Consider the following 72,089-nt stretch of genomic DNA (forward strand, 5'->3'; position numbering starts at 1 on the left):
ATTTATTCAGTGCTTAACTTTTGTTGCCAAATCCATTTGCTGTCTTAGGATATATAGGATATACCTGTTATTAGGGTATTCCAGGGCTAAAAACTAGATCATATCATGCTTGTTCATGTATTTTTTATTTGGTAAGTTCGACCGTTTTCGGTATGTTGGTGCTCAGTAATCCTTAACCCGGATCAGTGCACTCTATTCAATATTTTACTTTTTTTGCCCAGTATATTAGCTTTCAAGGGATATATACCTGTTTTAAGAGGATTCACGGGTGCAAAACTCGATCATATCGTGCTTAGTCATGTATTTTTTCTGAGGTTAGATTCGGCCGTTTTCGGTATGTTGTCAATCAATATTCCTTAACCAGGATCTGTGCACTTAATTCAGTACTTAGCTGTTGTTTCTCAGTCCATTTGCTCTCTAAGGATATATAGGATATACCTGTTATTAGTGGATTCAAGGGCTAAAAACTCGATTATATCGTGCTTGGTCATGTATTTTCTCTTTGGTAAGTTCGACCGTTTTCGGTATGTTGGTGCTGAGTAATCCTTAACCCAGATCAGTGCACTCTGTTCAATACTTAACTTTTGTTGCCTAGTATATTAGCTTTCTTGGGATATATAGGGTTTACCTGTTTTTAGGGGATTCACGGGTGCAAAACTCGATCATGTCGTGCTTGGTCATATGTATTTTTTCTTAGGTTTGGTTTGGCCGTTTTCGGTATGTTGTCAATCAATAATCCTTAACCCGGATCTGTGCACTTTATTTAGTACTTAACTTTTGTTTATTAGTCCATTTGCTTTTTTAGGATATATAGGATATACCTGTTTTTAGTGGATTCAAGGGCTAAAAACTCGATTATATCGTGCTAGGTGATGTATTTTTTCTTTGGTAAGTTCGACCGCTTTCGGTATGTTGGTGCTCAGTAATCCATAACCCAGATCAGTGCAATCTGTTCAATACTTAACTTTGGTTGCCCAGTATATTACTTTTCTTGGGATATATAGGATATACTTGTTTTTAGAGGATTCATGGGGTTCAAAACTCTATCATATCGTGCTTGGTCATGTATTTTTTCTTAGGTTATGTTCGGCCGTTTTCGTTATGTTGTCAATCAATAATTCCTAACCCAGATCTGTGCACTTTATGCAGTACTTAGTTTTTGTTGCCCATTCCATTTGCTTTCATATGTTATTCAGGATGTACCTGTTATTAGGGGATTCTAGGACTAAAAACTCGATCATATCGTGATTGGTCATGTATTTTTTCTTTGGTAAGTTTGGTTGTTTTCGGTATGTTGGCGCTCAGTTATCCTTAACCCGGATCAGTGCACTCTGTTCAATAGTTAACTTTTGATGCCCAGTATATTAACTTTCTTGAGATATACAGGGTATACCTGTTTTTAGAGGATTCAAGGGTTCAAAACTCGATCATATCGTGCTTGGTCATGTATTTTTTCTTAGGTTATGTTCGGCCGTTTTCGGTATGTTGTCAATCAATAATTCTTAACCCGGATCTGTGCACTTTAGTCACTACGTAACTTTCGTTGCCCATTCCGTTTGCTTTCTTATTTTATTCAGGATGTACCTGTTATTAGGGGATTCTAGGGCTAAAAACTCGATCATATCGTGCTTGGTCATGTATTTTTTATTTGGTAAGTTCGACCGTTTTCGGTATGTTGGTGCTCAGTAATCCTTAACCCGGATCAGTGCACTCTATTCAATATTTTACTTTTTTTGCCCAGTATATTAGCTTTCAAGGGATATATACCTGTTTTAAGAGAATTCACGGGTGCAAAACTCGATCATATCGTGCTTAGTCATGTATTTTTTCTTAGGTTAGGTTCGGCCGTTTTCGGTATGTTGTCAATCAATATTCCTTAACCAGGATCTGTGCACTTAATTCAGTACTTAGTTGTTGTTTCTCAGTCCATTTGCTCTCTAAGGATATATAGGATATATAGGATATACCTGTTATTAGTGGATTCAAGGGCTAAAAACTCGATTATATCGTGCTTGGTCATGTATTTTCTCTTTGGTAAGTTCGACCGTTTTCGGTATGTTGGTGCTGAGTAATCCTTAACCCAGATCAGTACACTCTGTTCAATACTTAACTTTTGTTGCCCAGTATATTAGCTTTCTTGGTATATATAGGGTTTACCTGTTTTTAGGGGATTCACGGGTGCAAAACTCGATCATGTCGTGCTTGGTCATATGTATTTTTTCTTAGGTTTGGTTTGGCCGTTTTCGGTATGTTGTCAATCAATAATCCTTAACCCGGATCTGTGCACTTTATTAAGTACTTAACTTTTGTTTATTAGTCCATTTGCTTTTTTAGGATATATAGGATATACCTGTTTTTAGTGGATTCAAGGGCTAAAAACTCGATTATATCGTGCTTGGTGATGTATTTTTTCTTTGGTAAGTTCGACCGCTTTCGGTATGTTGGTGCTCAGTAATCCATAACCCAGATCAGTGCAATCTGTTCAATACTTAACTTTGGTTGCCCAGTATATTAGTTTTCTTGGGATATATAGGATATACTTGTTTTTAGAGGATTCATGGGGTTCAAAACTCTATCATATCGTGCTTGGTCATGTATCTTTTCTTAGGTTATGTTCGGCCGTTTTCGTTATGTTGTCAATCAATAATTCCTAACCCAGATCTGTGCACTTTATGCAGTACTTAATTTTTGTTGCCCATTCCATTTGCTTTCTTATGTTATTCAGGATGTACCTGTTATTAGGGGATTCTAGGACTAAAAACTCGATCATATCGTGATTGGTCATGTATTTTTTCTTTGGTAAGTTTGGTTGTTTTCGGTATGTTGGCGCTCAGTTATCCTTAACCCGGATCAGTGCACTCTGTTCAATAGTTAACTTTTGATGCCCAGTATATTAACTTTCTTGAGATATACAGGGTATACCTGTTTTTAGAGGATTCAAGGGTTCAAAACTCGATCATATCGTGCTTAGTCATGTATTTTTTCTTAGGTTATGTTCGGCTGTTTTCGGTATGTTGTCAATCAATAATTCTTAACCCGGATCTGTGCACTTTAGTCACTAGGTAACTTTCGTTGCCCATTCCGTTTGCTTTCTTATTTTATTCAGGATGTACCTGTTATTAGGGGATTCTAGGGCTAAAAACTCGATCATATCGTGCTTGGTCATGTATTTTTTATTTGGTAAGTTCGACCGTTTTCGGTATGTTGGTGCTCAGTAATCCTTAACCCGGATCAGTGCACTCTATTCAATATTTTACTTTTTTTGCCCAGTATATTAGCTTTCAAGGGATATATACCTGTTTTAAGAGGATTCACGGGTGCAAAACTCGATCATATCGTGCTTAGTCATGTATTTTTTCTTAGGTTAGGTTCGGCCGTTTTCGGTATGTTGTCAATCAATATTCCTTAACCAGGATCTGTGCACTTAATTCAGTACTTAGCTGTTGTTTCTCAGTCCATTTGCTCTCTAAGGATATATAGGATATACCTGTTATTAGGGGATTCAAGAGCTGTAAACTCGATCATATCGTGCTTGGACATGTAATTTTTCTTTTGGAATTTTGGCGGTTTTCGATATGTTGGCGCTCGGTTATCCTTAACCCAGATCAGTGCACTCTGTTAAATCCTTTACTTTTGTTGCCTTGTCCATTTGCTTTCTTCACGTATAGAGGATATGCCTGTTATAAGGGTACTAAAGGTCTAAAAACTCGATCATATCGTGCTTGGTCGTGTATTTTTTCTTTGGTAAGTTTTGCCGTTTTCGATATGTTGGTGCTCAGTAATCCTTAACCCGGATCAGTGCACTCTATTCAATATTTTACTTTTTTTGCCCAGTATATTAGCTTTCAAGGGATATATACCTGTTTTAAGAGGATTCACGGGTGCAAATCTCGATCATATCGTGCTTAGTCATGTATTTTTTCTTAGGTTAGGTTCGGCCGTTTTCGGTATGTTGTCAATCAATATTCCTTAACCAGGATCTGTGCACTTAATTCAGTACTTAGCTGTTGTTTCGCAGTCCATTTGCTCTCTAAGGATATATAGGATATACCTGTTATTAGTGGATTCAAGGGCTAAAAACTCGATTATATCGTGCTTGGTCATGTATTTTCTCTTTGGTAAGTTCGAATGTTTTCGGTATGTTGGTGCTGAGTAATCCTTAACCCAGATCAGTGCACTCTGTTCACAACTTAACTTTTGTTGCCCAGTATATTAGCTTTCTTGGTATATATAGGGTTTACCTGTTTTTAGGGGATTCACGGGTGCAAAACTCGATCATGTCGTGCTTGGTCATATGTATTTTTTCTTAGGTTTGGTTTGGCCGTTTTCGGTATGTTGTCATTCAATAATCCTTAACCCGGATCTGTGCACTTTATTTAGTACTTAACGTTTGTTTATTAGTCCATTTGCTTTTTTAGGATATATAGGATATACCTGTTTTTAGTGGATTCAAGGGCTAAAAACTCGATTATATCGTGCTTGGTGATGTATTTTTTCTTTGGTAAGTCCGACCGCTTTCGGTATGTTGGTGCTCAGTAATCCATAACCCAGATCAATGCACTCTGTTCAATACTTAACTTTGGTTGCCCTGTATATTAGTTTTCTTGGGATATATAGGATATAACTGTTTTTAGATGATTCAAGGTTTCAAAACTCGATCACATCGTGCTTGGTCATGTATTTTTTCTTTGGTAAGTTGGCCGTTTTCGGTATGTTGGCGCTCAGTAATCCTTATTCAGGAACTGTGCACTTTATTCAGTACTTAACTTCTATTGCCCAGTCGATTTGCCTTCTTAGGATATATAGGATATACCTGTCATTAGGGGATTCAAGAGCTGTAAACTCGATCATATCGTGCTTGGACATGTAATTTTTCTTTTGGAATTTTGGCGGTTTTCGATATGTTGGCGCTCGGTTATCCTTAACCCAGATCAGTGCACTCTGTTAAATCCTTTACTTTTGTTGCCTTGTCCATTTGCTTTCTTCACGTATAGAGGATATGCCTGTTATAAGGGTACTAAAGGTCTAAAAACTCGATCATATCGTGCTTGGTCGTGTATTTTTTCTTTGGTAAGTTTTGCCGTTTTCGATATGTTGGTGCTCAGTAATCCTTAACCCGGATCAGTGCAGTCTGTTCAATACTAAACTTTTTTTGTGGCCCAGTATATTAGATTTCTTGGGATATATAGGGTATACCTGTTTTTAAAGGATTCAAGGGTTGAGAATTCGATCATATCGTGCTTGCCCATGTATTTTTTCTTAGGTTAGGTTCGGCCGTTATCGATATGTTGTCAATCAATAATCCTTAATCGGGATCTGTACACTTTATTCAGTAGATAACTTCTACTGTCCATTCCATTTGCTTTCTTAGGATATATATAGAGATTATATACCTGTTATTAAGGGATTCAAGGGCTAAAAACTCGATCATATCGTGCTTGGTCATGTATTTTTTCTTTGGTGAGATTGACCGTTTTCGGTATGTTGGCGCTCAGTAATCCTTAACCCGGACCAGTGCACTCTGTTCAATACTTAACATTTATTGCCCAGTATATTATCTTTCTTGGGATATATAGGGTATTTCCGTTTTTTGATGATTCAAGGGTTCAAAACTCGATCATATTGTGCTTGGTCATGTATTTTTTCTTAGGTTAGGTTCAGCCGTTTTCGATATGTTGTCAATCAATATTCCTTAACCCGGATCTGTACACTTTATTCAGTACTTAACTATTGTTGCCCACTTCATTTGCTTTATTAGGATATATAGGATATACATGTTATTAGGGGATTCAAGGTCTAAAAACTCAATCATATCGTGCTTGGTCAGGTATTTTTTCTTAGGTTATGTTCGGCGATTTTCGGTATGTTGTCAGTCAATTTTCCTTAACCCGGATCTGTGCAATTTATTCAGTGCTTAACTTTTGTTGCCGAATCCATTTGCTGTCTTAGGATATATAGGATATACCTGTTATTAGGGTATTCCAGGGCTAAAAACTAGATCATATCATGCTTGTTCATGTATTTTTTATTTGGTAAGTTCGACCGTTTTCGGTATGTTGGTGCTCAGTAATCCTTAACCCGGATCAGTGCACTCTATTCAATATTTTACTTTTTTTGCCCAGTATATTAGCTTTCAAGGGATATATACCTGTTTTAAGAGGATTCACGAGTGCAAAACTCGATCATATCGTGCTAAGTCATGTATTTTTTCTTAGGTTAGGTTCGGCCGTTTTCGGTATGTTGTCAATCAATATTCCTTAACTAGGATCTGTGCACTTAATTCAGTACTTAGCTGTTGTTTCTCAGTCCATTTGCTCTCTAAGGATATATAGGATATACCTGTTATTAGTGGATTCAAGGGCTAAAATCTCGATCTAATCGTGCTTGGTCATGTATTTTCTCTTTGGTAAGTTCGACCGTTTTCGGTATGTTGGTGCTGAGTAATCCTTAATCCAGATCAGTGCACTCTGTTGAATACTTAACTTTTGTTGCCTAGTATATTAGCTTTCTTGGGATATATAGGGTTTACCTGTTTTAGGGGATTCACGGGTGCAAAACTCGATCATGTCGTGCTTGGTCATATGTATTTTTTCTTAGGTTTGGTTTGGTCGTTTTCGGTATGTTGTCAATCAATAATCCTTAACCCGGATCTGTGCACTTTATTTAGTACTTAACTTTTGTTTATTAGTCCATTTGCTTTTTTATGATATATAGGATATACCTGTTTTTAGTGGATTCAAGGGCTAAAAACTCGATTATATCGTGCTTGGTGATGTATTTTTTCTTTGGTAAGTTCGACCGCTTTCGGTATGTTGGTGCTCAGTAATCCATAACCCAGATCAGTGCAGTCTGTTCAATACTTATCTTTGGTTGCCCAGTATATTAGTTTTCTTGGGATATATAGGATATACTTGTTTTTAGAGGATTCATGGGGTTCAAAACTCTATCATATCGTGCTTGGTCATGTATTTTTTCTTAGGTTATGTTCGGCCGTTTTCGTTATGTTGTCAATCAATAATTCCTAACCCAGATCTGTGCACTTTATGCAGTACTTAATTTTTGTTGCCCATTCCATTTGCTTTCTTATGTTATTCAGGATGTACCTGTTATTAGGGGATTCTAGGACTAAAAACTCGATCATATCGTGATTGGTCATGTATTTTTTCTTAGGTTATGTTCGGCCGTTTTCGGTATGTTGTCAATCAATTATTCTTAACCAGGATCTGTGCACTTTAGTCATTACGTAACTTTCGTTGCCCATTCCGTTTGCTTTCTTATTTTATTCAGGATGTACCTGTTATTAGGGGATTCTAGGGCTAAAAACTCGATCATATCGTGCTTGGTCATATATTTTTTCTTTGGTAAGTTCGACCGTTTTCGGTATGTTGGCTCTCAGTAATCCTCATTCCGGATCAGTGCACTCTATTCAATACTAATATTTTGTTGCTCAGTATATTAGATGTCTTGAGATATATAGGGTATACCTGTTTTTAGAGGATTCAAGGGAGCAAAACTCGATCATATCGTGCTTGGTCAGATATTTTTTTCGGTTAGGTTCGGCCGTTTTCGGTATGTTGTCAATCAATAATCCTTAACCTGGATCTGTGCACTTTATGCAGTGCTTAACGTTTGTTGCCCAGTCCATTTGCTTTCTTATGATATATAGGATATACCTGTTTTTAGGGGATTCAAGGGCTAAAAACTCGATCATATCGTGCATGGTCATGTAGTTTTTCTTTGGTAAGTTTGGCTGTTTCCGGTATGTTGGCGCTCAGTTATCCTTAACCAGGAACTGTGCACTCTTTTCAATACTTAACTTTTGTTGCCCAGTATATCAGTTTTCTTGGGTTATAAAGAGTTTACCTGTTTTTAGAGGATTCAAGGGTTCAAAACTCGATCATGTCGTTCTTTGTCATGTATTTACTCTTATGTTAGGTTCGGCCGTTTTCGGTATGTTGTCAATCAAGTATCCTTAACCCTGATCTGTGCACTTTATTCAGTACTTAACGTTTGTTGCCCAGTCCATTTGCTTTCTTAGGATATATAGGATATACCTGTTATAAGGGGATTCAAGGGCAAAAAACTCAATCTTATCGTGCTTGGTCATGTATTTTTTCTTTGGTAAGTTTGACCGTTTTCGGTATGTTTGCGCTCAGTTATCATTAACCCGGATCAGTGCACTCTGTTCAGTATTAAACGTTTGTTGCCTAGTATATTAGCTTTCTTGGGATATATAGGGTATACCTGTTTTTAGAGAATTCAAGGGTTCAAAACACGATCATATCGTGCTTGGTCATGTATTTTTTCTTATGTTAGGTTCGGCCGTTTTCGTTATGTTGTCAATCAATAATCCTTAACCCGGATCTGTGCACTTTATTCCGTACTTAACTTCTGCTGCCCTGTCCATTTGCTTTCTTAGGATATATATAGGATATACCTGTTATTAAAGGATTCAAGGGCTGAAAACTCGATCACATCGTGCTTGGACATGTATTATTTCTTTTGGAATTTTGGCCGTTTTCGATATGTTGGCGCTCAGTTCTCCTTAACCCGGACCAGTGCACTCTGTTCAATACTTAACATTTATTGCCCAGTATATTATCTTTCTTGGGATATATAGGGTATATCCGTTTTTAGAGGAATCATGGGGTTCAAAACTCTATCATATCGTGCTTGGTCATGTATTTTTTCTTAGGTTATGTTCGGCCGTTTTCGTTATGTTGTCAATCAATAATTCCTAACCCAGATCTGTGCACTTTATGCAGTACTTAATTTTTGTTGCCCATTCCATTTGCTTTCTTATGTTATTCAGGATGTACCTGTTATTAGGGGATTCTACGACTAAAAACTCGATCATATCGTGATTGGTCATGTATTTTTTCTTTGGTAAGTTTGGTTGTTTTCGGTATGTTGGCGCTCAGTTATCCTTAACCCGGATCAGTGCACTCTGTTCAATAGTTAACTTTTGATGCCCAGTATATTAACTTTCTTGAGATATACAGGGTATACCTGTTTTTAGAGGATTCAAGGGTTCAAAACTCGATCATATCGTGCTTAGTCATGTATTTTTTCTTAGGTTATGTTCGGCCGTTTTCGGTATGTTGTCAATCAATAATTCTTAACCCGGATCTGTGCACTTTAGTCACTACGTAACTTTCGTTGCCCATTCCGTTTGCTTTCTTATTTTATTCAGGATGTACCTGTTATTAGGGGATTCTAGGGCTAAAAACTCGATCATATCGTGCTTGGTCATGTATTTTTTATTTGGTAAGTTCGACCGTTTTCGGTATGTTGGTGCTCAGTAATCCTTAACCCGGATCAGTGCACTCTATTCAATATTTTACTTTTTTTGCCCAGTATATTAGCTTTCAAGGGATATATACCTGTTTTAAGAGGATTCACGGGTGCAAAACTCGATCATATCGTGCTTAGTCATGTATTTTTTCTTAGGTTAGGTTCGGCCGTTTTCGGTATGTTGTCAATCAATATTCCTTAACCAGGATCTGTGCACTTAATTCAGTACTTAGCTGTTGTTTCTCAGTCCATTTGCTCTCTAAGGATATATAGGATATACCTGTTATTAGGGGATTCAAGAGCTGTAAACTCGATCATATCGTGCTTGGACATGTAATTTTTCTTTTGGAATTTTGGCGGTTTTCGATATGTTGGCGCTCGGTTATCCTTAACCCAGATCAGTGCACTCTGTTAAATCCTTTACTTTTGTTGCCTTGTCCATTTGCTTTCTTCACGTATAGAGGATATGCCTGTTATAAGGGTACTAAAGGTCTAAAAACTCGATCATATCGTGCTTGGTCGTGTATTTTTTCTTTGGTAAGTTTTGCCGTTTTCGATATGTTGGTGCTCAGTAATCCTTAACCCGGATCAGTGCAGTCTGTTCAATACTAAACTTTTTTTGTGGCCCAGTATATTAGATTTCTTGGGATATATAGGGTATACCTGTTTTTAGAGGATTCAAGGGTTGAGAATTCGATCATATCGTGCTTGCCCATGTATTTTTTCTTAGGTTAGGTTCGGCCGTTATCGATATGTTGTCAATCAATAATCCTTAATCGGGATCTGTACACTTTATTCAGTAGATAACTTCTACTGTCCATTCCATTTGCTTTCTTAGGATATATATAGGATATACCTGTTATTAGTGGATTCAAGGGCTAAAAACTCGATTATATCGTGCTTGGTCATGTATTTTCTCTTTGGTAAGTTCGACCGTTTTCGGTATGTTGGTGCTGAGTAATCCTTAACCCAGATCAGTGCACTCTGTTCAATACTTAACTTTTGTTGCCCAGTATATTAGCTTTCTTGGTATATATAGGGTTTACCTGTTTTTAGGGGATTCACGGGTGCAAAACTCGATCATGTCGTGCTTGGTCATATGTATTTTTTCTTAGGTTTGGTTTGGCCGTTTTCGGTATGTTGTCATTCAATAATCCTTAACCCGGATCTGTGCACTTTATTTAGTACTTAACTTTTGTTTATTAGTCCATTTGCTTTTTTAGGATATATAGGATATACCTGTTTTTAGTGGATTCAAGGGCTAAAAACTCGATTATATCGTGCTTGGTGATGTATTTTTTCTTTGGTAAGTTCCACCGCTTTCGGTATGTTGGTGCTCAGTAATCCATAACCCAGATCAGTGCACTCTGTTCAATACTTAACTTTGGTTGCCCAGTATATTAGTTTTCTTGGGATATATAGGATATACTTGTTTTTAGAGGATTCATGGGGTTCAAAACTCTATCATATCGTGCTTGGTCATGTATTTTTTCTTAGGTTATGTTCGGCCGTTTTCGTTATGTTGTCAATCAATAATTCCTAACCCAGATCTGTGCACTTTATGCAGTACTTAATTTTTGTTGCCCATTCCATTTGCTTTCTTATGTTATTCAGGATGTACCTGTTATTAGGGGATTCTACACTAGTAACCCGAATTTAGCTTGAACGGACACAAACGTATTAACGCTATTTGAATGAGATTAATCGACATTTGATAAAGATTGACAAAAATTAAAAATTATTTTTAATTCATTTCAATCCATATCAAATTATTTTAATGCCAGTCAAATAGATTCGCTTGCAGTCATTCAATTTAATTTCAGATGGTGGTAAGTTGCGTCAAAATAATAGGCCACGCCCCCGTTAAACTATTTCAAACTGGCATCAATTCGTTTTAAACATTGTTGAGACCCGAGCTTTGTACAGGTAAATCACTCAAGCAAAACAACCTCGATGTATCTATCGTTTATGTGTTTCAAATTTTATCGACTTTAGTTAAATGCGTGTATTCTTAGTAAAGTCACATGCTTCACAATTTAAACAAATGAATGAACAAAACACGTGACATATAAGGAATTTAAATAAAAACATTAAAATATTGATGCACGGTTTAAAAAAATGAAAAACTCGTGAATCTGTTGAAAATAAAATAGTTAGATGTATAACATAATTTTAATTTGCCCAAATGCAGTAGATCTTTATCTCACATATTCGTTTCAAAAATTGCTAAGTGCTATGAAAACTCGTGGCATGTAAGTAACGTGTGGTCCCTTGCAATTACTTACGAAACTTTATGTATTCCTGTATATTTACCGTTTCTCTTTTTTCTGTTTTACTATATTGTACTCGTAAATTAAATGTCACGGAAATAAAAGTAACTTCACAGAAATTATTCATTGTGTACATAATTTAAATCGATGTATCTTATATTTTCGGTAAACAACAAATATTCATTAGCTGTAAATTGATATATGGAATAGCATGTAATGAAAAAAATGTTTTGTTAAATAATAAAATTGATGAAGATAATGTTGACATTTGTTGAATTTAATAAACAGTTTAGTCTTGCTCAAAATTGTAAATGAAGTAACAGTTCAATGAACCTTTAAAACTGTGTTAAATTGTTACCGGTCACTGGAGCAAAACAGGCGTAAATTGTGGAAGAGCAGCAAAATCAAACGAAAATATTGAAGCGTGGTTACGATTCTGGAAAGGGATTTTCGTGCTGTCATGCACCGTGACGTACAAAAATTCTTGCAATAAATGAACATGTGTTCTGTATATATGAGATAAATTTTAGTCTGCGATAACGATGGGTAGGTTTAAGTTTAACGATTTGACTGGCTATTAGTCGGCATTCTCTTACGCCTTTTAATGCATTTCAAAAAACTGATATTTACGGTTGGGGCATTTTATATAATTCTACCTTATAAATTAAAATGAAAGTAAATATTGTAAAAAAAACAAGAATGGAAAAGAAACAATTCTGCAATGTTGCTCTCATATAATTTTATTAACTATATTTTAGCGGTAATTTCTAAATGAAAAACTAATATTTCATCTAGGTGCTCTCGTTGAAGTCCGCGTTACATATTGAAATGAATTTCATTGGTCGGAACGTTTGCAAACTTTCAATCCAGGTGTTCTCATCGAAGTCCGCGTTCATGTTTCAATTCGATAGATACACAATATGAAGTCCAATATGGTAAAAAATTTCAATTTTAGACTCTACGATGTCCGAGTTAACAAATAGAATTTAGAAAAATAACACTTTTACGATTCTTCCAACACAAAAAAAGTAACTATCTTTTTCGCTGGTGAAAATTATTACTATTTATATTAGAACAAGCTAGGATTTGTATACTATGCAATTTATTCCTCGAGAAAATAAATAGTATTTATTCACTTAAATCAATAATTGATCAACTTGAACTTTGAAACAGTTACATTAATATATCGTTTCGCACCCTTTAATCTAAGGCAATTAAATCCAAATAACTAAATAAAATTAATTGTATATTTAATTAAATAAACTAAAAGAATTGCTTCGATATACCATAATCTGGGACTATCCTATAGGTATACTAGTCAGGAGACTGTACAGTGGCGGATCCAGTGGTTGTTCCATAGATAAGAACTCCCGTTTGTTTGACGAGAAATGCTTTTTAATTGGGACATATGGTTTTTTTGCTGTAATCAGTGGTTGTCGTTGTTGTATATTATTTTTTTTATAAGTGTCGTACATCAATCAGGCCGTTAGTTTTCTCGTTTGAATTGTTTGAATTTATATTTGTAATTTTGGGAACTTTTATAAATGATTATGCGGTTTGGGTTTTGCTCTTTGTTGAAGGCTGTATGGTGATCTAATTATATAAATGTCTAAGAATATAACTTAAACACGCTAAATAATACATTAAAAAAGTTCTATTAGATTTAAATAGAAATGCGCAATATTTCGCTAAACAAATTAGCTTCATCAGGCGTGTGCATCTCTCAAGGTGAAATCATATATAAAGGCACTTATTTATAACTTATCTTTTTATATATCTGTTATAAAACAGACAAGATTTTACGACCTAATGTAACATATATATACGTCCGCGTTACACATGCCATAGATGTAATGGTATTACGTCTATGCACATTTTAATGTCTCTCAAACGACGAAAGATTATCGTTAATTATGTCGTATACGTATTAAGTAATTGTTTTATGAAAAAGCTTTTTAAGGGGGTGTTTGTTTATGTCAAAAAAACTATGAATATCTACCACCACTGTCGCCAGCTTTAGGTATCGGCTAACAGCAGCTGTTCTCTCGATTACTTGCTGAATAAACAAATTCAAACCAAAACATGTACATAAAATGCATATTTTTTATCACAATCTGTATATACAAACACTAAATTATTATTACATATTTTTATGAATTTGATCAAGGATTTGTATAGTTAACTATACAAATCCTTGATTTGATTAAATTTTTGTCAATCGCGCATGCGCAGCAACATGTATTCTTCCATATTGTGACCTTATTTGACCTAAAAGAAAAAGAAGAAGAAGAAGCCTGAGATCCTGGCTAACTGTACGACGATCTATTATAGTGTGTTTTCGATCTAGGTGTTCTCGTTGAAGTCCGCGTTCAAAATTCAAAGCATTTCATTGGTCGGTAGATTTGCAATCTTTCAATCCAGGTGTTCTCAAAGGGGTCCGCGTTCATGTTTCAATATGATGAACCAGATTGTAAAAGTTTTCTATCCGAGTTAACAAAATAAAATTTGAGCTGTTTTATAAGTATATAATAACTTGGACTTGTATAACAGTCCCAGATAATAGTGCCTCATAAGTCTTTATAAGGCTGGGTGCTGAAATTTTTTCAGCGATTGTAACTTTAATAAAAATAAATTTATCTATTTATCCATATACATTTTTTTGTTAAAATACACTGTTTCTCCTTTTTTTTGTCTTTTGGAAAATGTATTTTTCTGTGCTGTATTTAGACCCCTATATCAAGAATGTTGTTTTGCATGAATACGCATGAAAATTGCGGTTTTTATCCAACGTAACCCTAGGTTTGAACGTTGTTTTCAATTTAGACTTTTAAAATATGTAATATGGTTCATCAGTAGTTATATTTATGATAACTTATATTTATCGGTAGATGTGTAAATATTGACACCTGTGTGTATAGATTAGTATGTAAAGATTAATAGGTAAAATCTTCTGATCAGGAAAGAAATTACAAACTAAAATCTGTTTTAAATGAATATGTACAAATAAATGTTGAGTGGCCAGTAGTACCGATATGCATGTCTTCATAATACAATTCTCGCATTACCATTTCTTGCATTTTTTTTATATTTCGAAACTGTCTCTTTTGTGAATTTATTCCACAACAAACTTTTTTCATACACGATTTGTTTTTAGAACTGAATGTCGTACTTTGTTCTTATGTTGAAAAGAAACCAACAAATGTTTTGTTTTAAAAAACACTGACCCCCAACCCAAATGGATTGGCATTGTCTAGTGTATGATTTTAAATAAAATGCGCCTGTATTTTTATAAGAAATACTTTATAACACAATCTGGGACTTATAAAATTATATGCATCTATTAGTCCAAGCATATGCATACAGTAATATATGACGGTATATTTTTCCTGTTCCAAATACCATGTACATGTACATATATGAGGCTATGAAAGGGTGTATATAAATGGTATTTACAGAAATAAAGAGAATAATGGGATAAACACAATAAATAGAATAAAGAGATGAAATATAAAGAATAGATTAATTGATTGATGGTTGCTTAACGCCCAGTGACAAATATTTCATGCATGTCTAGGACGAATGACGAATAAAATAGGCATAATAATAAAGAATAGAGTGGGATGGTGAATTTTTTAATGTCATAGAACTATAGAAACTATTATCTGACACCCCTCCCATATAACCACCTACACTCGCACTTATACATCTCTAAATCAATATCTAATTTTCGTTTACTGGTGACCCCTAACCCCCACCCCCGGACATCAAGGTTCTAAATCCGCCCCTGCTTCTTGTCATCTGTTTTAACATCTTTTTCATGATATTTTATATGAATATTGCTTAATACAAACACAAATAAGAGTGCTAACTATTCTACAATTCTCTACTTCTCCATTTCTTGTAAAGCTGTATGTTGGTTCGGGGACAGATAAAAATCACTATTTGTTGCTTTATATTTCGGTGTATAAAAATGTTTAATAATAATATATAGTGACATGTGTAATAGGTAATATATAGTGTATATATCCTTGGACTATTATACTAACAGTATGATAGTCCTAGATATATCTCAATGTTATGAACATCACGTGCTATTATACACTTCTATGCTGTCGATTTAAAAATCAAATTACGACAAAACTACATTATGTACTGGCAAAAATGTCAGAAATATTATATTGAGGAAATACTACATCCGGCAGTATATTTTTTTTAATTCGTAACACCATCCCATCATGGGCTTAGTGCAGTTTCAAGTGCCGAGTGCACTAAGGCCGCCTAGGTGGTGTTTAGACGTCCCATTAAGCTTATATGTATACTTTATCATGTGTTGATCCCTTAAGCTTGTACACATTTGTGTCTGAGGAAATAAAATAAATTGTGACGTCTTGTCTTTGTCTTGTATATCAACAGTAATTACTTTTAGTTATAGTTTTTCTTTTAATTAGTATGTGGACATTGATATTACAAGGACAAGTTCTTACGACCTTATTTGTGTTTGTGTCCCATAAGTGATCATAAGTAGGCCTAGTTGATCTAATAAAACAAAAAAGGATTAACCGTTTATCATGTTGTTAACTATTTCGATTGGATATAAGTGTTAGTTTTACAACTAGTTTTCGTTAATGATATTCATTAGGGAAATCATTTTATGAAGAAAGAATAAAATAAAAAAAAAGGAATAATTTCCAATGATACAACTCTCCACCACAGACCTAATGACATATAAAGTTAACAACTATGGGTCACCGTACGGACTTTAACAATGAGCAAATTCAGTTATATATATGTTTTTAATGCTTAAAAATATCACAAATATGGTATTGATGTTATAGTAAAATTATGAATAGCCAAAGACAAAATTGTAACATAACATTTTTTTTCGAAATGCACTGTAACTATTGGTATCGACTATTTATCCACATCAAAATTAATATCCAAATTGTAATTCTTAAATTCAATTTGTCGTCAAATACATCATAAACAAATTGACAGTATTTTCACGGTATTTATAAGAATCGATCTTGTCAGGGCATGTATCTATTTTACTTATAAAAATAAATTATATAAAACATTTCGTTTTAATGACTTCCTCTAATTTATTTTTGGAAGATCAAGGAGATTCTATTTGAAAGAAACCTTATCGGCAATGGACAGATGCGCCGCATTGTAGTAGTATTTTTAATGAGGCAAATGTATTAAAGAACTGCCGAAATATAATAAAATAATCAGTTCTCTTTGTGATAATTCTAGTTATAGACCAATATTTAATGATGTATACTAAAATTAGATGAGATTGAATATTAACTTTTTATTAGAACACTGTAATTTATTAAATAGTAAATCTAGATCCAGAAAGCACAACTTAAACCCATGATTAAATACTATTTTCTTTTTTCATTACTTAATTTGTACACTAAAAAACGCTTTTCAAATGCAGAACTAAGAAGACATAAAAATGCATGAATTAATTAAAATATTCTAAGAATCGTTCTCTGACTAATTTAAAGTTTATTAGATTGTTTGTTCTGCATTCGATGAAAATTTTCAATTGATATTGCGTAATTATTGTGCGTACCCCTTTGTATAATCAAAACATGACATGTATGCAAGCCATAATGAAAGTTCCGGACGCGAGTAATTGCCTATTAATCAGCTATAAAAACAATGTCAAATCCGAAGCCATAGTGAGAAATTATTGAGACTTTCTCCTTGACCATAAAAACAAAAATATGTACCACTATCGACATAACACTATGAATAGCTCAAGTATGCAGCCACGTACTTTCTGTAACCTCGGTTGCGTGTGTTGTGCTCGGTTAGTTGCTCATAATCAACCCTGTCCATGTTGGAGACCTCCTGTAACGGTATCAGTTGGCATACAGACAGATGATGGCATCAATTATGGTTACGATTCAGATTCTTACTTCACTAAGGGCACAGCAGCACATACTATGTTACACGTAAGTTTAGTTTAATGCATTAATTGATTCAAGTTGTTTATGTTTTAAATAAATAGTATTAATACTATCATAGAATATATTGTATTTATCTGGGGTTTTATTTTAACATGTCATTTTAACAAATCCTACTGAAAATTCATAAACTTCGCTCAAGTTTTTTGTGATAAATAGGGATTTTTTTACATGTATAATAGATGTGTTGTTTACGTAAACGACGACAGCAACACAACAAGAAATTAACTCAATGAACAACATAGTCTTCGTCAAAGGAAAAGTATATTGTCAAGAAAGTATAGTGACTATTAAATATAAACAAAAAAATTTAAAGATACTCTATTAAATGTTTTTATTGTTTTCACTATTTTTCCTATTTTGTCATAAACAATGGTTTAATCTGGTTATATGTAAGAGAACCACATTCAATAAAAAAGTTTTATATCGATAACATTTACATACGTGGGTTGTAGACAAGTAGGATATTTGATTTTAATATAGAAATAAAACTTATATTAACAAATAAGAATAAGAAATTTTATCTTTGCTTAACACTTTTAATGAAAAGTTACCTTATAATATAAAAAGCTTTTGACTTTTCGAAAGTAAAATGAAAGTAATAATCAACTATAGAATTCAATATATTAGAATGTTGTCAATTTTCGTTACCGCACCTACATTGAACGCTTCAAAGGAATAAGTTTAATATCATTTTGTATATACAAATTTGGTTTTAATTCGATTATTATAAAAATATTTTGTTTAGTTTACTATCCATCTTGTGATATATTATTTTTTCTGTTTTGCATATTTCGAAACGACAAATTTAGCAATAGAATATACAACATTATCTCAATCATAGGTTTTTACAAGGCTGGTATATATATGGGGGTAATGAAGGGGTTTACAGAATAGAGAATATCGAGTAAAAACTATAAAAAATAGAAAAAAATAGGCAAAATAACAATATGTAAAGTATTAGTGTCCTAAAATAGAAAAGAATTGTTAAAAAAGTGTAAATTTAAAGAAAAAATAGAATTAAGAAATGAACGAATGACACCCGTCCAGACCCTCGTACATATAATTTCTTTATCACCACAGGTAAATAACTTTGCATAAATCCGAGTTTTAGAAATATATATCTTAAACATGTACATCACAACCCAATAGATGAGAAAAAAATAAAAATACCACCTGTGAATATCGGTGATAATAACTTTCGATATAAACACTTGATGTAAAATTGACACTTTTCATTAAGAGTGGTTATTACAAAATATTCAGAAAAAAAATCTAAATTTTCTGAACACGTAGAAATTATTCAAATAGAATTGCGAAATAGGAAGAAGGAAAGAAATTAATATAGAGAATAGATTGTTTGTGGTAAAGCAATTGATTCGAATTGAAGACGAACTCCATTATGTAATTGCAAGTCGTAAACTATGCACATGAAAATATAAAAAAGAATTATGTTATAAACTTTTAAAGAAAACTTTGAATTTAAAAAATATTTGAACTTATTACCTTATTAATTACGATGGAATAACGTTTTGTGGTTTAGAACTATAAATCATCGGTTAGCTGTAGAAACCGGTAGATGACTTGAAAAATGTTGGACAGGAAATTAAAGATTTTGTAGTAACGCTCGAGAGATAGGTGATGAATTTCTTTATATTCTAAACTGTACACCCCTAACAGAAAGTTGGGAGAACTTTTATTAAACCCTACTATGTAAGCCGAGCAAGTGTTTTCAATTCAGCAGTTTTTTTGTTTAAAACATGTTCGAGTATTGAAAACTTTGTGTAAATCAATTAGAATTTTGAATACAGACAATAAATTACATGTTTAAATCAGTAGTAAATTTTCATGAAAGATGATACAAAGTTATTATCAAAAATATAAGGTCCTCGTGCTTTATAAACCGTAAATATATTTCCAACACTTTCAATGTACATTAAATACTGCAATACCTATCAAAAAAATGTTGTTTTTTTATATTTTGAAAGCATTTTGTGAAGCAGCATAATATAAGATCATGTGCTGACTGTTGTTATTCTATATTCTTTTGAAATAGACATATACAAAAAAAAACTGTGATGACTACTGTTTTTGAGTTCATTTGACATATGCATAAACTAACACTATTTTCTAGTATACATCATTGTAAAGGGGGTAGGTCAAAATCGCCAATGATACTGGATTTTTTTCCTGTGTTAAAACAACCCTTCGGTGGCCTTAGTCATTTTGTACTCGGTTTTTGTTTTAATCTCTGACACATTCTCAATTCTATGTAAAAATTTCAAAAAAAATCCACCATTACGTCAGGATAGAATATTCAGCAGAAAGGACATAAGCCAATTGCCAATACAACTGTATACAATTGACCTTTGCAGAATCGAGATCTATTGAGCATGAATGAGTGAACTTTGTAAAATAACTTCAAGGGAAATGTTGTGTGGTAATACTTCTGCATGCCTAATATCAATGACAATTGTGGTTACCATTCAACTGACCTCACCACGAACTTTTCCAAAAACAATAAAAAAAAAAAAAAATGGTGAATGTGTCTATGGGACTCAAATGATGCCCCTGCTTATATATTATATAGAATTGTAAAGGGACTTAAGTGATTAACAATAAAAGATAGGCTACCTAAATTTGTAATTGATCAGAGTTTTGCAGTAATAAGTAGTGTGTAAAACATGTATAAGATTTATACTATAAGTTTCATAACATTTGGTAGAGAATGGAAACTAAATTCAGCATTTTTTCCTTCCATAAAGGGGCATAACTCTAGAACAGTAAAAGTGACACCACCAAAAATCCAACTTGATCCGTTTTTTGTGGTAATAAGCATTGTATATAAGCTTCAATACGTTTGATTGAGGCAAACTTAAGTTAGGGAACAGACACGAACAATTCAGCAATTTTTCCTTTTGTAAAGGGTTTTACACTAGAATGGTTAAAGTGACACCACCAAAATTCAAACTTGATCTCTATTGTGTGGTAATAAGCATTGTGTACAAGTTTCATAGTATTTGATTGAGGCAAACTGAAGTAAGAGAGATAATAATTTTTTTTGCACTTTTCTTCTTTGAAAGGGGCATAACTCTAGAACGGTTTTAGTGACACCACTAAAATTCAAACTTAATCTGTGTTTTGTGGTAATTACCATTATGTATAAGTTGTATAACATTTGGTTTAGGTAAACTAAAGTTTAACTTTCGGACAGACCTATGTACATGGGCAATATTTCATGCATCCAATACGGCAGGATATAATAGTCTATTTCAATAGAATGTGACTCAGAGATGAGACAAATGACAACCATAAGAACATCTATTAAAACAGACCTAATCACAATCTTAAACAAAGCGTTAATGGTGCCAATACCAAATACCAAAATACACAGGAAATAGCATATTGATGAGAAACACAAAATTTGTAGCCGATATTGTTTGGGTATTATCAAAGCTAAGACTACTGGATGCTTGATGAAGGGATATTAAAGAAGACAATATAGCTGCATAGAACAAATTTATTATATATAAATATATATTATACTATAACATTATAACACAGCTTTTATGAAATGCATATCACTTTGAATAAAAACAGTAAAACTGTTATTATCTAGAACATCTATACACATATGAACAATAAAGAGATGAAAGTTACCAAACAACTTGACTTAATTTGAATCATTTATATACAAGCTACTAAATGAAAATATTATGTGGTACTAAATGGAGCAACTGGCAGCCAGACATTTGTTATTTGTATTTTCAATATTTATTTTCTGAAATATTAAACCAGACTGAAAAGAACCCAAAAACCGAATGAGCAGGAAAGTAGTTTTTGGAATAAAAGTATTTATAATATAAATAAAAAGAAGATGTGGTATGATTTCCAATGAGACAACTCTCCACAAGAGACCAAAATGACACAGAAATTAACAACTATAGGTCACCGTACGACCTTCAACGATGAGCAAAGCCCATACCGCATAGTCAGCTATAAAAGGCCCCGGAATGACAATTCAAACGAGAAAACTAACGTCCTTATTTATATAAAAAAATGAACGAAAAACAAATATGTAGCACATTAAAAAACGACAACAACTGAATTACTGGCTCCTGACTTGCAATATAAAATAAAACACATATATATACATACATGTAAAACAAAGCATATCAGAAGAGCAAAATTTCATATACTTAAATACTAATATATACAAAAGTACCACTCTGAGAATTATGAGAGACTATTTAACAAGTTATAATATTTCAATATTTTACATAATTTTAAAACTATATACATAAATATATTTAAGATTTACATTTAATTGAGTCCTTAATTACTTTACTGATTATTTCTATAGAGCATATACAAATAAAACATAATGGCTTATCTGTATTAATTTGATAAAATGTTTTTACTATTACAAATTTTCTTTCTGTAATGAAATAAATCTTTAAATTGTTCATGTCTGTAATCAGTCTTGTATACCCATATTATTTTTTCCACAGGTACTTAATGCTTGCACACCGTCTTATTCTCTTTACTTTATATATTTTGAAAAAATTTCTGTATTATCTATTCCGTAAAGCTCACTAAGACCCTCATACATGATTTGCATTTTTATTACAATTCAATTAAATAATATTAACTGAGTATGAAATTTAATACCATAAGTTGGTGTAACCTATACAAGTTTATACATTTAGTAATATTAGACAAAATATACAAATTCAGTTGTACAAAAACACATACATGGCATACAGATAAATGAGTCAAAAAGATTTTTTTTTTATTTTACATGTTTTTAGTCCAAAATTAAAAGGTGATGAATAAAAATAAAAATAAGAAAGTTGACATTTCCAAATGTTTGTCATACTGTAAATAGTATTCAAATTCAAAAAATATTTTTTCCTTTAAACTTTTTTACAAGAGAATAAAATCATTTTTGGATTGAGTGTTAATCTATTTTAGTCAGTTATTTTCTCATAGCCCTAAGTTTAACCATAGGGTGGGTTTGTCAGCCATTATTTAGAAAAATCCTGGTCATGAATAGTTGATAAAATGACAAAGTTTTCCATAAAAAATAATGACAATTAATGGAAAATGAGAAAAGCTCTTTCCAGCATATTGGTCACGCCAGCAAACATAATTGACATAATTTAAAGACGATCTTTTCATATCTAAAACATTGACCATGTACATATAGTCAATGTACCTTGTATCATTATTTGTCTAAGTCAATGCATGATTGGAGTATACCACCATTGTGGACCTAAATGTTAAGATTTCTGTTTGCACATTGTTGTTTTACCTCCTTTGATGTTAATTTACATGACCAAGCTAAAAACAAGATAAGTGACAGATAACCAATCTCTAGATTATGGTCATGATGATGGACATATAATTATAAACAGACCAAATTGTATCTGCTGAGTCTAGAAATCAATTACTTGCAATGATTTAACAAAAATATCTAAATTTGATTCTTTTCTCATTTCTCAAGTCTACAAAACATTACAACATTAATTTCACATCAACACCAATGAAAACCAATCTATCATTGTCTCTTCCTATAACTTGTGGTTCACTGATATCATCTAGGAGGAAGGGCTTACAACAACTCACTCGTTCTGAAACGTTCCAAAACCCATCTGTATATGCAACATCACTGAACAAATCAAGAAGTACCCAAGTGTACATTTTACCACGCCAATCATGTTCGAAAATCAATTTCACACGACCAAAGACCATATCATCTTCTTCCCTCACACAGGGATGGTGGTCTTTTAAATTCCTGACAAGGTAAACATGTGATGGTGACTGTTTATTGCTGGAAACTCGACTGGTTTTTCCATTTACTTTTTTCTCTACACTCTTCAAAACTAACCCTTGTTTGTTCATTCTTGAAGTTAATGCAAAGTCATAAACCTCAGACATATCATCTAGAATCTTTTCCTCTAATAATTTTGGGGTCTTCTTCGTGGTTTCCTTTTTGGGCTCATTCAAATTGCAAATATCTTCAAATTTACCAAGTGTTAAATCATCCGTATCAATAATGTCTGACATGAGCATAAATACACACCAGTCATATATCTGAAAATTAAAAAAAAATATTCAATTAACATCTGGTAATTAAGTTTCAACAACTGATATACAATGTAATACATTAGAAAATTAGTGTTCGAATGTGATTTAAAATACAAAACAGTCTCTTTACACTTTTCAATGTTTACATGTTTTTAAAATGTAGTATACATTTAACAGTTTTAATAGGTTTACCATTTTCAGTAAAATTTTGGATTAGTTAATATAAAAAGTATTTTCAAATTCATTTTTTAATTTAACATAAAAACAGCTTATCTTTTTGATTCGTATACTTATTGAGATGATTTTAACTTTACCTTTTCTGGCATATTAAGAATACAAAATTTGAGTTGACAAGATATATATATATATTGTGTCTACAACTATGTATATAGGTGTAATACCACCAAATCATAGTACGTCACATCCGGTTGCATACGAAAATAGGTCGAAAAAAAATATTCCCTTGAATTTGACAGTTGTAGGTAATTGATCCTACATTTCATTGCAGTAAAACATTTCTGAGTCATAAACATATATCTTGGGTATTTCAAAGCACCATTATTTCTTTATTTGGGGTTTCTATAGAATATTTTGGAAACTTGAGGTTACATGGTTACTAAAGCTTGTACACAGGTTAAAAAAGGGGGAAAATTTGATTGGTTAACTTCCAGTGATGGTTATTTTCTTATATGCAATGAAATGTTATGTGAAATTTTTTCTATAGTACTGGACAGGATAAAACTTTACTCATGCCAAGTATTTCTTTATTTGAAACAAAGATAAATTCTGCACAATTTTTTGAAAAGTGCAAATTTAACAAAGACTAATAGGGGAAAATCAATGGTGGTATTACACCTAATATGGGAAGCTGTACATGCACCTTTGACCTTGTGAGTACTCTCATGTGTTAAAATTTCTTGCTATTTAAGTGAAATATTACAAATAATGAAATATTCTGAGTGGATTGAGTCTCCAAAATACATTTTATGAGAAAATTTCCTTGAAATAGGACTTTACCATGAATATTAGTTGACAGAACAAGCCATACTTAGAGTCTTGGGGAGCTTTTTCTCCTTATTTCTTATATTCTGCTATACTAGAAAATTTTTCCTAAGAAATACTTTAATAAATATATAGTTTTAAGTAAATGAAATTATTTTTAAAGCAGTAACAACAAATTATTCACCAAAAGAGAAGTTTTTTATGTCCCTCTCTGGAACGCGGCGTAAATTTAAGTTTTACGAAAGGACTTATTGAAACCTCCTTGGAGACAGTAAACTTTTATACGGATAGTTCAAGCAGCTTGAATACTTCAATTAATCATTTATAATAACATTTCTATCCTAAATGAGTGAAAGTTACCCAAAAATTTTTATTTATTGGCCTAAAAAGTAGAAATTTTGAGGAAATGAGAGGTATAAATGGACCAAAAGAGACTTTATAAGGAAGAATAAGAGGTCCATTAGTAGTATTTATCATCCTAAGTCATCTTTTGTATCATATTCAACTGTTTGTAGGCAGATGAGATAAATATTTGATCATTTATTAGTCCACACTATATTCTATCATGATGCGGCTTGGTTTGAATTTTTCGAAGAAATTTTGCTCGAATCGCTGTAGATGTCATCTTACATTATACTAGATTTTTCTCAAACTATTGAACTGATTATGACAAAACTTGACAGGAATGCTTGAAATAACCAGTATTACAAAGGAAAAAAGTCACATTCAGTTTATTCAACAAAAAAGTCTTCTTTAGGTGTAATACCACCAAATCATAGTACGTCACATCCGGTTGCATACGAAAATAGGTCGAAAAAAAATATTCCCTTGAATTTGACAGTTGTAGGTAATTGATCCTACATTTCATTGCAGTAAAACATTTCTGAGTCATAAACATATATCTTGGGTATTTCAAAGCACCATTATTTCTTTATTTGGGGTTTCTATAGAATATTTTGGAAACTTGAGGTTACATGGTTACTAAAGCTTGTACACAGGTTAAAAAAGGGGGAAAATTTGATTGGTTAACTTCCAGTGATGGTTATTTTCTTATATGCAATGAAATGTTATGTGAAATTTTTTCTATAGTACTGGACAGGATAAAACTTTACTCATGCCAAGTATTTCTTTATTTGAAACAAAGATAAATTCTGCACAATTTTTTGAAAAGTGCAAATTTAACAAAGACTAATAGGGGAAAATCAATGGTGGTATTACACCTATACACTCAAATATATATAAAAAAAATAATTGAAAAAAATATATCAATATTACATACCAGAATTAAAATTTTATAATTACTTGAGACGCGCGTTCGTCTACAAAAGACTCATCAGTGAAGCTCGAATCAAAAAATGTTTAAAAGGCCAAATAGAGTATGAAGTTGAAGAGCATTGAGGACCAAAAATTCCTAAAAGTTTTTTACCACAGTTCTTTAAATAGTTTTTTTTCCATTGTATATCTTAAAGACAGACAAAAAATTACTATTCATGAGAACAGAAATAAAATTTCAATAAAAATTATTTGTAGAATAAAAAATCCTGTATATTGTCATGATTGAGTACTTACTGCATATGTTTCCATGACGGTAGATTCAATTCTGTGTTTGTTGAGTACTTGTCTTGTAATCCAACAGTTAACCCTCTCATAAGGAAAAAGCCATCTCCCATATAATGGTCCATATCTAGGAAATCCCTCCGGAATATGATGTAGAAGATGCATGGTTATTGTCTATTATAAAAAATATAAAGGAATATTGAATAAACAATTATTATATATTTGCAGGAATAAATATATGAATCATAATCAATATCCTTTTAAATAAAGCAACATACATTGTACTATAAAGAATAATGGTACACTTGTACTTGTAGATTTAAGTTAATCTTTTCTCTTACCCAAGGTATTGTTAACACAAGTTCATGTTGCATTCTGTACGAACTGTTGAAAATGATAAAACTTATAAAATCCCTGAATCCAAATTTCAGAAATCCTTGTAATGTAGTTCTTGAGAAAAATGTGACGAAAATTTAACTTGAATGTCATGCAAGTATTCAGTAAATATAAAATATGATCAGTAATGAATCTGAATACACATCACACAGTATAGCTTAGCTGACTTGTATAAACTTTGAAACCAAATTTCAGAAATCCTTGTAATGAAATTCCTAAGAAAGATGTGACAGAAATATAAATGGGACGACAGATTGACTGATGTATGGACAGAAAGAGGTAAAACAGTATACCCCCACTTATTTTAAAGCGGGGGTATAATACATGGAGAATGTGTCCATGGGTCAGATATGATGTCCCTGCTTGCATATATATCGTATTAAGTTATAAGGGGACATAACTGAAGAAAGGTAATAGTGACCCTACCTGAATTTGTCCTTGAATCAAATTTTATGGTAATAAGTATTGTAATAAGATTCATATGTTTGGTTGAGGCAAACCATAGTTAGGGAACGATTACTAAAATTCTGCAATTTTTTAACTTGCAAAGGGGCATAACTCTGGAACAATTGAATTAACGCCACCAAAATTCAAACTTGACCCGTGTTTTGTGGAAATATGCATTGTGCATGAGTTATATAATAAAATTGAGAATGGTCAAAAGCAAATTCTTATTTCTTTTTTTTTATGTATCATGTATATAGCAGGACAAATCAAACTTACTTGTAAGGATAAAGGGAAATCTCTTTCAATCAAAGCAAGAGCTTCGTGGGTTTCTTCCTGTAACTGTTCTAAATCAGCAACTTTGTATTCTTCTTTTGTAAGCTTTTTCAATACTTCAAACAACTTCAGCAATGTACGCTCTTGTTCTGGTCCTAACAAACCATGCAAACACCAAGCAGCAGCATTGCTCGTGACAAACTGAAAGAAATACATTTAATGAATGGCTATTATTTATTTTGAATTTATTGAACCATAAAATCAATTTTTGACTCTTCACATTGAATAACCCGCGATGTAATTATAAATTTCTATCAAAAATAAGGCTCAAAGAATTTTTTATATTATTTATATTAACAATAACAACGTACAAAAATGTTGGCGTATGAATACACAATGTCAGAGTGGGCGTGTCCCCATAAAAATGGACAACATTGAAAATAAAACTAATACTTTTAACCAATCAGAAGACAGTAAATACACCAAATTTATTTATGATAATATAAATGACTATATATGAAAGATGACAAGTGGATTCTTTGTTGAAATGATGGATTAAGAGATTGACATAATTTCTGCAACTTTTGTAGAATACAATATATTTACAACTATCTCACGGAGTCAAGTTCTAGAGTACCAGTATGATCATGATGATATATATATTTGTCTCATTGACTCTCATTAAACCATCTTTAAATTTTTTTAAATGTATTCATAGTCAAGTAAATTGCAATACTAAATTTAAAAATGGTGAAACAGTTAGTGTGTGTAAACCATATAAAAACAAATTTCTCAGGCCAAATAAAAATATATGTGTAATTCCAGTTACCATGCATACAATGTACCTTTCCTATTTTTTAAGTCTTCATAATGATAATAGCCTCCCTTAAGATTATTATTTTAATTTTTCATTAACAGTCAGGGGACTTACTGAAATAAGTGTTTTATAAATCACTAACATGACTTAGAAAAGTCATGTTAGTAGCAAATTCAAAGTTAAGTGACAAATTGTGATTTTGTAGTTTTACCAAAATTTTAAACACATAGGTTTAGGTAGTATCTTTTCATAAATAAAATAGAAGCTTTTGCTTCTGTAAAGAAGCTAGTAATCATTCCAGCTGTAAATTCTATTTAGTTCATAAAAAGCTATAAAAAAGGCTTACCATAATCGTAATTTATGTAACTGGAACCACACATTCTATTCTATTTAAACATACCTGAAGCTTCCCATGCATAGTTCTGAGTGTCCATGGCTTCGAGAAATGTTTGTCTGGGTGGTAGTCATAACCTGGTGGGTATTGCAAACTTTTGGCTCTCTTATCTGCAACTGCTAGAGCTGTACGATCTAACCTCCAAGGAGCAGGTGGTAATACACATTGTACAACATCATTACTCTTTTTTTTTTTCTGCTGCACATTTATCTGAGTAACTAATTTCCTTTTCTGACCCACTACTTCATTGCTGGAATCGTCTGTTAACTCTTCTGTCACATCTGTATTTTCTTTCACCCAAGTGTCTTTAAAACGATCGAACTCTTGTTCACATAGCCTTACTTTCTTTGAATCATCTTTTCCAGTAACAGTGTCCAAAACATTACCAATAACATCAGCAATTGTGTGCATTCCATCTGGTTGCATCTGTTCTGATCTCTTATGATATGGTAGTTTCATGAAGCTGTATGTACCTTTCAAACCAGTTCTTTTTTGCATATTGTTTTTCTGATTTTTGTTTGGTAGATCATCATATTGCTTCCTTAGGTCATACTCTTCTTCGTTGGTATACATGTGCTGAGTAGTTGAAGATTCTTCCCTCTTTGATGCATAGTTTGTGGTATCTGATCGTAGATGATGGTTGGTAGGTAAAAATGATCTGTTGTTTAAGTGGACGACTTTGTGCAGGTTTTTACAGTATTCCCCAGTTTCTCTACAGTATGGGCATCCTCTTAATGCTGCCTGACTTGACACATGTAACAGCTTGCCAAATGCTGGTATATCACACTGATATTGTAATAGTGCCACTTTAACTTTGCAGGGTGCTCCTTTGTAGGTGTTAAAAAGTTTAGATTCGGATAATGTCAATAGTTCATCCACAATTAATTCTAAATAAGGATCAAGATGTTTTGGTTCTTCTGTTTTGGTTCCTGGAATAATACCAACAAGCATCATTGGGCCAAGAATTTGTCTAACATTTACAGGCAAATTTAACCATGTCAAAATAAGTGGCCACATGGACTTTTGGGTAGCCATACTTTTATTCGGGTTAAGTCCATCTGTAAATAAAGCTAATGGAACGGTTAACGATTCTTCCATGTTTTCAAAGACGCCCCCTTCTTCATACCAAGATTGATATATGGATCCATCTGTAAAATCCCCTAGTTTTCCATTTGCAACCTCCTGTTTGGAATACAGAAGTTTACAGACATTGTCTGTGCCATACCATCTTGCTAGTCTAGGACCTAAGGGTATATAGGTAAACGTCTTTCTTGGATTCTGGGAGTTGGTCAAGTACCTATCCTCATCACAAACAGCACACTTTATATCATCTGAATGTTGAAGTCTAAATATCTGACAGTCATTGACACAACAATGATAGGTTGTTGTTGGTATCAAAAGGTGTTTCACCATGTCATGTGCTTCTTTGTAACTTTTAGGTAGCTTGTTTGGTTGAGGAAGTACTTTTTTTTCATTTGACAAACACATGCTCACTGCAGACTTTGACATTCCATTGTTCGAGCAAAAAGTCACAAAATGGCGCAACACTGATTGTAGGATTGTGGTTTTACTTCCATCATACAATGGTTCATTAAGTCTAGGTTCTTTATATGGTCTGGTAGTGAAGTTTATTGTGAGCTTCTCGTTTTTCCATGCAGTGTTCATAACGTTTATCATTTTTGCCTGGTGTCTTCTATTAGCCCTATCACAATTGAGACCACCTGAAAAAAAAATATGAATAAACAAATATCCTTAACTCTGCAATGGCATATGATATGTGTTATTGAAAAAATATGAATTACAAAATGTACATTGTACCATGGAAGTATTATAAACAGGCATATTTTATAAAAACAAGTCAACAGTTAAATTAATATTGATAAACATATTTGTTTACTTTTTCAGAGAAGTATTCGAGAGGTTGCCAGCTGTTCAACAAACATTGGAGTCAACCTGATTCAAGATATGTTTCCAGAATTAAAAAAGACTCCAAGATCAACAAAGAAACTAGCAACTGCCATATCCACCAGAAGAAGAAACAAAAGGCAGTACTTGCAACTGAAGTAGGCATAAAAATAACAAATATAAATCAATTGCTTTAAAAAGCAATTGTAAACGGTCTTTCCCCCACCTGAAACATGAAACATGATTGACTGATATATGTGTATGTTTGTTTTGTTTGTTTGTTTGTTTGTTTGTTTGTTTCTTTCTTCTTTCTTTTTTTCTTTCTTTAAAGGGTCCATATTAGTGTGTTGGTTAAGTTTCTATATTTAGTTTGGAAAGTTTTTATTCTATTTCAGGGTCCGCGCGCGTCTTTGTCTCGCGCCAGGTTTTGGCGTCACGTGACGAGGCTTTATATTAGCGAAAACTTAGTATTTTTATTTCTTTTTAGGTGGGAACGTTGGACAGACAACATGTATAGCGACGGAATACACACAATGTATTTCTTTTGTCATTGTAGGTAATTGACATTTCGATCACAGTTCACGAGCAGTGCATGCTTTGGATTTAATTGATCCTGTGTAACTTTAAAACACGTTTACCGATTGTTTTCATACAATGTACATTTTTCAGCAGCAGTTTGTAACACAGATTTGTATTTCAATCTAGGAGCGGACATTTTATTGTAGGATTTCACTGAGATTTACGGAACTAGCAAGCGAATTTTACGGCATTGCAATTTCTTTTCTCTAGGAAAATTCTTGAGAGATATCTGCACCACGTTCTTTTATGAAGATGTAATACGTGTATACCCTGCTGACTGCAGTTTTTAAGGTCAATTGGACATGTAGTTTCCCAGAACATCTGATAACAAGCATGTGGATTTTTTTTTCTTCAGAAGAGATGTAAATACAATATTACACACATGAGACGGAAACATGCATACAATGAATGATTGATTGGTTGGTTGGTTGGTTGGTTGGTTGGTTTGTTTGTTTATTTATTGGTTGGTTGGTTGGTTGATTGATTGATTAGTTGAATAATTAAACACGTGGGATAGGGTCTCTTGAAACAAGCGAAAAAGAAACAAAGGAGATCTTGGACCCCGTGTTAAACACATAAGACGGAAACATGCATACAATGAATGATTGATTGGTTGGTTGGTTGGTTGATTGGTTTGTTGGTTTATTGATTGGTTGGTTGGTTGGTTAATAAATTTAACATGTGGGATATGGTGGTCTCTTGAAACAAGCGAAAAAAAAACAAAAAACAAATGAGATCTTGGACCCCATATTAAACACATGAGACGGAACCATGTATGCATGCAATGATTGATTGAATGGTTGGTTGGTTGGTTGGTTGGTTGATTGATTGATTGATTGATTGATTGATTGATTGATCAATTAATTAAACACGTGGGATATGGTCTCTTTAAACAATCGAAATAGAAACAAATAAGATCTTGGTCCCAATATTAAACACACGAGACAGAAACATGCATGCATGCAATGATTGACTGACTGACTGACTGACTGATTGATTGGTTGGTTGGTTGGTTGGTTGGTTGGTTGGTTGGTTAACACAGAGACCGGATCCACTTTGATCACGCAAAGACGGAATAGAAAGCCTAAATACTATATCTAAACACATGGGATTTATCTTTTGAGAGATCACTTAACAAGTAGTAAGGTTAAAGGTCAATGTCAACCTACAAAAGCACTAAACCACACATAAAACTCTTTAAATAGTGCCAAAAACACATAATTTGCCTTTTTTACATGACCTTGACCATTGACCTTGACCTATATTTTCAAGTTATGGTCCAATGATCTCAAATCAAAATACCATAGGTCTTTACAACTTGCGGTTCATGAGATTCATATGCATATTGAAAAGTAAAATATTCCAGGGGTAATAACTCCTATAAGAAGTCACTGGATCGCTTCGGTTGAAATTATTTAAAGTTGCGACATGTGACAAGGAACATTTTAAAAAAAACCATTTGCCGCTAACTCTTATAGTTTATGAAGAGTAGCGATAACAATGGTTTTTGTAATTGGGGAGATAACTCCTATAAGGTAAATAGTACACTTTGGTGCCCCTAATACAAGATAGATTTTATTAACCCGATACTTAATACCAAAGATCATTTGGATCTGTCGCGTACTTTTTTTGACTTTTGACTTTGAAATCGGACGAGGAAAAAGAACAATAATAATAATAAACAAACGAAATACAGTAAAGTCTTTCCATTAAGAAAGGAAAGACCTTAAAAATTACCTTCCAAACTTGTTTTTTGACCTCAATCAACTCACTGCTTTAAGCAACTTTGTTAAAACTATTTAATATTTAAGTATTTAGTACATTATTGTTTATAGTAAAAAAAAAATCAAAAGTGACAAGATTCCAACTCAGCCAATTTCACAGATTTTATCAGTAAGGGGATTCACTCAAACAAGTATCTTTTAAAATACCTATACATGTACCAGTAATGTTGCAAACAAGGCTTTTTTTAAATATTACTTATATAATTTTATATCAGTAACTTTTCTAAATATTATTTTTATAGGTGTCCAACTGTACAGGTTTTACTAGCTTTAACAAATTGTCAAGTTATCTGGTTATTTTTCCCATTGGCATCTGCAGCTATTCATTTTTTCTATTGGTCAATATTAATTTTATGAACTTCTATATTTTCAGAGACAAAGCAGGCAGTCAAGGCAAAACTGTTAAAAGACTACTGAAAGACCGCAAGGATCAAAAGTAAGTACTATCCACTGTTTCTGTGTACATGGGTCTTGCAACCGAGAACTTTAGATAAAGTTAAAACTTGTAATTGTAGGGACTTGGATGAAGTAAACTCCTTGAAGCCCTTGATTCAAAATTTAAAAAAAAATTAAGAATATTTTAATTTTTTTGAAAATAGTTAACTTACTTTATAAAAATTTTAAATTTTAAGTTAGATTGAGAATTTAATTTAGTGTCCAGCTGAAACTAACATGATTTTACCACTTAAGTGCAATACTGATTTCCCTTTAAATCAAATAAACTATTTTCTGTAAAATACCTTGTGTATTAATTAAGCAATACGGGTAATAATGACGAATAGGCTTTGTTTTTATGATCAGAGTACTGTATATCACAGGTAGTACTGTTACTAATTTGGACAATTTTGTAAACATGGTCAACATGGTCAAGTTTTACATTTTTTAAGCAAATCTATATTAGCATACTATTACTAAAACTGTGTAATACTGACTCAATAAACATGACAGTTAGTCCAGTAACTTAACCAGAGAAAACCAAAAAGTTGGTTAAATTGAATAGACCTAAATAACAACATTAAGTTTTGCAATAGTTTATTCTTAATTCTACATTCATAAGACAAAAGAAGAAACACAATGCAGCAGTTTTCTCTGTATTCATAATTCTCTTTTTTCCAGATTACAACTTAATGTACCTATTGGTTCACCACCAAGTATTGAAACTACAGAAGACTTGGTGTCTTTGTCCCCAAGGCCAGAATCTCCATATCCAAATGAGCAAGATTCTTTTGAAGAGACCACCACAGTAGAAGAGACCCTAAACATCACAACTATAGAGGAGAGCTTCAACGCATCACCAATTAGCTCACCAACTAGTGTCATTCCTTTAGCACATTTAGCATCTACTAATCAAGACCTTACTACTGAAGACTGGGACACATCAGATGAAGAAATGGACAAAAGGCTGATAGACTTTGTTAGGCATTAAATAAGTCCACTAAAATCTGTATCATATAATGTATACATGTATATACTTTGTACATATATAACATATAAATATTTATAAGCCTAGGTACTTAATATATTATGAATTGTTGGAATTAAAATTGAATTATTTATTAAACATTTACATGTTTTATTCGACCGGGGTACATACATGTACATGTATTTTTTTTATTTGCTGGTATAATATCACGTTCACCTGTTAGACATTCAGATTGTTATAACTTATATAAGTTCAAATGTTTTATTTCTTCTTTTCATGAAATTTTATACACCATAATATGTGAAAATTGTATGCACTTTTGTGAGGTTAATGTTTTATCTAAAAGTTAGTAAATTTGCAATAGGTCTTACTTAGTTAATAGTCGGAGCTGATAAATGGTTGTTTTTCATTAACAATAGTGAAATATGTGCATGCATGGACACTTATTTTTATTATAAACATGATAAATAAATATTTAAATGATAATGAGTTGTTATTATTGCATCTTTCTTATAACCTTTTACTTACAAACAAGTTGTACTAGGAGAACAAGGACATGTGTTTTTTCAGTTTATGCAGATAACGTTATAAAATCTGATGCATGTCTATTTAATCCATTAAGAGAAGTATACATGTATATTATGCTTACAATGTCAGTCAGGGGTACTACTTGTACAAGTATTTTTTATTTACTTGAAGAAGTAAAAAAAAATAGTCACATATAAGTTAATTGTAATGTTTGAATAATCTCCCCTTAATATGCTCAAAAATTCACTTGTATAAGTAAATTTTTCTTACAATGAATCCCACAAAAATTCTCAAGTTTTGATATGTAAAATCATGCCTTTAATGATTTTTCCCAGGTTAGCTCATAATTTTTGATTAGAGTTCAATGTTTCATCTCATTAATTCAACAAAGAAACTAATGTGCAAAGATCTTAAGTATTTGCTATCTTTGCCGCAAGGCCTTCAAAAATTGCTCCTTAGGGGCTTGTAAATGAGCAGTGTTCTGAAGATAACAGACAAATGGGATTTTCATTGTCCATGAAATTCCACTTAAATGATTAGTAAAGACATCTGCAAAGGGCAGACAATTTAAAATTCTATTTGGCCACAGACCACAATTAAATTCCCGTATTAGTTCTTTATAACGTTTTGGTTCATTAAAAAAATTGCACCATGCATTTTTGTCAAATCTTTTGTGTGTGTAATGTATAGTACTAGTCCAAAAATATATACAAAATTCAGAAAGATTGAACCAATGACTCTTACAAATTTAGCCAATACACATCCATGACCCTATGGACAAGTCAAGAGATGTTCCGAAAACTGTAAATATCACCTTTTTGCACCTGGCCTAATCACTCTTTCCATATCAAAATCAGTTAAAATACAACATCCAAAAGTTTATTTCACCTCTCTTCTTTTATTTCCACCCAAAAAAAAATAAGAAATGAGTGAGGAAAGGAAAGAAAAAAAATTAAGAAAAAATACACTCTAATTAAAAGGAACTATAGCTATTCGTGGACAACAAAAAGCGGGATCATTAATTGTGGTCTTATGCCTATTAGGGGTCTAAAACTTGACCAATTCTAATGAAACTTGGCATGATTTAAGCTTAGTGTATTATAAAACAGTTTACAAAGTTTCAAAGCCATATGATACCAATTATAAATAAAATGCTCCGCTGGGGCGCAGCTTGATACGACCGCAGAAGTCGAACCCTGAACAGTTGGGGCAAGTATGGACACAACATTCAAGCTTGATACAGCACTGAATTTGAATTGTAATTAAATATTTGACACAGCATAGGTTTCTGACACAGAATGAATGTGGTCCAAGAACTTAAAAAATTTTAATTTACCTATTCAAACCATATCATTATTATTTGCTTTTATATATAAATCAGAAATACATGTAACCAATTTAAAATGGAAAAAAAAATCCCCCCCCAAATTTTTTGAACCCCCTTATGATTTATCATCCCCAAACTCAATCCCAGCCTTCCCTTTGTTGTATGGTACCTTGCAGTACAATTTCAGAGAGATCCATACACTTGACCACAAGTTATTGTCTGTAAACTAGAAAAATGCTTATTTTTGGCCCCTTTTTGGCCCCAAATTCCTAAACATTTAGGGCAATTACCCCAAAAACTCAAACCCACCTTTCCCTTTGTGATATGGAACCTTGCAGTACAATTTCATAAAGATCCATACACTTACACAAAAGTAATGTCCTGAAACTAGAAAAATGCTTGTTTTTTTGCCCTTTTATGGCCCCTAATTACTAAAAATTTGAGGAAATTACCCCCAAAATCAATCCCAGCCTTCCCTTTGTTGTATGGTACCTTGCAGTACAATTTCAGAGAGATCCATACACTTGAACACAAGTTATTGTCTGGAAACTAGAAAAATGCTTATTTTTGGCCCCTTACTCCTAAACCTTTTGGGCAATTACCCCCAAACTCAATTCCAGCTTTCCCTTTGTGATATGGAACCTTGTTGTACAATTTCATAAAGATCCATACACTTACACACAAGTTATTGTCATGAAACTAGAAAAATGCTTGTTTTTTGCCCCTTTTTGGCCCCTAATTCCTAAAATTTGGAGGCCATTACCCCGGATTCAGTAAAGATTGATATATTACCAAGGTAGCTGTATAGTTAGATATAAATCTAAGTTGATTTGAAAAAGTTATAAAAAGAATTAAAGTGTACTATCTGAATATAGTCCGAACTGTAAATTCAAGCTATTTTGACCTAGATTAATTTAATCCTTAAATCTGACAGCAATACACAAAACTACATAATGACCTATGATTCAGTAAGATCAATATATCACTAAGATAGCTGTATAGTTTGATGAAAATCCTAGTTGATTTGAAAAAGTTATAAAAAAAATTAAAGTGTACTATCTCTATTTTGTCTGAACTGCAAATCCTAGCTTTTTTTACCTAGATTAATTTAATTCTTAAATTTGACAGCAATACACCAAACTTCTTAACAACCTGGGATTCAGTAAGATTAATATATTACCAAGGTAGCTGTATAGTTTGATGAAAATCCAAGTTGATTTGAAAAAGTTATAAAAAAAATTAAAGATGCCTATCTGAATTTAATCTTTTTTTTTTTTACCTATTAATTAAATTCTTTCATTTCACAGCAATGAATCAAAACTAACAAATAAACTGGAATTTTGTATGATCTTTATTTAATTTAGTTAGATGGACTGATTTATACCAGTGAAGACTTAATTTGAAGGTCCAGACTACTCGAGACAGGTCGAGACTGGTTAAGACTGAGTTGAGACTAGTCAAGACAGGTCGAGACTGGTTGAGACAGGTCGAGCCTTCGTCGAGACCATTTCAGACTACACTAAGATCATCAAGTACTGAATCAGACTAATTAAGTAAAGTCGAGACCTAGTCGAGTACAATTAAGTACAGTTAAGTACTGTCGAGACAATGTCGAGACTAGTCGAGTAAAATGTGTGCTCGACTTAACTGGTCGAGCACAAAAACTGGTCTTTTCAGACTCTGAGCAGTTTGTAGTGAACTCTATAGGGTTATTACAGAAAATAACTTGCATGTGTTATTACAGATACTTTTATGAGTTGTCTATTCTTTAATCCTTAAATTTACCAAATCTGTAATAACATATGTTTGTTATTTGTAAAATAAATCATAAATATTTTTATTTTTAGTGGGCTCTAGTATAGGGAACTCTTGAAACTTTGCCAGAATCTAAATGCATAGCCTTGATAACTAACTATTAATTTAGATTAATACATTTTTCATTAACCATGGTAAATCAATGAGACAAGGCTTTTAAGTGATTAACTTAGCTGTAATAACAAGGCTTAGTTATTAAAGGCATGTAACTTATTAAATGAGATACTTGGGAATTACTGGGAAGCTTGCGCAGAACCTCATTACATGCTCTGATCATTACTTCTTACAATAAATTAAAATACATTGTAATTGAGCATGATCTATGTCTGAGCAAATGCTTTGAAGTGATGTAGAGAAGCTATAATAACACCCTTTAGTTATTACAGGCATATTTGTTCTGTAATAACATAGGTGTGATATGCATGATTGGCAAACTATGAACTGTTATAGAGAATCACTGAAGCATGACCGGAGCGGGCCCCTCTGAGGCAGTCAGTGGGTCCCCACTTATGAAAATTTCTGGATCCGCCACTGCCACTGGTTATATCTTTCTATAGTTAAGTTTACATAAAGACAGTAGCATTGTGGCGTCAGATATTTTGTATTGTGACATCAAAATTTTATGGGAACCTGTGTGATGGCCAGTAATGGCGGACAAATAGCGATAAGGTGTATTATCACTGAACTAGTATATATATTTGTTTAGGGGCCAGCTGAAGGACGCCTCCAGGTGCAGGAATTTCTCGCTGCATTGAAGACCTACATGTATTGGTGACCTTCTGCTGTTGTCTGTTCTATGGTCGGGTTTTTGTCTCTTTGACACATTCCCCATTTCCATTCTCAATTTTATTGCATATATTTTTCACGATTTACAATTCGTACAAGCCTTCAACTTTAAAATGTTTCAAAGTCTTTTATTAATTTGAAGAATATATACCATATAAAGATCTGAATAAGTTTATTCTACTTCAATGCCCTGAATATTAATAATTAATATATATTTTTTTTCAATGTAGGGCGAACGGACTGGATCGCTGCTGTAGGCAGTACAAAAACATGACGATTCATGCAATTTAATGCTTTCATAAACTTCATTAATCTTACCTTTAGAAAGTCATAAGCTTCTCTGTGCCTTTTAAGATTACTGATATATCCAATTAATATCGATGGTCAAATAAATCTGTGAATTTAATTTTTGTACAAACGGATGCTGAAGATGAAAATATCAAATATGGCGCTTGATTCTATACCACGTCATCACTGTATCCCCAACACGAGGGGACCACACACGGGATTTCTTTTTATACAAAGACTGTTAATCGTATTTTTTAAAATAATTTATCAAACTATTATTAAAAAATAATCAATCGTTTGATTTCACATGACAATTGAATTACCGCGATAACACACAATAACGGTTTTTATTTTATTATATAGATATCCCTAGTTTCGCCCCAATGGCTAATCATTTGGAAAAGATTAAAATAATGATTAATTTTAATAGAAACTCAAAGTGTCTTTTCTAAAACTTGTTTTTGCCATTTTGGGGAATGACATCATGCAGATATGAGTTTTTAAAAGTTGCACACATAAACGAAATTATTTTCGATCGTCAAACTTGGTGTTGAACTAAAATGTAGATCTCGTTCTCAAACTACGCACGTAAAATTTACAAGGAATAGATGTTCGCACTTCCCAGATCTTGAACTCAAGTACCATTTAAACGCCGAGATTTAATATTTTAAAAAAAGCCTGGCTTATGATAAAACTTTCAATTAAAATTCTTTTTCAGCAGCCTGAAGAAGTCATGAGTCGGCAAATATTTCTTACAATCAATTTGATCTAATATATTTGATTATTTCACAACACATATGAACCGTTTCGTTCGTATACTTTAAAGATCGATGCGATTGAACTAGATTGACAGTAGCTGAATATGGCTTGTTGTTTATTTTACCTATAAATCGACACAGACAGTTAAACGACTCAACGATGTTTAAAACGAATTGATGCCAGTTTGAAATAGTTTAACGGGGGCGTGGCCTATTAGTTTGACGCAACTTACCACCATCTGAAATTAAATTGAATGACTGCAAGCGAATCTATTTGACTGGCATTAAAATAATTTGATATGGATTGAAATGAATTAAAAATAATTTTTAATTTTTGTCAATCTTTATCAAATGTCGATTAATCTCATTCAAATAGCGTTAATACGTTTTTGTCCGTTCAAGCTAAATTCGGGTTACTAGTGTTAGGTTCAGCCGTTTTCGATATGTTGTCAATCAATATTCCTTAACCCGGATCTGTACACTTTATTCAGTACTTAACTATTGTTGCCCATTTCATTTGCTTTATTAGGATATATAGGATATACATGTTATTAGGGGATTCAAGGTCTAAAAACTCAATCATATCGTGCTTGGTCAGGTATTTTTTCTTAGGTTATGTTCGGCCATTTTCGGTATGTTGTCAGTCAATTTTCCTTAACCCGGATCTGTGCAATTTATTCAGTGCTTAACTTTTGTTGCTGAATCCATTTGCTGTCTTAGGATATATAGGATATACCTGTTATTAGGGTATTCTAGGGCTAAAAACTAGATCATATCATGCTTGTTCATGTATTTTTTATTTGGTAAGTTCGACCGTTTTCGGTATGTTGGTGCTCAGTAATCCTTAACCCGGATCAGTGCACTCTATTCAATATTTTACTTTTTTTGCCCAGTATATTAGCTTTCAAGGGATATATACCTGTTTTAAGAGGATTCACGGGTGCAAAACTCGATCATATCGTGCTTAGTCATGTATTTTTTCTTAGGTTAGGTTCGGCCTTTTTCGGTATGTTGTCAATCAATATTCCTTAACCAGGATCTGTGCACTTAATTCAGTACTTAGCTGTTGTTTCTCAGTCCATTTGCTCTCTAAGGATATATAGGATATACCTGTTATTAGTGGATTCAAGGGCTAAAAACTCGATTATATCGTGCTTGGTCATGTATTTTCTCTTTGGTAAGTTCGACCGTTTTCGGTATGTTGGTGCTGAGTAATCCTTAACCCAGATCAGTGCACTCTGTTCAATACTTAACTTTTGTTGCCTAGTATATTAGCTTTCTTGGGATGTATAGGGTTTACCTGTTTTTAGGGGATTCACGGGTGCAAAACTCATGTCGTGCTTGGTCATATGTATTTTTTCTTAGGTTTGGTTTGGCCGTTTTCGGTATGTTGTCAATCAATAATCCTTAACCCGGATCTGTGCACTTTATTTAGTACTTAACTTTTGTTTATTAGTCCATTTGCTTTTTTAGGATATATAGGATATACCTGTTTTTAGTGGATTCAAGGGCTAAAAACTCGATTATATCGTGCTTGGTGATGTATTTTTTCTTTGGTAAGTTCGACCGCTTTCGGTATGTTGGTGCTCAGTAATCCATAACCCAGATCAGTGCAATCTGTTCAATACTTAACTTTGGTTGCCCAGTATATTAGTTTTCTTGGGATATATAGGATATACTTGTTTTTAGAGGATTCATGGGGTTCAAAACTCTATCATATCGTGCTTGGTCATGTATTTTTTCTTAGGTTATGTTCGGCCGTTTTCGTTATGTTGTCATTCAATAATTCCTAACCCAGATCTGTGCACTTTATGCAGTACTTAATTTTTGTTGCCCATTCCATTTGCTTTCTTATGTTATTCAGGATGTACCTGTTATTAGGGGATTCTAGGACTAAAAACTCGATCATATCGTGATTGGTCATGTATTTTTTCTTTGGTAAGTTTGGTTGTTTTCGGTATGTTGGCGCTCAGTTATCCTTAACCCGGATCAGTGCACTCTGTTCAATAGGTAACTTTTGACGCCCAGTATATTAACTTTCTTGAGATATACAGGGTATACCTGTTTTTAGAGGATTCAAGGGTTCAAAACTCGATCATATCGTGCTTGGTCATGTATTGTTTCTTAGGTTATGTTCGGCCGTTTTCGGTATGTTGTCAATCAATAATTCTTAACCCGGATCTGTGCACTTTAGTCACTACGTAACTTTCGTTGCCCATTCCGTTTGCTTTCTTATTTTATTCAGGATGTACCTGTTATTAGGGGATTCTAGGGCTAAAAACTCGATCATATCGTGCTTGGTCATGTATTTTTTATTTGGTGAGTTCGACCGTTTTCGGTATGTTGGTGCTCAGTAATCCTTAACCCGAATCAGTGCACTCTAATCAATATTTTACTTTTTTTGCCCAGTATATTAGCTTTCAAGGGATATATACCTGTTTTAAGAGGATTCACGGGTGCAAAACTCGATCATATCGTGCTTAGTCATGTATTTTTTCTTAGGTTAGGTTCGGCCGTTTTCGGTATGTTGTCAATCAATATTCCTTAACCAGGATCTGTGCACTTAATTCAGTACTTAGCTGTTGTTTCTCAGTCCATTTGCTCTCTAAGGATATATAGGATATACCTGTTATTAGTGGATTCAAGGGCTAAAAACTCGAATATATCGTGCTTGGTCATGTATTTTCTCTTTGGTAAGTTCGACCGTTTTCGGTATGTTGGTGCTGAGTAATCCTTAACCCAGATCAGTGCACTCTGTTCAATACTTAACTTTTGTTGCCCAGTATATTAGCTTTCTTGGTATATATAGGGTTTACCTGTTTTTAGGGGATTCACGGGTGCAAAACTCGATCATGTCGTGCTTGGTCATATGTATTTTTTCTTAGGTTTGGTTTGGCCGTTTTCGGTATGTTGTCAATCAATAATCCTTAACCCGGATCTGTGCACTTTATTTAGTACTTAACTTTTGTTTATTAGTCCATTTGCTTTTTTATGATATATAGGATATACCTGTTTTTAGTGGATTCAAGGGCTAAAAACTCGATTATATCGTGCTTGGTGATGTATTTTTTCTTTGGTAAGTTCGACCGCTTTCGGTATGTTGGTGCTCAGTAATCCATAACCCAGATCAGTGCAATCTGTTCAATACTTAACTTTGGTTGCCCAGTATATTAGATTTCTTGGGATATATAGGATATACTTGTTTTTAGAGGATTCATGGGGTTCAAAACTCTATCATATCGTGCTTGGTCATGTATTTTTTCTTAGGTTATGTTCGGCCGTTTTCGTTATGTTGTCAATGAATAATTCCTAACCCAGATCTGTGCACTTTATGCAGTACTTAATTTTTGTTGCCCATTCCATTTGCTTTTTTATGTTATTCAGGATGTACCTGTTATTAGGGGATTCTAGGACTAAAAACTCGATCATATCGTGATTGGTCATGTATTTTTTCTTTGGTAAGTTTGGTTGTTTTCGGTATGTTGGCGCTCAGTTATCCTTAACCCGGATCAGTGCACTCTGTTCAATAGTTAACTTTTGATGCCCAGTATATTAACTTTCTTGAGATATATAGGGTATACCTGTTTTTAGAGGATTCAAGGGTTAAAAACTCGATCATATCGTGCTTGGTCATGTATTTTTTCTTAGGTTATGTTCGGCCGTTTTCGGTATGTTGTCAATCAATAATTCTTAACCAGGATCTGTGCACTTTAGTCACTACGTAACTTTCGTTGCCCATTCCGTTTGCTTTCTTATTTTATTCAGAATGTACCTGTTATTAGGGGATACTAGGGCTAAAAACTCGATCATATCGTGCTTGGTCATGTATTTTTTCTTTGGTAAGTTCGACCGTTTTCGGTATGTTGGCTCTCAGTAATCCTCATTCCGGATCAGTGCACTCTATTCAATACTAAAATTTTGTTGCTCAGTATATTAGATGTCTTGAGATATATAGGGTATACCTGTTTTTAGAGGATTCAAGGGAGCAAAACTCGATCATATCGTGCTTGGTCAGATATTTTTTTCGGTTAGGTTCGGCCGTTTTCGGTATGTTGTCAATCAATAATCCTTAACCTGGATATGTGCACTTTATGCAGTGCTTAACGTTTGTTGCACAGTCCATTTGCTTTCTTATGATATATAGGATATACCTGTTTTTAGGAGATTCAAGGGCTAAAAACTCGATCATATCGTGCATGGTCATGTATTTTTTCTTTGGTAAGTTTGGCTGTTTCCGGTATGTTGGCGCTCAGTTATCCTTAACCAGGAACTGTGCACTCTGTTCAATACTTAACTTTTGTTGCCCAGTATATCAGTTTTCTTGGGTTATAAAGAGTTTACCTGTTTTTAGAGGATTCAAGGGTTCAAAACTCGATCATGTCGTTCTTTGTCATGTATTTACTCTTATGTTAGGTTCGGCCGTTTTCGGTATGTTGTCAATCAAGTATCCTTAACCCTGATCTGTGCACTTTATTCAGTACTTAACGTTTGTTGCCCAGTCCATTTGCTTTCTTAGGATATATAGGATATACCTGTTATAAGGGGATTCAAGGGCAAAAAACTCAATCTTATCGTGCTTGGTCATGTATTTTTCCTTTGGTAAGTTTGACCGTTTTCGGTATGTTTGCGCTCAGTTGTCATTAACCCGGATCAGTGCACTCTGTTCAGTATTAAACGTTTGTTGCCTAGTATATTGGCTTTCTTGGGATATATAGGGTATAACTGTTTTTAGAGAATTCAAGGGTTCAAAACACGATCATATCGTGCTTGGTCATGTACTTTTTCTTATGTTAGGTTCGGCCGTTTTCGTTATGTTGTCAATCAATAATCCTTAACCCGGATCTGTGCACTTTATTCCGTATTTAACTTCTGCTGCCCTGTCCATTTGCTTTCTTAGGATATATATAGGATATACCTGTTATTAAAGGATTCAAGGGCTGAAAACTCGATCACATCGTGCTTGGACATGAATTATTTCTTTTGGAATTTTGGCCGTTTTCGATATGTTGGCGCTCAGTTCTCCTTAACCCGGACCAGTGCACTCTGTTCAATACTTAACATTTATTGCCCAGTATATTATCTTTCTTGGGATATATAGGGTATATCCGTTTTTAGAGGATTCAAGGGTTCAAAACTCGATCATATTGTACTTGGTCATGTATTTTTCTTAGGTTAGGTTCGGCCCTTTTCGGTATACTAGTATTGTCAATCAATAATCCCTAAACCGGATCTGTGCCCTTTATTCAGCACTTACCTTTTGTTGCCTAGTTCATTTGCTTTCTTAAGATATGTAGGACATACCTGTTATTAGAGGGTTCAAGGGCTAAAAACTCGATCATATCGTGATTGGTCATGTAATTTTTCTTTGGTAAGTTTTGCCGTTTTCGGTATGTTGGCGCTCAGTTATCCTTAACCCGGATCATTGCACTCTGTTCAATACTTAACTTTTGTGGCCCAGTATATTAGAATTCTTGGGATATATAGGATATAACTGTTTTTAGATGATTCAAGGTTTCAAAACACGATCACATCGTGCTTGGTCATGTATTTTTTCTTAGGTTATGTTCGGCCGTTTTCGTTATGTTGTCAATGAATAATTCCTAACCCAGATCTGTGCACTTTATGCAGTACTTAATTTTTGTTGCCCATTCCATTTGCTTTTTTATGTTATTCAGGATGTACCTGTTATTAGGGGATTCTAGGACTAAAAACTCGATCATATCGTGATTGGTCATGTATTTTTTCTTTGGTAAGTTTGGTTGTTTTCGGTATGTTGGCGCTCAGTTATCCTTAACCCGGATCAGTGCACTCTGTTCAATAGTTAACTTTTGATGCCCAGTATATTAACTTTCTTGAGATATATAGGGTATACCTGTTTTTAGAGAATTCAAGGGTTAAAAACTCGATCATATCGTGCTTGGTCATGTATTTTTTCTTAGGTTATGTTCGGCCGTTTTCGGTATGTTGTCAATCAATAATTCTTAACCAGGATCTGTGCACTTTAGTCACTACGTAACTTTCGTTGCCCATTCCGTTTGCTTTCTTATTTTATTCAGAATGTACCTGTTATTAGGGGATACTAGGGCTAAAAACTCGATCATATCGTGCTTGGTCATGTATTTTTTCTTTGGTAAGTTCGACCGTTTTCGGTATGTTGGCTCTCAGTAATCCTCATTCCGGATCAGTGCACTCTATTCAATACTAAAATTTTGTTGCTCAGTATATTAGATGTCTTGAGATATATAGGGTATACCTGTTTTTAGAGGATTCAAGGGAGCAAAACTCGATCATATCGTGCTTGGTCAGATATTTTTTTCGGTTAGGTTCGGCCGTTTTCGGTATGTTGTCAATCAATAATCCTTAACCTGGATATGTGCACTTTATGCAGTGCTTAACGTTTGTTGCACAGTCCATTTGCTTTCTTATGATATATAGGATATACCTGTTTTTAGGGGATTCAAGGGCTAAAAACTCGATCATATCGTGCATGGTCATGTATTTTTTCTTTGGTAAGTTTGGCTGTTTCCGGTATGTTGGCGCTCAGTTATCCTTAACCAGGAACTGTGCACTCTGTTCAATACTTAACTTTTGTTGCCCAGTATATCAGTTTTCTTGGGTTATAAAGAGTTTACCTGTTTTTAGAGGATTCAAGGGTTCAAAACTCGATCATGTCGTTCTTTGTCATGTATTTACTCTTATGTTAGGTTCGGCCGTTTTCGGTATGTTGTCAATCAAGTATCCTTAACCCTGATCTGTGCACTTTATTCAGTACTTAACGTTTGTTGCCCAGTCCATTTGCTTTCTTAGGATATATAGGATATACCTGTTATAAGGGGATTCAAGGGCAAAAAACTCAATCTTATCGTGCTTGGTCATGTATTTTTCCTTTGGTAAGTTTGACCGTTTTCGGTATGTTTGCGCTCAGTTGTCATTAACCCGGATCAGTGCACTCTGTTCAGTATTAAACGTTTGTTGCCTAGTATATTGGCTTTCTTGGGATATATAGGGTATACCTGTTTTTAGAGAATTCAAGGGTTCAAAACACGATCATATCGTGCTTGGTCATGTATTTTTTCTTATGTTAGGTTCGGCCGTTTTCGTTATGTTGTCAATCAATAATCCTTAACCCGGATCTGTGCACTTTATTCCGTATTTAACTTCTGCTGCCCTGTCCATTTGCTTTCTTAGGATATATATAGGATATACCTGTTATTAAAGGATTCAAGGGCTGAAAACTCGATCACATCGTGCTTGGACATGAATTATTTCTTTTGGAATTTTGGCCGTTTTCGATATGTTGGCGCTCAGTTCTCCTTAACCCGGACCAGTGCACTCTGTTCAATACTTAACATTTATTGCCCAGTATATTATCTTTCTTGGGATATATAGGGTATATCCGTTTTTAGAGGATTCAAGGGTTCAAAACTCGATCATATTGTACTTGGTCATGTATTTTTCTTAGGTTAGGTTCGGCCGTTTTCGGTATACTAGTATTGTCAATCAATAATCCCTAAACCGGATCTGTGCCCTTTATTCAGCACTTACCTTTTGTTGCCTAGTTCATTTGCTTTCTTAAGATATGTAGGACATACCTGTTATTAGAGGGTTCAAGGGCTAAAAACTCGATCATATCGTGATTGGTCATGTAATTTTTCTTTGGTAAGTTTTGCCGTTTTCGGTATGTTGGCGCTCAGTTATCCTTAACCCGGATCATTGCACTCTGTTCAATACTTAACTTTTGTGGCCCAGTATATTAGAATTCTTGGGATATATAGGATATAACTGTTTTTAGATGATTCAAGGTTTCAAAACACGATCACATCGTGCTTGGTCATGTATTTTTTCTTTGGTAAGTTGGCCGTTTTCGGTATGTTGGCGCTCAGTAATCCTTATTCAGGAACTGTGCACTTTATTCAGTACTTAACTTCTATTGCCCAGTCGATTTGCCTTCTTAGGATATATAGGATATACCTGTCATTAGGGGATTCAAGAGCTGTAAACTCGATCATATCGTGCTTGGACATGTAATTTTTCTTTTGGAATTTTGGCGGTTTTCGATATGTTGGCGCTCGGTTATCCTTAACCCAGATCAGTGCACTCTGTTAAATCCTTTACGTTTGTTGCCTTGTCCATTTGCTTTCTTCACGTATAGAGGATATGCCTGTTATTAGGGTACTTAAGGTATAAAAACTCGATCATATCGTGCTTGGTCGTGTATTTTTTCTTTGGTAAGTTTTGCCGTTTTCGGTATGTTGGTGCTCAGTAATCCTTAACCCGGATCAGTGCAGTCTGTTCAATACTAAACTTTTGTGGCCCAGTATATTAGATTTCTTGGGATATATAGGGTATACCTGTTTTTAGAGGATTCAAGGGTTGAGAATTCGATCATATCGTGCTTGCCCATGTATTTTTTCTTAGGTTAGGTTCGGCCGTTATCGATATGTTGTCAATCAATAATCCTTAATCGGGATCTGTACACTTTATTCAGTAGATAACTTCTACTGTCCATTCCATTTGCTTTCTTATGATATATATAGAGATTATATACCTGTTATTAAAGGGTTCAAGGGCTAAAAACTCGATCATATCGTGCTTGGTCATGTATTTTTTCTTTGGTGAGTTTGACCGTTTTCGGTATGTTGGCGCTCAGTAATCCTTAGCCCGGACCAGTGCACTCTGTTCAATACTTAACATTTATTGCCCAGTATATTATCTTTCTTGGGATATATAGGGTAAATCCGTTTTTTGAGGATTCAAGGGTTCAAAACTCGATCATATTGTGCTTGGTCATGTATTTTTTCTTAGGTTAGGTTCAGCCGTTTTCGATATGTTGTCAATCAATATTCCTTAACCCGGATCTGTACACTTTATTCAGTACTTAACTATTGTTGCCCATTCCATTTGCTTTATTAGGATATATAGGATATACATGTTATTAGGGGATTCAAGGTCTAAAAACGCAATCATATCGTGCTTGGTCAGGTATTTTTTCTTAGGTTATGTTCGGCGATTTTCGGTATGTTGTCAGTCAATTTTCCTTAACCCGGATCTGTGCAATTTATTCAGTGCTTAACTTTTGTTGCCGAATCCATTTGCTGTCTTAGGATATATAGGATATACCTGTTATTAGGGTATTCCAGGGCTAAAAACTAGATCATATCATGCTTGTTCATGTATTTTTTATTTGGTAAGTTCGACCGTTTTCGGTATGTTGGTGCTCAGTAATCCTTAACCCGGATCAGTGCACTCTATTCAATATTTTACTTTTTTTGCCCAGTATATTAGCTTTCAAGGGATATATACCTGTTTTAAGAGGATTCACGGGTGCAAAACTCGATCATATCGTGCTTAGTCATGTATTATTTCTTGGGTTAGGTTCGGCCGTTTTCGGTATGTTGTCAAGCAATATTCCTTAACCAGGATCTGTGCACTTAATTCAGTACTTAGCTGTTGTTTCTCAGTCCATTTGCTCTCTAAGGATATATAGGATATACCTGTTATTAGTGGATTCAAGGGCTAAAAACTCGATTATATCGTGCTTGGTCATGTTTTTTCTCTTTGGTAAGTTCGACCGTTTTCGGTATGTTGGTGCTGAGTAATCCTTAACCCAGATCAGTGCACTCTGTTCAATACTTAAGTTTTGTTGCCTAGTATATTAGCTTTCTTGGGATATATAGGGTTTACCTGTTTTTAGGGGATTCACGGGTGCAAAACTCGATCATGTCGTGCTTGGTCATATGTATTTTTTCTTAGGTTTGGTTTGGCCGTTTTCGGTATGTTGTCAATCAATAATCCTTAACCCGGATCTGTGCACTTTATTTAGTACTTAACTTTTGTTTATTAGTCCATTTGCTTTTTTAGGATATATAGGATATACCTGTTTTTAGTGGATTCAAGGGCTAAAAACTCGATTATATCGTGCTTGGTGATGTATTTTTTCTTTGGTAAGTTCGACCGCTTTCGGTATGTTGGTGCTCAGTTATCCATAACCCAGATCTGTGCAATCTGTTCAATACTTAACTTTGGTTGCCCAGTATATTCGTTTTCTTGGGATATATAGGATATACTTGTTTTTAGAGGATTCATGGGGTTCAAAACTCTATCATATCGTGCTTGGTCATGTATTTTTTCTTAGGTTATGTTCGGCCGTTTTCGTTATGTTGTCAATCAATAATTCCTAACCCAGATCTGTGCACTTTATGCAGTACTTAATTTTTGTTGCCCATTCCATTTGCTTTCTTATGTTATTCAGGATGTACCTGTTATTAGGGGATTCTAGGACTAAAAACTCGATCATATCGTGATTGGTCATGTATTTTTTCTTTGGTAAGTTTGGTTGTTTTCGGTATGTTGGCGCTCAGTTATCCTTAACCCGGATCAGTGCACTCTGTTCAATAGTTAACTTTTGATGCCCAGTATATTAACTTTCTTGAGATATACAGGGTATACCTGTTTTTAGAGGATTCAAGGGTTCAAAACTCGATCATGTCGTGCTTGGTCATTTATTTTTTCTTAGGTTATGTTCGGCCGTTTTCGGTATGTTGTCAATCAATAATTCTTAACCCGGATCTGTGCACTTTAGTCACTACGTAACTTTCGTTGCCCATTCCGTTTGCTTTCTTATTTTATTCAGGATGTACCTGTTATTAGGGGATTCTAGGGCTAAAAACTCGATCATATCGTGATTGGTCATGTATTTTTTATTTGGTAAGTTCGACTGTTTTCGGTATGTTGGTGCTCAGTAATCCTTAACCCGGATCAGTGCACTCTATTCAATATTTTACTTTTTTTGCCCAGTATATTAGCTTTCAAGGGATATATACCTGTTTTAAGAGGATTCACGGGTGCAAAACTCGATCATATCGTGCTTAGTCATGTATTTTTTCTTAGGTTAGGTTCGGCCGTTTTCGGTATGTTGTCAATCAATATTCCTTAACCAGGATCTGTGCACTTAATTCAGTACTTAGCTGTTGTTTCTCAGTCCATTTGCTCTCTAAGGATATATAGGATATACCTGTTATTAGTGGATTCAAGGGCTAAAAACTCGATTATATCGATCTTGGTCATGTATTTTCTCTTTGGTAAGTTCAACCGTTTTCGGTATGTTGGTGCTGAGTAATCCTTAACCCAGATCAGTGCACTCTGTTCAATACTTAACTTTTGTTGCCCAGTATGTTAGCTTTCTTGGTATATATAGGGTTGACCTGTTTTTAGGGGATTCACGGGTGCAAAACTCGATCATGTCGTGCTTGGTCATATGTATTTTTTCTTAGGTTTGGTTTGGCCGTTTTCGGTATGTTGTCAATCAATAATCCTTAACCCGGATCTGTGCACTTTATGCAGTACTTAATTTTTGTAGCCCATTCCATTTGCTTTCTTATGTTATTCAGGATGTACCTGTTATTAGGGGATTCTAGGACTAAAAACTCGATCATATCGTGATTGGTCATGTATTTTTTCTTTGGTAAGTTTGGTTGTTTTCGGTATGTTGGCGCTCAGTTATCCTTAACCCGGATCAGTGCACTCTGTTCAATAGTTAACTTTTGATGCCCAGTATATTAACTTTCTTGAGATATATAGGGTATACCTGTTTTTAGAGGATTCAAGGGTTAAAAACTCGATCATATCGTGCTTGGTCATGTATTTTTTCTTAGGTTATGTTCGGCCGTTTTCGGTATGTTGTCAATCAATAATTCTTAACCAGGATCTGTGCACTTTAATCACTACGTAACTTTCGTTGCCCATTCCTTTTTCTTTCTTATTTTATTCAGAATGTACCTGTTATTAGGGGATTCTAGGGCTAAAAACTCGATCATATCGTGCTTAGTCATGTATTTTTTCTTTGGTAAGTTCGACCGTTTTCGGTATGTTGGCTCTCAGTAATCCTCATTCCGGATCAGTGCACTCTATTCAATACTAAAATTTTGTTGCTCAGTATATTAGATGTCTTGAGATATATAGGGTATACCTGTTTTTAGAGGATTCAAGGGAGCAAAACTCGATCATATCGTGCTTGGTCAGATATTTTTTTCGGTTAGGTTCGGCCGTTTTCGGTATGTTGTCAATCAATAATCCTTAACCTGGATCTGTGCACTTTATGCAGTGCTTAACGTTTGTTACCCAGTCCATTTGCTTTCTTATGATATATAGGATATACCTGTTTTTAGGGGATTCAAGGGCTAAAAACTCGATCATATCGTGCATGGTCATGTATTTTTTCTTTGGAAAGTTTGGCTGTTTCCGGTATGTTGGCGCTCAGTTATCCTTAACCAGGAACTGTGCACTCTTTTCAATACTTAACTTTTGTTGCCCAGTATATCTGTTGTCTTGGGTTATAAAGAGTTTACCTGTTTTTAGAGGATTCAAGGGTTCAAAACTCGATCATGTCGTTCTTTGTCATGTATTTACTCTTATGTTAGCTTCGGCCGTTTTCGGTATGTTGTCAATCAAGTATCCTTAACCCTGATCTGTACACTTTATTCAGTACTTAACGTTTGTTGACCAGTCCATTTGCTTTATTAGGATATATAGGATATACATGTTATTAGGGGATTCAAGGTCTAAAAACTCAATCATATCGTGCTTGGTCAGGTATTTTTTCTTAGGTTATGTTCGGCGATTTTCGGTATGTTGTCAGTCAATTTTCCTTAACCCGGATCTGTGCAATTTATTCAGTGCTTAACTTTTGTTGCCGAGTCCATTTGCTGTCTTAGGATATATAGGATATACCTGTTATTAGGGTATTCCAGGGCTAAAAACTAGATCATATCATGCTTGTTCATGTATTTTTTATTTGGTAAGTTCGACCGTTTTTGGTATGTTGGTGCTCAGTAATCCTTAACCCGGATCAGTGCACTCTATTCAATATTTTACTTTTTTTGCCCAGTATATTAGCTTTCAAGGGATATATACCTGTTTTAAGAGGATTCACGGGTGCAAAACTCGATCATATCGTGCTTAGTCATGTATTTTTTCTTAGGTTAGGTTCGGCCGTTTTCGGTATGTTGTCAATCAATATTCCTTAACCAGGATCTGTGCACTTAATTCAGTACTTAGCTGTTGTTTCTCAGTCCATTTGCTCTCTAAGGATATATAGGATATACCTGTTATTAGTGGATTCAAGGGCTAAATTATGTATTTTTTATTTGGTGAGTTCGACCGTTTTCGGTATGTTGGTGCTCAGTAATCCTTAACCCGGATCAGTGCACTCTATTCAATATTTTACTTTTTTTGCCCAGTATATTAGCTTTCAAGGGATATATACCTGTTTTAAGAGGATTCACGGGTGCAAAACTCGATCATATCGTGCTTAGTCATGTATTTTTTCTTAGGTTAGGTTCGGCCGTTTTCGGTATGTTGTCAATCAATATTCCTTAACCAGGATCTGTGCACTTAATTCAGTACTTAGCTGTTGTTTCTCAGTCCATTTGCTCTCTAAGGATATATAAGATATACCTGTTATTAGTGGATTCAAGGGCTAAAAACTCGAATATATCGTGCTTGGTCATGTATTTTCTCTTTGGTAAGTTCGACCGTTTTCGGTATGTTGGTGCTGAGTAATCCTTAACCCAGATCAGTGCACTCTGTTCAATACTTAACTTTTGTTGCCCAGTTTATTAGCTTTCTTGGTATATATAGGGTTTACCTGTTTTTAGGGGATTCACGGGTGCAAAACTCGATCATGTCGTGCTTGGTCATATGTATTTTTTCTTAGGTTTGGTTTGGCCGTTTTCGGTATGTTGTCAATCAATAATCCTTAACCCGGATCTGTGCACTTTATTTAGTACTTAACTTTTGTTTATTAGTCCATTTGCTTTTTTAGGATATATAGGATATACCTGTTTTTAGTGGATTCAAGGGCTAAAAACTCGATTATATCGTGCTTGGTGATGTATTTTTTCTTTGGTAAGTTCGACCGCTTTCGGTATGTTGGTGCTCAGTAATCCATAACCCAGATCAGTTCAATCTGTTCAATACTTAACTTTGGTTGCCCAGTATATTAGATTTCTTGGGATATATAGGATATACTTGTTTTTAGAGGATTCATGGGGTTCAAAACTCTATCATATCGTGCTTGGTCATGTATTTTTTCTTAGGTTATGTTCGGCCGTTTTCGTTATGTTGTCAATCAATAATTCCTAACCCAGATCTGTGCACTTTATGCAGTACTTAATTTGTGTTGCCCATTCCATTTGCTTTTTTATGTTATTCAGGATGTACCTGTTATTAGGGGATTCTAGGACTAAAAACTCGATCATATCGTGCTTGGTCATGTATTTTTTCTTTGGTAAGTTTGGTTGTTTTCGGTATGTTGGCGCTCAGTTATCCTTAACCCGGATCAGTGCACTCTGTTCAATAGTTAACTTTTGATGCCCAGTATATTAACTTTCTTGAGATATATAGGGTATACCTGTTTTTAGAGGATTCAAGGGTTAAAAACTCGATCATATCGTGCTTGGTCATGTATTTTTTCTTAGGTTATGTTCGGCCGTTTTCGGTATGTTGTCAATCAATAATTCTTAACCAGGATCTGTGCACTTTAGTCACTACGTAACTTTCGTTGCCCATTCCATTTGCTTTCTTATTTTATTCAGAATGTACCTGTTATTAGGGGATACTAGGGCTAAAAACTCGATCATATCGTGCTTGGTCATGTATTTTTTCTTTGGTAAGTTCGACCGTTTTCGGTATGTTGGTGCTCAGTAATCCTCATTCCGGATCAGTGCACTCTATTCAATACTAAAATTTTGTTGCTCAGTATATTAGATGTCTTGAGATATATAGGGTATACCTGTTTTTAGAGGATTCAAGGGAGCAAAACTCGATCATATCGTGCTTGGTCAGATATTTTTTTCGGTTAGGTTCGGCCGTTTTCGGTATGTTGTCAATGAATAATCCTTAACCTGGATCTGTGCACTTTATGCAGTGCTTAACGTTTGTTGCCCAGTCCATTTGCTTTCTTATGATATATAGGATATACCTGTTTTTAGGGGATTCAAGGGCTAAAAACTCGATCATATCGTGCATGGTCATGTATTTTTTCTTTGGTAAGTTTGGCTGTTTCCGGTATGTTGGCGCTCAGTTATCCTTAACCAGGAACTGTGCACTCTGTTCAATACTTAACTTTTATTGCCCAGTATATCAGTTTTCTTGGGTTATAAAGAGTTTACCTGTTTTTAGATGATTCAAGGGTTCAAAACTCGATCATGTCGTTCTTTGTCATGTATTTACTCTTATGTTAGGTTCGGCCGTTTTCGGTATGTTGTCAATCAAGTATCCTTAACCCTGATCTGTGCACTTTATTCAGTACTTAACGTTTGTTGCCCAGTCCATTTGCTTTCTTAGGATATATAGGATATACCTGTTATAAGGGGATTCAAGGGCAAAAAACTCAATCTTATCGTGCTTGGTCATGTATTTTTCCTTTGGTAAGTTTGACCGTTTTCGGTATGTTTGCGCTCAGTTATCATTAACCCGGATCTGTGCACTTTATTCCGTATTTAACTTCTGCTGCCCTGTCCATTTGGTTTCTTAGGATATATATAGGATATACCTGTTATTAAAGGATTCAAGGGCTGAAAACTCGATCACATCGTGCTTGGACATGTATTATTTCTTTTGGAATTTTGGCCGTTTTCGATATGTTGGCGCTCAGTTCTCCTTAACCCAGACCAGTGCACTCTGTTCAATACTTAACATTTATTGCCCAGTATATTATCTTTCTTGGGATATATAGGGTATATCCGTTTTTAGAGGATTCAAGGGTTCAAAACTCGATCATATTGTACTTGGTCATGTATTTTTCTTAGGTTAGGTTCGGCCCTTTTCGGTATACTAGTATTGTCAATCAATAATCCCTAAACCGGATCTGTGCCCTTTATTCAGCACTTACCTTTTGGTGCCTAGTTCATTTGCTTTCTTAAGATATGTAGGACATACCTGTTATTAGAGGGTTCAAGGGCTAAAAACTCGATCATATCGTGATTGGTCATGTAATTTTTCTTTGGTAAGTTTTGCCGTTTTCGGTATGTTGGCGCTCAGTTATCCTTAACCCGGATCATTGCACTCTGTTCAATACTTAACTTTTGTGGCCCAGTATATTAGATTTCTTGGGATATATAGGATATAACTGTTTTTAGATGATTCAAGGTTTCAAAACTCGATCACATCGTGCTTGGTCATGTATTTTTTCTTTGGTAAGTTGGCCGTTTTCGGTATGTTGGCGCTCAGTAATCCTTATTCAGGAACTGTGCACTTTATTCAGTACTTAACTTCTATTGCCCAGTCGATTTGCCTTCTTAGGTTATATAGGATATACCTGTCATTAGGGGATTCAAGAGCTGTAAACTCGATCATATCGTGCTTGGACATGTAATTTTTCTTTTGGAATTTTGGCGGTTTTCGATATGTTGGCGCTCGGTTATCCTTAACCCAGATCAGTGCACTCTGTTAAATCCTTTACTTTTGTTGCCTTGTCCATTTGCTTTCTTCACGTATAGAGGATATGCCTGTTATTAGGGTACTAAAGGTCTAACAACTCGATCATATCGTGCTTGGTCGTGTATTTTTTCTTTGGTAAGTTTTTCCGTTTTCGGTATGTTGGTGCTCAGTAATCCTTAACCCGGATCAGTGCAGTCTGTTCAATACTAATCTTTTGTGGCCCAGTATATTAGATTTCTTGGGATATATAGGGTATAACTGTTTTTAGAGGATTCAAGGGTTGAGAATTCGATCATATCGTGCTTGCCCATGTATTTTTTCTTAGGTTAGGTTCGGCCGTTATCGATATGTTGTCAATCAATAATCCTTAATCGGGATCTGTACACTTTATTCAGTAGATAACTTCTACTGTCCATTCCATTTGTTTTCTTAGGATATATATAGAGATTATATACCTGTTATTAAGGGATTCAAGGGCTAAAAACTCGATCATATCGTGCTTGGTCATGTATTTTTTCTTTGGTGAGTTTGACCGTTTTCGGTATGTTGGCGCTCAGTAATCCTTAACCCGGACCAGTGCACTCTGTTCAATACTTAACATTTATTGCCCAGTATATTATCTTTCTTGGGATATATAGGGTATATCCGTTTTTTGAGGATTCAAGGGTTCAAAACTCGATCATATTGTGCTTGGTCATGTATTTTTTCTTAGGTTAGGTTCAGCCGTTTTCGATATGTTGTCAATCAATATTCCTTAACCCGGATCTGTACACTTTATTCAGTACTTAACTATTGTTGCCAATTTCATTTGCTTTATTAGGATATATAGGATATACATGTTATTAGGGGATTCAAGGTCTAAAAACTCAATCATATCGTGCTTGGTCAGGTATTTTTTCTTAGGTTATGTTCGGCGATTTTCGGTATGTTGTCAGTCAATTTTCCTTAACCCGGATCTGTGCAATTTATTCAGTGCTTAACTTTTGTTGCCGAATCCATTTGCTGTCTTAGGATATATAGGATATACCTGTTATTAGGGTATTCCAGGGCTAAAAACTAGATCATATCATGCTTGTTCATGTATTTTTTATTTGGTAAGTTCGACCGTTTTCGGTATGTTGGTGCTCAGTAATCCTTAACCCGGATCAGTGCACTCTATTCAATATTTTACTTTTTTTGCCCAGTATATTAGCTTTCAAGGGATATATACCTGTTTTAAGAGGATTCACGGGTGCAAAACTCGATCATATCGTGCTTAGTCATGTATTTTTTCTTAGGTTAGGTTCGGCCCTTTTCGGTATGTTGTCAATCAATATTCCTTAACCAGGATCTGTGCACTTAATTCAGTACTTAGCTGTTGTTTCTCAGTCCATTTGCTCTCTAAGGATATATAGGATATATCTGTTATTAGTTGATTCAAGGGCTAAAAACTCGATTATATCGTGCTTGATCATGTATTTTCTCTTTGGTAAGTTCGACCGTTTTCGGTATGTTGGTGCTGAGTAATCCTTAACCCAGATCAGTGCACTCTGTTCAATACTTAACTTTTGTTGCCTAGTATATTAGCTTTCTTGGGATATATAGGGTTTACCTGTTTTTAGGGTATTCACGGGTGCAAAACTTGATCATGTCGTGCTTGGTCATATGTATTTTTTCTTAGGTTTGGTTTGGCCGTTTTCGGTATGTTGTCAATCAATAATCCTTAACCCGGATCTGTGCACTTTATTTAGTACTTAACTTTTGTTTATTAGTCCATTTGCTTTTTTAGGATATATAGGATATACCTGTTTTTAGTGGATTCAAGGGCTAAAAACTCGATTATATCGTGCTTGGTGATGTATTTTTTCTTTGGTAAGTTCGACCGCTTTCGGTATGTTGGTGCTCAGTAATCCATAACCCAGATCAGTACAATCTGTTCAATACTTAACTTTGGTTGCCCAGTATATTAGTTTTCTTGGGATATATAGGATATACTTGTTTTTAGAGGATTCATGGGGTTCAAAACTTTATCATATCGTGCTTGGTCATGTATTTTTTCTTAGGTTATGTTCGGCCGTTTTCGTTATGTTGTCAATCAATAATTCTTAACCCAGATCTGTGCACTTTATGCAGTACTTAATTTTTGTTGCCCATTCCATTTGCTTTCTTATGTTATTCAGGATGTACCTGTTATTAGGGGATTCTAGGACTAAAAACTCGATCATATCGTGATTGGTCATGTATTTTTTCTTTGGTAAGTTTGGTTGTTTTCGGTATGTTGGCGCTCAGTTATCCTTAACCCGGATCAGTGCACTCTGTTCAATAGTTAACTTTTGATGCCCAGTATATTAACTTTCTTGAGATATATAGGGTATACCTGTTTTTAGAGGATTCAAGGGTTAAAAACTCGATCATATCGTGCTTGGTCATGTATATTTTCTTAGGTTATGTTCGGCCGTTTTCGGTATGTTGTCAATCAATAATTCTTAACCAGGATCTGTGCACTTTAGTCACTACGTAACTTTCGTTGCCCATTCCGTTTGCTTTCTTATTTTATTCAGGATGTACCTGTTATTAGGGGATTCTAGGGCTAAAAACTCGATCATATCGTGCTTGGTCATATATTTTTTATTTGGTAAGTTCGACCGTTTTCGGTATGTTGGTGCTTAGTAATCCTTAACCCGGATCAGTGCACTCTATTCAATATTTTACTTTTCTTGCCCAGTATATTAGCTTTCAAGGGATATATACCTGTTTTAAGAGGATTCACGGGTGCAAAACTCGATCATATCGTGCTTAGTCATGTATTTTTTCTTAGGTTAGGTTCGGCCGTTTTCGGTATGTTGTCAATCAATAATCCTTAACCTGGATCTGTGCACTTTATGCAGTGCTTAACGTTTGTTGCCCAGTCCATTTGCTTTCTTATGATATATAGGATATACCTGTTTTTAGGGGATTCAAGGGCTAAAAACTCGATCATATCGTGCATGGTCATGTATTTTTTCTTTGGTAAGTTTGGCTGTTTCCGGTATGTTGGCGCTCAGTTATCCTTAACCAGGAACTGTGCACTCTTTTCAATACTTAACTTTTGTTGCCCAGTATATCAGTGTTCTTGGGTTATAAAGAGTTTACCTGTTTTTAGAGGATTCAAGGGTTCAAAACTCGATCATGTCGTTCTTTGTCATGTATTTACTCTTATGTTAGGTTCGGCCGTTTTCGGTATGTTGTCAATCAAGTATCCTTAACCCTGATCTGTGCACTTTATTCAGTACTTAACGTTTGTTGCCCAGTCCATTTGCTTTCTTAGGATATATAGGATATACCTGTTATAAGGGGATTCAAGGGCAAAAAACTCAATCTTATCGTGCTTGGTCATGTATTTTTTCTTTGGTAAGTTTGACCGTTTTCGGTATGTTTGCGCTCAGTTATCATTAACCCGGATCAGTGCACTCTGTTCAGTATTAAACGTTTGTTGCCTAGTATATTAGCTTTCTTGGGATATATAGGGTATACCTGTTTTTAGAGAATTCAAGGGTTCAAAACACGATCATATCGTGCTTGGTCATGTATTTTTTTCTTATGTTAGGTTCGGCCGTTTTCGTTATGTTGTCAATCAATAATCCTTAACCCGGATCTGTGCACTTTATTCCGTACTTAACTTCTGCTGCCCTGTCCATTTGCTTTCTTAGGATATATATAGGATATACCTGTTATTAAAGGATTCAAGGGCTGAAAACTCGATCACATCGTGCTTGGACATGTATTATTTCTTTTGGAATTTTGGCCGTTTTCGATATGTTGGCGCTCAGTTCTCCTTAACCCGGACCAGTGCACTCTGTTCAATACTTAACATTTATTGCCCAGTATATTATCTTTCTTGGGATATATAGGGTATATCCGTTTTTAGAGGATTCAAGGGTTCAAAACTCGATCATATTGTACTTGGTCATGTATTTTTCTTAGGTTAGGTTCGGCCCTTTTCGGTATACTAGTATTGTCAATCAATAATCCGTAAACCGGATCTGTGCCCTTTATTCAGCACTTACCTTTTGTTGCCTAGTTCATTTGCTTTCTTAAGATATGTAGGACATACCTGTTATTAGAGGGTTCAAGGGCTAAAAACTCGATCATATCGTGATTGGTCATGTAATTTTTCTTTGGTAAGTTTTGCCGTTTTCGGTATGTTGGCGCTCAGTTATCCTTAACCCGGATCATTGCACTCTGTTCAATACTTAACTTTTGTGGCCCAGTATATTAGATTTCTTGGGATATATAGGATATAACTGTTTTTAGATGATTCAAGGTTTCAAAACTCGATCACATCGTGCTTGGTCATGTATTTTTTCTTTGGTAAGTTGGCCGTTTTCGGTATGTTGGCGCTCAGTAATCCTTATTCAGGAACTGTGCACTTTATTCAGTACTTAACTTCTATTGCCCAGTCGATTTGCCTTCTTAGGATATATAGGATATACCTGTCATTAGGGGATTCAAAAGCTGTAAACTCGATCATATCGTGCTTGGACATGTAATTTTTCTTTTGGAATTTGGCGGTTTTCGATATGTTGGCGCTCGGTTATCCTTAACCCAGATCAGTGCACTCTGTTAAATCCTTTACTTTTGTTGCCTTGTCCATTTGCTTTCTTCACGTATAGAGGATATGCCTGTTATTAGGGTACTAAAGGTCTAAAAACTCGATCATATCGTGCTTGGTCGTGTATTTTTTCTTTGGTAAGTTTTGCCGTTTTCGGTATGTTGGTGCTCAGTAATCCTTAACCCGGATCAGTGCAGTCTGTTCAATACTAAACTTTTGTGGCCCAGTATATTAGATTTCTTGGGATATATAGGGTATACCTGTTTTTAGAGGATTCAAGGGTTGAGAATTCGATCATATCGTGCTTGCCCATGTATTTTTTCTTAGGTTAGGTTCGGCCGTTATCGATATGTTGTCAATCAATAATCCTTAATCGGGATCTGTACACTTTATTCAGTAGATAACTTCTACTGTTCATTCCATTTGCTTTCTTAGGATATATATAGAGATTATATACCTGTTATTAAGGGATTCAAGGGCTAAAAACTCGATCATATCGTGCTTGGTCATGTATTTTTTCTTTGGTGAGTTTGACCGTTTTCGGTATGTTGGCGCTCAGTAATCCTTAACCCGGACCAGTGCACTCTGTTTAATACTTAACATTTATTGCCCAGTATATTATCTTTCTTGGGATATATAGGGTATATCCGTTTTTTGAGGATTCAAGGGTTCAAAACTCGATCATATTGTGCTTGGTCATGTATTTTTTCTTAGGTTAGGTTCAGCCGTTTTCGATATGTTGTCAATCAATATTCCTTAACCCGGATCTGTACACTTTATTCAGTACTTAGCTATTGTTGCCCATTTCATTTGCTTTATTATGATATATAGGATATACATGTTATTAGGGGATTCAAGGTCTAAAAACTCAATCATATCATGCTTGGTCAGGTATTTTTTCTTAGGTTATGTTCGGCGATTTTCGGTATGTTGGTGCTCAGTAATCCATAACCCAGATCAGTGCAATCTGTTCAATACTTAACTTTGGTTGCCCAGTATATTAGTTTTCTTGGGATATATAGGATATACTTGTTTTTAGAGGATTCATGGGGTTCGAAACTCTATCATATCGTGCTTGGTCATGTATTTTTTCTTAGGTTATGTTCGGCCGTTTTCGTTATGTTGTCAATCAATAATTCCTAACCCAGATCTGTGCACTTTATGCAGTACTTAATTTTTGTTGCCCATTCCATTTGCTTTCTTATGTTATTCAGGATGTTCCTGTTATTAGGGGATTCTAGGGTTGGGAATTCGATCATATCGTGCTTGCCCATGTATTTTTTCTTAGGTTAGGTTCGGCCGTTATCGATATGTTGTCAATCAATAATCCTTAATCGGGATCTGTACACTTTATTCAGTAGATAACTTCTACTGTCCATTCCATTTGCTTTCTTAGGATATATATAGAGATTATATACCTGTTATTAAGGGATTCAAGGGCTAAAAACTCGATCATATCGTGCTTGGTCATGTATTTTTTCTTTGGTGAGTTTGACCGTTTTCGGTATGTTGGCGCTCAGTAATCCTTAACCCGGACCAGTGCACTCTGTTCAATACTTAACATTTATTGCCCAGTATATTATCTTTCTTGGGATATATAGGGTATATCCGTTTTTTGAGGATTCAAGGGTTCAAAACTCGATCATATTGTGCTTGGTCATGTATTTTTTCTTAGGTTAGGTTCAGCCGTTTTCGATATGTTGTCAGTCAATTTTCCTTAACCCGGATCTGTGCAATTTATTCAGTGCTTAACTTTTGTTGCCGAATCCATTTGCTGTCTTAGGATATATAGGATATACCTGTTATTAGGATATTCCAGGGCTAAAAACTAGATCATATCATGCTTGTTCATGTATTTTTTATTTGGTAAGTTCGACCGTTTTCGGTATGTTGGTGCTCAGTAATCCATAACCCAGATCAGTGCAATCTGTTCAATACTTAACTTTGGTTGCCCAGTATATTAGTTTTCTTGGGATATATAGGATATACTTGTTTTTAGAGGATTCATGGGGTTCGAAACTCTATCATATCGTGCTTGGTCATGTATTTTTTCTTAGGTTATGTTTGGCCGTTTTCGTTATGTTGTCAATCAATAATTCCTAACCCAGATCTGTGCACTTTATGCAGTACTTAATTTTTGTTGCCCATTCCATTTGCTTTCTTATGTTATTCAGGATGTACCTGTTATTAGGGGATTCTAGGACTAAAAACTCGATCATATCGTGATTGGTCATGTATTTTTTCTTTGGTAAGTTTGGTTGTTTTCGGTATGTTGGCGCTCAGTTATCCTTAACCCGGATCAGTGCACTCTGTTCAATAGTTAACTTTTGATGCCCAGTATATTAACTTTCTTGAGATATACAGGGTATACCTGTTTTTAGAGGATTCAAGGGTTCAAAACTCGATCATATCGTGCTTGGTCATGTATTTTTTCTTAGGTTATGTTCGTCCGTTTTCGGTATGTTGTCAATCAATAATTCTGAACCCGGATCTGTGCACTTTAGTCACTACGTAACTTTCGTTGCCCATTCCGTTTGCTTTCTTATTTTATTCAGGATGTACCTGTTATTAGGGGATTCTAGGGCTAAAAACTCGATCATATCGTGCTTGGTCATGTATTTTTTATTTGGTAAGTTCGACCGTTTTCGGTATGTTGGTGCTCAGTAATCCTTAACCCGGATCAGTGCACTCTATTCAATATTTTACTTTTTTTGCCCAGTATATTAGCTTTCAAGGGATATATACCTGTTTTAAGAGGATTCACGGGTGCAAAACTCGATCATATCGTGCTTAGTCATGTATTTTTTCTTAGGTTAGGTTCGGCCGTTTTCGGTATGTTGTCAATCAATATTCCTTAACCAGGATCTGTGCACTTAATTCAGTACTTAGCTGTTGTTTCTCAGTCCAGTTGCTCTCTAAGGATATATAGGATATACCTGTTATTAGTGGATTCAAGGGCTAAAAACTCGATTATATCGTGCTTGGTCATGTATTTTCTCTTTGGTAAGTTCGACCGTTTTCGGTATGTTGGTGCTGAGTAATCCTTAACCCAGATCAGTGCACTCTGTTCAATATTTAACTTTTGTTGCCCAGTATATTAGCTTTCTTGGTATATATAGGGTTTACCTGTTTTTAGGGGATTCACGGGTGCAAAACTCGATCATGTCGTGCTTGGTCATATGTATTTTTTCTTAGGTTTGGTTTGGCCGTTTTCGGTATGTTGTCAATCAATAATCCTTAACCCGGATCTGTGCACTTTATTTAGTACTTAACTTTTGTTTATTAGTCCATTTGCTTTTTTAGGATATATAGGATATACCTGTTTTTAGTGGATTCAAGGGCTAAAAACTCGATTATATCGTGCTTGGTGATGTATTTTTTCTTTGGTAAGTTCGACCGCTTTCGGTATGTTGGTGCTCAGTAATCCATAACCCAGATCAGTGCAATCTGTTCAATACTTAACTTTGGTTGCCCAGTATATTAGTTTTCTTGGGATATATAGGATATACTTGTTTTTAGAGGATTCATGGGGTTCAAAACTTTATCATATCGTGCTTGGTCAAGTATTTTTTCTTAGGTTATGTTCGGCCGTTTTCGTTATGTTGTCAATCAATAATTCCTAACCCAGATCTGTGCACTTTATGCAGTACTTAATTTTTGTTGCCCATTCCATTTGCTTTCTTATGTTATTCAGGATGTACCTGTTATTAGGGGATTCTAGGACTAAAAACTCGATCATATCGTGATTGGTCATGTATTTTTTCTTTGGTAAGTTTGGTTGTTTTCGGTATGTTGGCGCTCAGTTATCCTTAACCCGGATCAGTGCACTCTGTTCAATAGTTAACTTTTGACGCCCAGTATATTAACTTTCTTGAGATATATAGGGTATACCTGTTTTTAGAGGATTCAAGGGTTAAAAACTCGATCATATCGTGCTTGGTCATGTATTTTTTCTTAGGTTATGTTCGGCCGTTTTCGGTATGTTGTCAATCAATAATTCTTAACCCGGATCTGTGCACTTTAGTCACTACGTAACTTTCGTTGCCCATTCCGTTTGCTTTCTTATTTTATTCAGGATGTACCTGTTATTAGGGGATTCTAGGGCTAAAAACTCGATCATATCGTGCTTGGTCATGTATTTTTTCTTTGGTAAGTTTGGTTGTTTTCGGTATGTTGGCGCTCAGTTATCCTTAACCCGGATCAGTGCACTCTGTTCAATAGTTAACTTTTGATGCCCAGTATATTAACTTTCTTGAGATATATAGGGTATACCTGTTTTTAGAGGATTCAAGAGTTCAAAACTCGATCATGTCGTTCTTTGTCATGTATTTACTCTTATGTTAGGTTCGGCCGTTTTCGGTATGTTGTCAATCAAGTATCCTTAACCCTGATCTGTGCACTTTATTCAGTACTTAACGTTTGTTGCCCAGTCCATTTGCTTTCTTAGGATATATAGGATATACCTGTTATAAGGGGATTCAAGGGCAAAAAACTCAATCTTATCGTGCTTGGTCGTGTATTTTTTCTTTGGTAAGTTTTGCCGTTTTTGGTATGTTGGTGCTCAGTAATCCTTAACCCGGATCAGTGCAGTCTGTTCAATACTAAACTTTTGTGGCCCAGTATATTAGATTTCTTGGGATATATAGGGTATACCTGTTTTTAGAGGATTCAAGGGTTGAGAATTCGATCATATCGTGCTTGCCCATGTATTTTTTCTTAGGTTAGGTTTGGCCGTTATCGATATGTTGTCAATCAATAATCCTTAATCGGGATCTGTACACTTTATTCAGTAGATAACTTCTACTGTCCATTCCATTTGCTTTCTTAGGATATATATAGAGATTATATACCTGTTATTAAGGGATTCAAGGGCTAAAAACTCGATCATATCGTGCTTGGTCATGTATTTTTTCTTTGGTGAGTTTGACCGTTTTCGGTATGTTGTCAATCAATAATTCTTAACCAGGATCTGTGCACTTTAGTCACTACGTAACTTTCGTTGCCCATTCCGTTTGCTTTCTTATTTTATTCAGGATGTACCTGTTATTAGGGGATTCTAGGGCTAAAAACTCGATCATATCGTGCTTGGTCATGTATTTTTTCTTTGGTAAGTTCGACCGTTTTCGGTATGTTGGCTCTCAGTAATCCTCATTCCGGATCAGTGCACTCTATTCAATACTAAAATTTTGTTGCTCAGTATATTAGATGTCTTGAGATATATAGGGTATACCTGTTTTTAGAGGATTCAAGGGAGCAAAACTCGATCATATCGTGCTTGGTCAGATATCTTTTTCGGTTAGGTTCGGCCGTTTTCGGTATGTTGTCAATCAATAATCCTTTACCTGGATCTGTGCACTTTATGCAGTGCTTAACGTTTGTTGCCCAGTCCATTTGCTTTCTTATGATATATAGGATATACCTGTTTTTAGGGGATTCAAGGGCTAAAAACTCGATCATATCGTGGATGGTCATGTAGTTTTTCTTTGGTAAGTTTGGCTGTTTCCGGTATGTTGGCGCTCAGTTATCCTTAACCAGGAACTGTGCACTCTTTTCAATACTTAACTTTTGTTGCCCAGTATATCAGTTTTCTTGGGTTATAAAGAGTTTACCTGTTTTTAGAGGATTCAAGGGTTCAAAACTCGATCATGTCGTTCTTTGTCATGTATTTACTCTTATGTTAGGTTCGGCCGTTTTCGGTATGTTGTCAATCAAGTATCCTTAACCCTGATCTGTGCACTTTATTCAGTACTTATCGTTTGTTGCCCAGTCCATTTGCTTTCTTAGGATATATAGGATATACCTGTTATAAGGGGATTCAAGGGCAAAAAACTCAATCTTATCGTGCTTGGTCATGTATTTTTTCTTTGGTAAGTTTGACCGTTTTCGGTATGGTTGCGCTCAGTTATCATTAACCCGGATCAGTGCACTCTGTTCAGTATTAAACGTTTGTTGCCTAGTATATAAGCTTTCTTGAGATATATAGGGTATACCTGTTTTTAGAGAATTCAAGGGTTCAAAACACGATCATATCGTGCTTGGTCATGTATTTTTTCTTATGTTAGGTTCGGCCGTTTTCGTTATGTTGTCAATCAATAATCCTTAACCCGGATCTGTGCACTTTATTCCGTAATTAAATTCTGCTGCCCTGTCCATTTGCTTTCTTAGGATATTTATAGGATATACCTGTTATTAAAGGATTCAAGGGCTGAAAACTCGATCACATCGTGCTTGGACATGTATTATTTCTTTTGGAATTTTGGCCGTTTTCGATATGTTAGCGCTCAGTTCTCCTTAACCCGGACCAGTGCACTCTGTTCAATACTTAACATTTATTGCCCAGTATATTATCTTTCTTGGGATATATAGGGTATATCCGTTTTTAGAGGATTCAAGGGTTCAAAACTCGATCATATTGTACTTGGTCATGTATTTTTCTTAGGTTAGGTTCGGCCCTTTTCGGTATACTAGTATTGTCAATCAATAATCCCTCAACCGGATCTGTGCCCTTTAATCAGCACTTACCTTTTGTTGCCTAGTTCATTTGCTTTCTTAAGATATGTAGGACATACCTGTTATTAGAGGGTTCAAGGGCTAAAAACTCGATCATATCGTGATTGGTCATGTAATTTTTCTTTGGTAAGTTTGGTTGTTTTCGGTATGTTGGCGCTCAGTTATCCTTAACCCGGATCAGTGCACTCTGTTCAATAGTTAACTTTTGATGCCCAGTATATTAACTTTCTTGAGATATACAGGGTATACCTGTTTTTATAGGATTCAAGGGTTCAAAACTCGATCACATCGTGCTTGGTCATGTATTTTTTCTTTGGTAAGTTTGGTTGTTTTCGGTATGTTGGCGCTCAGTTATCCTTAACCCGGATCAGTGCACTCTGTTCAATAGTTAACTTTTGATGCCCAGTATATTAACTTTCTTGAGATATACAGGGTATACCTGTTTTTAGAGGATTCAAGGGTTCAAAACTCGATCATATCGTGCTTGGTCATGTATTTTTTCTTAGGTTATGTTCGGCCGTTTTCGGTATGTTGTCAATCAATTATTCTTAACCCGGATCTGTGCACTTTAGTCACTACGTAACTTTCGTTGCCCATTCCGTTTGCTTTCTTATTCTATTCAGGATGTACCTGTTATTAGGGGATTCTAGGGCTAAAAACTCGATCATATCGTGCTTGGTCATGTATTTTTTATTTAGTAAGTTCGACCGTTTTCGGTATGTTGGTGCTCAGTAATCCTTAACCCGGATCAGTGCACTCTATTCAATATTTTACTTTTTTTGCCCAGTATATGAGCATTTAAGGGATATATACCTGTTTTAAGAGGATTCACGGGTGCAAAACTCGATCATATCGTGCTTAGTCATGTATTTTTTCTTAGGTTAGGTTCGGCCGTTTTCGGTATGTTGTCAATCAATATTCCTTAACCAGGATCTGTGCACTTAATTCAGTACTTAGCTGTTGTTTCTCAGTCCATTTGCTCTCTAAGGATATATAGGATATACCTGTTATTAGTGGATTCAAGGGCTAAAAACTCGATTATATCGTGCTTGGTCATGTATTTTTTATTTAGTAAGTTCGACCGTTTTCGGTATGTTGGTGCTCAGTAATCCTTAACCCGGATCAGTGCACTCTATTCAATATTTTACTTTTTTTGCCCAGTATATGAGTATTTAAGGGATATATACCTGTTTTAAGAGGATTCACGGGTGCAAAACTCGATCATATCGTGCTTAGTCATGTATTTTTTCTTAGGTTAGGTTCGGCCGTTTTCGGTATGTTGTCAATCAATATTCCTTAACGAGGATCTGTGCACTTAATTCAGTACTTAGCTGTTGTTTCTCAGTCCATTTGCTCTCTAAGGATATATAGGATATACCTGTTATTAGTGGATTCAAGGGCTAAAAACTCGACTATATCGTGCTTGGTCATGTATTTTTTCTTTGGTAAGTTTGACCGTTTTCGGTATGTTTGCGCTCAGTTATCATTAACCCGGATCAGTGCACTCTGTTCAATACTTAACTTTTGTTGCCTAGTATATTAGCTTTCTTGGTATATATAGGGTTTACCTGTTTTTAGAGAATTCAATGGTTCAAAACACGATCATATCGTGCTTGGTCATGTAATTTTTCTTATGTTAGGTTCGGCCGTTTTCGTTATGTTGTCAATCAATAATCCTTAACCCGGATCTGTGCACTTTATTCCGTAATTAACTTCTGCTGCCCTGTCCATTTGCTTTCTTAGGATATTTATAGGATATACCTGTTATTAAAGGATTCAAGGGCTGAAAACTCGATCACATCGTGCTTGGACATGTATTATTTCTTTTGGAATTTTGGCCGTTTTCGATATGTTGGCGCTCAGTTCTCCTTAACCCGGACCAGTGCACTCTGTTCAATACTTAACATTTATTGCCCAGTATATTATCTTTCTTGGGATATATAGGGTATATCCGTTTTTAGAGGATTCAAGGGTTCAAAACTCGATCATATTGTACTTGGTCATGTATTTTTCTTAGGTTAGGTTCGGCCCTTTTCGGTATACTAGTATTGTCAATCAATAATCCGTAAACCGGATCTGTGCCCTTTATTCAGCACTTACCTTTTGTTGCCTAGTTCATTTGCTTTCTTAAGATATGTAGGACATACCTGTTATTAGAGGGTTCAAGGGCTAAAAACTCGATCATATCGTGATTGGTCATGTAATTTTTCTTTGGTAAGTTTGGTTGTTTTCGGTATGTTGGCGCTCAGTTATCCTTAATCCGGATCAGTGCACTCTGTTCAATAGTTAACTTTTGATGCCCAGTATATTAACTTTCTTGAGATATACAGGGTATACCTGTTTTTAGAGGATTCAAGGGTTCAAAACTCGATCACATCGTGCTTGGTCATGTATTTTTTCTTTGGTAAGTTTGGTTGTTTTCGGTATGTTGGCGCTCAGTTATCCTTAACCCGGATCAGTGCACTCTGTTCAATAGTTAACTTTTTATGCCCAGTATATTAACTTTCTTGAGATATACAGGGTATACCTGTTTTTAGAGGATTCAAGGGTTCAAAACTCGATCATATCGTGCTTGGTCATGTATTTTTTCTTAGGTTATGTTCGTCCGTTTTCGGTATGTTGTCAATCAATAATTCTTAACCCGGATCTGTGCACTTTAGTCACTACGTAACTTTCGTTGCCCATTCCGTTTGCTTTCTTATTTTATTCAGGATGTACCTGTTATTAGGGGATTCTAGGGCTAAAAACTCGATCATATCGTGCTTGGTCGTGTATTTTTTATTTAGTAAGTTCGACCGTTTTCGGTATGTTGGTGCTCAGTAATCCTTAACCCGGATCAGTGCACTCTATTCAATATTTTACTTTTTTTGCCCAGTATATGAGCATTTAAGGGATATATACCTGTTTTAAGAGGATTCACGGGTGCAAAACTCGATCATATCGTGCTTAGTCATGTATTTTTTCTTAGGTTAGGTTCGGCCGTTTTCGGTATGTTGTCAATCAATATTCCTTAACCAGGATCTGTGCACTTAATTCAGTACTTAGCTGTTGTTTCTCAGTCCATTTGCTCTCTAAGGATATATAGGATATACCTGTTATTAGTGGATTCAAGGGCTAAAAACTCGATTATATCGTGCTTGGTCATGTATTTTCTCTTTGGTAAGTTCGACCGTTTTCGGTATGTTGGTGCTGAGTAATCCTTAACCCAGATCAGTGCACTCTGTTCAATACTTAACTTTTGTTGCCCAGTATATTAGTTTTCTTGGTATATATAGGGTTTACCTGTTTTTAGGGGATTCACGGGTGCAAAACTCGATCATGTCGTGCTTGGTCATATGTATTTTTTCTTAGGTTTGGTTTGGCCGTTTTCGGTATGTTGTCAATCAATAATCCTTAACCCGGATCTGTGCACTTTATTTAGTACTTAACTTTTGTTTATTAGTCCATTTGCTTTTTTAGGATATATAGGATATACCTGTTATTAGTGGATTCAAGGGCTAAAAACTCGATTATATCGTGCTTGGTGATGTATTTTTTCTTTGGTAAGTTCGACCGCTTTCGGTATGTTGGTGCTCAGTAATCCATAACCCAGATCAGTGCAATCTGTTCAATACTTAACTTTGGTTGCCCAGTATATTAGTTTTCTTGGGATATATAGGATATACTTGTTTTTAGAGGATTCATGGGGTTCAAAACTCTATCATATCGTGCTTGGTCATGTATTTTTTCTTAGGTTATGTTCGGCCGTTTTCGTTATGTTGTCAATCAATAATTCCTAACCCAGATCTGTGCACTTTATGCAGTACTTATTTTTTGTTGCCCATTTCATTTGCTTTCTTATGTTATTCAGGATGTACCTGTTATTAGGGGATTCTAGGACTAAAAACTCGATCATATCGTGATTGGTCATGTATTTTTTCTTTGGTAAGTTTGGTTGTTTTCGGTATGTTGGCGCTCAGTTATCCTTAACCCGGATCAGTGCACTCTGTTCAATAGTTAACTTTTGATGCCCAGTATATTAACTTTCTTGAGATATATAGGGTATACCTGTTTTTAGAGGATTCAAGGGTTAAAAACTCGATCATATCGTGCTTGGTCATGTATTTTTTCTTAGGTTATGTTCGGCCGTTTTCGGTATGTTGTCAATCAATAATTCTTAACCAGGATCTGTGCACTTTAGTCACTACGTAACTTTCGTTGCCCATTCCGTTTGTTTTCTTATTTTATTCAGGATGTACCTGTTATTAGGGGATTCTAGGGCTAAAAACTCGATCATATCGTGCTTGGTCATGTATTTTTTCTTTGGTAAGTTCGACCGTTTTCGGTATGTTGGCTCTCAGTAATCCTCATTCCGGATCAGTGCACTCTATTCAATACTAAAATTTTGTTGCTCAGTATATTAGATGTCTTGAGATATATAGGGTATACCTGTTTTTAGAGGATTCAAGGGAGCAAAACTCGATCATATCGTGCTTGGTCAGATATTTTTTTCGGATAGGTTCGGCCGTTTTCGGTATGTTGTCAATCAAGTATCCTTAACCCTGATCTGTGCACTTTATTCAGTACTTAACGTTTGTTGCCCAGTCCATTTGCTTTCTTAGGATATATAGGATATACCTGTTATAAGGGGATTCAAGGGCAAAAAACTCAATCTTATCGTGCTTGGTCATGTATTTTTTCTTTGGAAAGTTTGACCGTTTTCGGTATGTTTGCGCTCAGTTATCATTAACCCGGATCAGTGCACTCTGTTCAGTATTAAACGTTTGTTGCCTAGTATATTAGCATTCTTGGGATATATAGGGTATACCTGTTTTTAGAGAATTCAAGGGTTCAAAACACGATCATATCGTGCTTGGTTATG

At 34.7% G+C, this 72,089-nt stretch overlaps 2 protein-coding genes across 2 annotated transcripts; one reads left to right on the forward strand and one right to left on the reverse strand.

The window, feature by feature from the left end:
- Positions 1–22,302: 22,302 nt before the first annotated feature.
- Positions 22,303–30,221, reverse strand: LOC127719283 (uncharacterized). The gene is made up of 4 exons (XM_052225299.1): positions 28,522–30,221; positions 27,308–27,505; positions 26,201–26,362; positions 22,303–23,635 (listed from the first exon to the last, which is right to left on the reverse strand). The coding sequence occupies exons 1-4, from the start codon at positions 30,190–30,192 to the stop codon at positions 23,057–23,059; spliced, it is 2,610 nt and encodes an 869-aa protein (XP_052081259.1). The 5' UTR covers positions 30,193–30,221; the 3' UTR covers positions 22,303–23,056.
- A 149-nt stretch (positions 30,222–30,370) lies between these two features.
- Positions 30,371–34,523, forward strand: LOC127721017 (uncharacterized). The gene is made up of 3 exons (XM_052227724.1): positions 30,371–30,578; positions 33,157–33,219; positions 33,900–34,523. Exons 1-3 carry the CDS (start codon positions 30,481–30,483, stop codon positions 34,207–34,209), a joined length of 471 nt encoding a protein of 156 aa, XP_052083684.1. The 5' UTR covers positions 30,371–30,480; the 3' UTR covers positions 34,210–34,523.
- The last annotated feature ends 37,566 nt before the right edge of the window (positions 34,524–72,089 follow it).

This window comes from Mytilus californianus, unplaced genomic scaffold, assembly GCF_021869535.1.
Source record: "Mytilus californianus isolate M0D057914Y unplaced genomic scaffold, xbMytCali1.0.p SCAF_11, whole genome shotgun sequence".
NCBI classification, from domain to species: Eukaryota; Metazoa; Mollusca; class Bivalvia; order Mytilida; family Mytilidae; genus Mytilus; species Mytilus californianus.

Bases quoted from the DNA above. Each gene is read 5' to 3' on its own strand.
- LOC127721017 (XM_052227724.1), top strand. From the start codon at position 30,481: ATGTTTCCAGAATTAAAAAAGACTCCAAGATCAACAAAGAAACTAGCA. The intron at 30,579-33,156 runs GTAGGCATAAAA...CTATATTTTCAG, and splicing joins AGGCAGTACTTGCAACTGAA to AGACAAAGCAGGCAGTCAAG. The intron at 33,220-33,899 runs GTAAGTACTATC...TCTTTTTTCCAG, and splicing joins AAAGACCGCAAGGATCAAAA to ATTACAACTTAATGTACCTA.
- LOC127719283 (XM_052225299.1), bottom strand. From the start codon at position 30,192: ATGATAAACGTTATGAACACTGCATGGAAAAACGAGAAGCTCACAATA. The intron at 27,506-28,521 runs GTATGTTTAAAT...TATTTCTTTCAG, and splicing joins CTATGCATGGGAAGCTTCAG to TTTGTCACGAGCAATGCTGC. The intron at 23,636-26,200 runs GTAAGTACTCAA...TTTAATTTTCAG, and splicing joins CCGTCATGGAAACATATGCA to ATATATGACTGGTGTGTATT.